This window comes from Dendropsophus ebraccatus, chromosome 13, assembly GCF_027789765.1.
Source record: "Dendropsophus ebraccatus isolate aDenEbr1 chromosome 13, aDenEbr1.pat, whole genome shotgun sequence".
In the NCBI taxonomy this organism is placed as follows: Eukaryota; Metazoa; Chordata; class Amphibia; order Anura; family Hylidae; genus Dendropsophus; species Dendropsophus ebraccatus.
Window position 1 is genome coordinate 46,252,522 of NC_091466.1, and position 72,089 is coordinate 46,324,610.

The window sequence follows — 72,089 nt, forward strand, 5'->3', positions numbered from 1 at the left end:
ATTGACTCTTCCCTCTTAGGGGTTTTTGCCTTCCTCAGGATCATCTCAGCCTCACAGTCCCCACAGTCATACATGTAAAATTACTCTCCCTATAACTTGAAATAAAATATATTTTTTTGCCCCTTTACATCTTTGTGTCTGTGTCTTTACTTCCAGGTAGTGTCCGGATCATTCCGCACATGGTGATACCAAGTCTCGCTATTTTTAGTTACATTTTTATTTGAAAAATGGGAAAAAGGGGGTGAGTTAAATTTTCATCAAGTGGGCAGTTTTCTTATATTTTTATTTAACATTTTTAAAGGTTTCCTATTATTTGGACAAACTTCTGATATGTCATAGTGACACGCTAGAAGATTGTGTGGGTGGGGAAAAGGTGCTGAGACCCTTACTGATTGCTAGAATGAAGGGGCAGAAGTGCAGTAGGTTAATCGCCCCTCATAAGTAGATGCCCCCGGTAGTTAGGCAATTTCCCCATTAGGTGTGTGTGTGTGGGGGGGGGGGGGGGGTTACCCCCTATTGCAGTACACAACGCATGTCACTGTACTCTTGCTTTACTTGATGACAGTCTTTGATACTTGCTTAAACATGTGGTCTACACTATGGTCATAAGAAGGAAAATAACAGTGGACCATGGAAGCACCAAGTCACATGATCAGGCACAGGTGACAAGTATCCATTACCGCTACACAAAGAACAATACAGCCAATAATACCGCCATACAGTGGTCAGAATCATTTGTACACAAGGCATCACACTGCCGACTATATAAGAGAGTAAAGCACTGATCAGAGGATCTGGAGGATCGGTCAGCTCTCCTGACATGTCTAGTTTAGGAAAAACTCATATTACGGAAAGCAATTGTGGAGCGTCTCTTGGGAGCACTCTGCATTGTGTCACTCCTTTTATTCCTGCTGGAAATGTATGAATAAAAGGTCGACTATTTGCTACCAAAATACATACATTTATTTTAATAAAGTTATCTTAGAAAGTAATGTAACTTTATTAAAGCAATGTATTAGTAATTTAAGGGGGGTATTTTTGAGTCTCCAGAACAATCCTTTATTTGTTTGGCAAAACCACACTAAAAACCTTAAAGAGGTTATCCATGATTAGTAAAACATGACCGTATTCCTATAGAAACAGCACCACTCCTGTCCTCAGTTTGTTTATGGAATTGCAGCTCAGATCCGCTGAAGTGAATGGAACTGAGTTGTAATACCACACACAACCTGAGGACACGTATGTCGCTATTTTTGGAAGAATGTTTTTCTAATCCTAGATAATTTCTTTAAAGCGAATCTGTCATCCATTGAACACCTACAGAACTAATGACAGTGTTATACACTTTGTACTGCAATGTTAAGGGAAACTATTACTACTGGTGATATCTCTCACACAGGGCGCTGAGGATGAAGTTAAGTTTCTTCCCTTCATCCTTAGCACAATTTCTGTGATATTAGGAGTTAAATCCCTATGTTATAAGTTGTTTTGGTGCACTGGGGGCGGGGCTACAGCTCCAACATGTACTGATCTGCCCCCTGGCCGCTCCACCCCCCCTAATGAATATCAGCAGAGCGGGCTGGACAGTGCACCAAAACAATTTATTAGCATACGGATTAATCTCCTAATATAACAGAAACGGTGCCGAGGATGACAGCAAGAATCCTACTCATCCTCAGCGCTCCGTGCACTATAGGAACATATAGTTTTTCATAAGGTTTAATAAATCTCCCCCAATATCTTTATTTTCCATCTTCGTATCTTTTGTTTCCTAAAAATATTTTGCAGCACTCCAGTCAAGGAGGGATTAAGTGCAGCAGAAATCTTGTGGGATTATTTGTCAAAGGGAAAATCTGTGCCATTTCCGCACCAATAACCACAGTGGAAATCTACTGTGGGTCTATGTATGAGGTGATACCTTCGGCTCAGCCGTCTCTGTCCCCATCTGATCCTCAGGGGCGTCACGCCCGCTCCTCATCTGCCGGACGTTCTCCAGTTGTTGAGCTTTTTGTCAGTCTCCTCCATAGCTTCATATTCTACCTGTATCCTTCTCCTGCTGCTCCAGGGGATGAGGCCTTCACAGCCTGGCCTGAAAACCAGTCACCAAAGAGGGGAATTTAGCAGAAGAATGACCAAGAAGTTCCCCTATTTAGTAGTGTCACGTGTGCATCCAGCTACCCTCTTCTCAGCAGGATCCAACATCCATTTTTATAGCCACATTCAGACAATCTGTCCAACACTTGGAGTTTTTCTTGTAGCCACATCCCCTCACCAGACCAATTACGTTTTGCTCTTGTGAGTTCCCCTAGTGGTTCAGCTTTAATTGTGTGTGGCGGATGGCATGATTGGGCGAACAGGATAGTGTTGGCAGCTATGGGCTTGTGATACGTGTTGGTACTCACTGTCTGTTCGTGTATATTGCCAACTAAAGTTAAGTCTAAAAAGGAAATGCTTTAGGTATTCCACTCCAATGTGAACCTCAAGTGTAAGGGGTTGGCATTAAGATAATCACCAAAGGCAGGTATGGCGATGTAGCGGCCAGTTTTTCTTGTACAGGCAATGAACATGTTGCCCAACCTCCACGCGGCGGAGACAGACGTAATATGCTCCTAAACCGCAAAGCTTTTTGGATTTTTACTTTGGGCACCCGACATCCAAATGGTCTCAACCACTTCTTTGCTAACATTATATATATATTTTTTATATGTGCACACATGTGCAGATGTCTGAGAGGTCCACCACCCAGAGGGGCGTGACCAGGATAATAGGTTTCACGGGAACGGGTAAATAGAATTTCTTTATTATGAACCAACCACCCCAGTTTCCCCCTGGATTTTTCACTGTTGCCCAGAGTACCCCTTTAATTTCAATAGCCAACATACAGCCTGCTGCAGCCATAGCACACACACATACACACATAGCCTGCTGCAGCCATAGAACACATGCACAGCCTGCTGCAGCCATAGCACACACACACACACACACAGCCTGCTGCAGCCATAGCACACACACATACACACATAGCCTGCTGCAGCCATAGAACACATGCACAGCCTGCTGCAGCCATAGCACACACACACACACACACACACACAGCCTGCTGTAGCCATAGCACACACACACATAACCTGCTGCAGTCATAGCGCACAAACACACAGTGTACACGATTTATGGTTTCTCCTCCTCCTTCTTATTACACTGCTGCTCATATACATTCATCCAGCATCCAGGAAGAGAACAGCACAGATCTCCCCCCAAACAATGGACTCTTCAAGCTCAGAAACAAACTGACAAATAGTGACCGACAACTTTTTCCCGATCACCCTTATCTAATAGGGGCAGTGTCCTATTTGAATGTTGCTCATAAAATATATTGATGATCAAAACTTATAAAATTTATATCAAAACAATTCTCAAAATTTTTAAGATTATTTAAAAGCTGGAGTCGAAGTGGGTAAATTTTTTTTACGACTCCGACTCCACCCGAAACTAGCTCCGAGTTTACAGCCCTGGTATAAAGTAGGTCAGACAAACAGTGCAGACAAGGTTCCTGTAACTGCACACTCACCTTAGTTGGTTGTGCACTATGCACAGCTCTATGCAGAGCTATTATATCCAGGGGAATCAGTACTGCTGGCCGGGATGCACTCTAGTCAGCGACTAGGTGTAACAGGGATGAATAGACCCTGGCTTGGATTACGCCAGATAGCACAATACTTCCTTCGAAATGGCCCTGCAGATGACCAGACTGGTAAGGTCCTGGGATTGCTGTGATAGTCCTAACAGAGGGCACTCTGAACAGGAGTTAGATACAAACGGAGACTCTTTTACTAAACAAGTGTTTCGGCTCTCGCATCTAATAGAGCCTTTCTCAAGCTTACAAACACTCATATCCAAAGTCATATTTAAAGGGAAAGCCCCAAAGTCATATATAGAGGGCATGGGGCTTGCCCTTTAAATTACTTTGGATTTGAGGCTTTGTAAACTCTATTAGATGTAAGAGCCAAAACACGTCCCTTGTTCAGTAAAAAAAATTCCATTTGTATCTACCTGTTGTTTAGAGTGCTCTCTATTAGTCCTATCACTGCAATCCCAGGACCTTGCCAATCTGGTCATCTGCGCGATCATTTCGTAGGGAGTATTGTGCTATCTGGTGTAATCCAAGTCAGGGTCCATTTGTCCATTCATGAGGCAGGAGCAGTTGGTGATGGAGGAGGAGTCTGACAGTGATGGGGAAGGGTCTGTGAGTGAGGGAGGAGGGACCTGTCATTGATTAGGAAGAGGCAATCAGTGATGGATGAGAGGCCTGTGAGTGAGGGACGTTCAGTCAGTGATAAGAGGAGAGGACTGTTATTGATGAGGGAGGAGTATTCAGTAATGGAGGAGGGGCCTGTTTGTAAGGGAGGAGCAATCAGTGATGGAAGCGGGGCCTGTAAGTGAGAGAGGAGCAGTCAGTGATGGAGGAGAGGCCTGTAAGGGAGGAGCAGTCAGTGATGAGGGAGGAGCAGTCAGTCATGGAGGAGGGGCCTGTAAGGGAGGAGCAGTCAGTGATGAGGGAGGAGCAGTCAGTGATGGAGGAGGGGCCTGTGAGGGAGGGAGGAGCAGTCAGTGATGAGGGAGGAGCAGTTAGCGGTGGATGCACCCTAAGCTTATTCTTGAATACACCATATTAATCACCCATGAAATGTTGCTAAATATCCCCAATATTCACTTGTTTCTGAGCAATCGTAGTGATAAATGATCAGTTATAACAAAGGAGAATATTAACAATAAAACCATTATTAATCATAAACTGTGATGCTGTAAAATTATTGTTATGTGATCAGGACTGATGAGTATAAATGCTGCACTTCTCTCTTCTCTCTTCTCTTTTATAACATGGATCTATGTACCTGGTATATCTGCTCTTTTATAACATGGATCTATGTACCTGGTACTTCTTCTCTTTTATAACATGGATCTATGTACCCGGTACTTCTTCTCTTTTATAACATGGATCTATGTACCTGGTATATCTGCTCTTTTATAACATGGATCTATGTACCCGGTACTTCTGCTCTTTTATAACGTGGATCTATGTACCTGGTACTTCTGCTCTTTTATAACGTGGATCTATGTACCTGGTACTTCTGCTCTTTTATAACATGGATCTATGTACCTGGTACATTTAATCACTTGCAAATAGCTTATTCAGTGTGAGAATGTGGGATAATGGACGGCATAGTGGGTCTATGTACCTGGTCCATTACTCACTTAGATTTAGCTGTCACACTAAGTCATCTATTTGCAACTGGGATAATGGACCTCATAGTGAGTAGATCCAAGTACAATAGCCCACTTGGAGTGAGAGTAATGGCCCTATTACACAGCCAACATTATTGCGCGTTCACACAATGGAATCTGGGCGGATAAGCTCCGGTGGATTCCATGTGCGCCCCCACTTGAACATCTGGGCGTCCCATAGATTTTATTCTATGCTACATTCTGCCATCTGCAATTCTTTTTGGGGCAGACATCGGAATCTGCCTACGCACAAAATCCGCAGGAGCTCATCCGTGCGGATTCCGTAGTGTGAACTAGCCCTTAAAGTGCAAGCGAGTGTTCCTTGATCGCTGTCTGTGCTATTATACACAGACAGCGAGCAGGAAAGGGAAGGATGGTGCAGGGAGCGGATGTCTAGATGATCAGATTGTCCTGGCAGCCCATAGAAGATAGCAGCGGTCTGCTGCCACCACCCCTATTACACGGACCAACGGCCAGCAGACCATTGCTATCATTTCAATTTAGCCCGTTGAACGACAATGATCAGCCGACATTATGGCAGCTGATCGGACAGTGGTGAGCAGGTAATGTATTAGCCGGGCATCTGGGGGTTACGTGGGCAGGTAATATATTAGACGGGCAGCGGTGGGGTACGTGGGCAGGTAATGTATTAGCCGGGCAGGGGTGGGTTACGTAGGCAGGTAATGTATTAGCCGGGCAGCGGGGGGGTACGTTGGCAGGTAATGTATTAGCCGGGCAGCGGTGGGTTACGTGGGCAGGTAATGTATTAGCCGGGCAGCGGTGGGTTACGTGGGCAGGTAATGTATTAGCCGGGCAGCTGGGGGTTACGTGGGCAGGTAATGTATTATCCGGGCAGCGGTGGGTTACGTGGGCAGGTAATGTATTAGCCGGGCAGCGGTGGGTTACGTGGGCAGGTAATGTATTAGCCGGGCAGCTGGGGGTTATGTGGGCAGGTAATGCATTAGCCGGGCAGTGGTGGGTTATGTGGCATGCATCCTCATTTAATTTCCTGGGGGCCACATTGTTCAGTCTGGCACACAAAGGGTTAAGTGTGAATGCTATGCATCCTAACTTAACCCCTTGTGTGGAATACTGTAAGCAGCATCTTCCAAAATGCTGCATACTGTAATGTGCGGAACACCTGTCACAATGATGGGTGTTCTGCTCCTGGCCTTTTTTTGTGTGTGTTTTATTTTTCAGTTATCAGTATACAGAGGACTGCCTTGGATTAGGTGGACTTTGGCTATGACCAGTATTGTTTTTTTGAAAAAGAAAATGGTCAACAATGGGGATGGGGGTGTTCTTTTTTGAAAAATGGATGTTTCTCTATTGTATTGTTCTATTTTTTTTTATTGTATTTCAGGCTTAGTAGTGGAAGCTGTCTGATAGACGGCATCCATTTCTAAGTCAGTGCCTAGTGTCATTCGGTATAAAATGGCTAACACTACTCCCACCCAATATTACCCCTATACCCACTGGGGACAGCCGGGTACCACTAATCCCACAGTGTCAAAATTGGCCTGCTACCACCCAGTCCAGGAGCGCCAAATTTGACGCTCTGGGACTACTGGTACCCGGCTCTTCCCAGTACCCCAATGCGTTGGGTATTTGGGTAATAATGGGGGGGGGGGAGGGTTTAGTGTTAGCCATTTTATACCGGCTAAACTAGGACCCGACTTAGCAATGGATGCCATCTATCAGAAAGCTTCCACTACTAAGCATAAAATAAAACACAATGCAATAGAGAAAAGTCTTTGATTAAAAAACACCCCCAGACCCTTCTTTCACCATTTTATTAAAAACAAACAAACAAACAAAAAAAACGCTGGTCATCTATGTAGTCCACCAAATCCAACATAACCATCTGGATATCAATATATGAAAAACAAAAGGGAAAAACACACACAAAAAAAAGCGCCCAAGAGCAGAACACTCATAACGCAGCCTGTCCTAGATGACATATTATAAGACAGCTCATATTCCCCCATATTATTACATATACATGGCCCCAGCTGTGCTGCTCTTTTCCTGGGTAGGGGGGCTTCATAAACAACCAGCTGATGGGCCCTAACATCACAGAATAGGTTCCTGGCTACATCTATATACACTAACCGGTAACAATGTTGTCAGTAGTTTTCCCACGTACGTCATCCACAAGTCCCTTCTCGTGGGCCCTGAACTTCATCAGTTCATACATAGCATATGCAACAATGCAATCTGAAATACAAAATTACAGCAGTCTATAGATGCTCTATATACCTCACATAGTACTGACTATATACACGGCTGAAGATACCAATAGTAACAGCACATGCCGCAGATGTAGCAGCCTAAAACCTATACAGCATATACATTTCAGGAGTATGAAGAGAGTTGGCTTAATGTTGTTGCTGACATGACGGCCATGTTGGATGTTACTCAGGTAGGATAGAGCTATTAACCCCTTACGGACAGAGCCAATTTCGATTTTTGCATTTTAGTTTTTTCCTCCTTGTGCTGAAAAGGCCATAGCACTTGCAATTTTTCACCTAGAAACCCACATGAACCCTTATTTTTTGCGCCACTAATTGAACTTTGCAATGATAGGCTGACTTTTTTCAAAAAGTACACTGCAAAACCAGAAAAAAAATAAATGTGTGGTGAAATTGAAAAAAAAACAACGCATTTTGTTTATTCGGGGGGTATTTGTTTTTACGCCATTCACCCTGACTTGTTATATATATTTCTCAAGTCTTTACGATTACAATGATATGTAACATGTATAACTTTTATATTATGCGATGGCTTGTAAAAAATTCAAACCATTGTTAAAAAATATATGTTCCTTAAAATCGCTCTATTCCCAGGCTTATAGCGCTTTTATCCTTTGGTCTATGGGGCTGTGTCAGGTGTTATTTTTTGTGCCATCTTATGTTCTTTCTATCGATACCTTGATTGCACATATACAACTTTTTGATTTCTTTTTGTTACAATTTTTCTGGTTTGGTTGCGGTTCAGGAATATGATAAATAATAGTTCGGACGATTACGCACGCGGCGATAACAAACAAGTTTATTTATTTATTTTTATCTATAACATGGGAAAAGGGGGGTGATTCAAACTTTTATTAGGGGAGGGGGCTTTTTATTAACAACAACATATTTTTTTTTACACTTATACTAGAAGCCCCCCTGGGGTTAGGGTTACTTCTAGTATAAGTACACTGATCTCTCATTGAGATCTACACTGTATAGTTATACAGCATAGATCAATAAGATAGGCACTGGACTGCTTTCGGCTGCTGCAGCCGGAAGCAATCGAGTGCCGAGCCGGGATCAGCGTCATTACGTCTCAAACACCCGGCAGGTACAGACGTGTGGATCCACCCCACTAGACAACAGGGATCGGCTGCAACTAGTAATCAGATGCAGCTGTCAACTTTGCAGCGGGCATAGCGATCGGAGCGTGCCCGCTAATAGCCGTGGTCCTGAGCTACAGGCGGCACCCGGGACCGCGGCGGTTTAGAGCGAGGTCGCCGTGCGGCCCCGCTGTGAACTCCCTTAACGACCACAAGGCTTAAATATATGCCCTGTGTCGTTAAGGGGTTAATACACAGAACGATAATTGTTAGTTACAATCGTTAATATGATCGTTATTGCGATCGTAACTATGATCGTTTATTCTGTCTGATCGCACGATTCGCACGATAATCGTCCCGTGTAATAGGGCTAAGGGCCCTTTTACACAGAAAGATTATCTGACAGATTATCTGCCAAAGATTTGAAGCCAAAACCAGGAACAGACTATTACCAGAGATCAGGTCATACAGGAAAGCCTGAGATTTCTCCTCTTTTCAAATCCAGTCTTGGCTTTGGCTTCAAATCTTTGACAGATAATCTGTCAGATAATCTTTCTGTGTAAAAGGGCCCTTTGAGGCTGAAAGCGGCCACAGCTGCTGACCCACATTCACCCATAACAGAGACTTGTATGCTCCAAGCAGAAGAGAGAACTTACATGTCATCTGTAGTGTCAAATGGGGCTAAACTGCAATACTAGGCTCAGCCTACGAACAAAGGTGTATTATATTCCAGAGCTGCACTCACTATTCTGCTGGTGGGGTCACTGTGTACAGTACATAAGTTACATTACTGATCCTGAGTAACATCCTGTATTAGGCTATGTTCACACAACGTATGTTTCTGTAAAAGTACGGCAGTTGATGAAATCGGCAACAACGGCCGTACTTTGTACGGAAACATACGTTGCCTTTTCTTCTATGGGATCTCGGCTGGAGCATATACACATTGACACCCTCCTGAGGAAGCAAACCAACGCGAAACGTCGTTGAGGGGTATACGTTTGGCAGATACATAGCGGCAGTAATGGGTAAGTGCTTAGGAGCATATGAATGCAATTTATTGTGAGGTTAGTTAGCCGGTACGATTTGTCCCAGTGTGGACGACGGTGAGAGTATACATACTAGCCTGCATATAGGGAGTAAGGAAGTACATTTTGCACCAACCTAGAGATTATAAAAAATTCTAAAAATTTACATATTTATTTGTGCGCTTGTATACTGCCATCTGCTGGTCTTTTCTATTTATTGCAAACTGTTTCTTTGTATGTTGTAATTTTATAATAAAGTATGTGGTTTTAAATTGTTAAACTAGCCTCAATATGGTTCTTTATGTATAAAAAAAAAAAAAAAGCATATACACATAGTATACGATCCGGCTGAGATCCCTCGCGGCGCTGCAAAGAACTGACAGGTCAGTTTTCTGTGGCCACTATTCAGTGAGTAGCAGCCGTAGGAAACCATATCAGTTCACACAATGAAGCAAGTGGCCCCGCCCGCAAGCTTCATTATGTGCTGTGGGGAGTTCTGATGCAGGCGCGCATGGATGTGCTCGCATCAGAATGCTGCAGCCCCAAAGATCTTTTCAGAGACCGGCCGGGTCACTGAACGGCCGGTCTGTTCCAGGGTATGAACATGGCTTTATACTGCAGAGTTGCACTCACTATTTTGCTGGTGAGGTAACTGTGTACTTACATTACTTATCCTGTACTGATCCCGAGTTATATCCTGTATTATACCCCAGAGCTGCACTCACTATTCTGCTGATGGGGTCACTGTGTATATAACACACAAAAACACAGAAAAATGCAACAGCTCCCCGCAATACCAAGATACAGACCCACTACAGACAATGAAATAGTTAAAAGCAGCCCCCCCAAACTGCCAAAAAAACTTCCACAAAAATAATCAGGCTCTTGGTTACCACTTGAAAGTGGTGTAAACTACCCCACCACGTTACGGTGGCCTCATACCGGGGCAGTCCTACATTGTGTACATACATTACATAACTGATCCTATACTCATCTTGAGTTGCATCCTGTATCATACCCCAGAGCTGCACTCCCTATTCTGCTGGTGGGGTCACTGTGTACATAAATTACATTACTGATCCTGAGTTACATCCTGTATTATAAAAATTATTCCTGCTGGCTATGGTGGAAAGGAGTCAGATCACACATGAGATGTATGGGGCCCTGCAGACCAGTCATACCCCAGTAGTCCCTGTCCACCCCAGTAGTGCCTGTAATAGAGAACTGAACATGGAGCAATAGAAGAAGGTGACTGGTCTGATGGGTCAGGTTCTACATTATGTGGACAGCCGGGTGTATGCTTATCCCTTTCCTGGGGTATAGATGGCACCAGGATTCACTATGGGAAGAGGATAAAGCCTTTTAGGACCAGGGAGCGACCTGATATTTCCTGGCAGAAGGTATGCTGAGCCTTGTAGTACCTCCCAATGAGCCTGTAGTTATAAATCTCTGCTACTCTGCTTCTCTATAGGGATTCAGCACTTGGAGCTGTCCGGAGAGCTGGTGCTGAAATCAGGTCTTACCTCTCAGGACTCTGCCGGATCACTGTCCTCCAGCCACCAAAACTATCGCTCTCTGTTCACATTTGTGCATTTTATTATATTAAAATTTAAAAATATTACCAAAAATGCAACATTTGATCACAGTTACATCCTGTATTATACTCCAGAGCTGCACTCACTATTGTCTCATATGACTGTATCTATGTGAATCGACCCCAACAGTAAGATTGTAGGTTTGTGAGCTCAGTGTATACAAATGTATGATCACTATTAATATCAGTCATGATGTGTCTTCAGTTAGTGCCCCCTAGTGGTGGGCGCAGATGATAAGAATTTTATTGTTGAAAAAAATTTAGAGCTGTAAGCCAAATAAAGGAAGATATGAGAAGTTATATGAATAGTAGGAGACTGCTCTGGATGTCTCATCTGTATTAACATTAAGAAATAAGTCAGAGGGGGATGATCCTGTCCCAGTGTAGAGGGCTGCAATCACATCAACCTGTCCTAGTAGGGACCACATTGTGTTCCCTTAGACACCCCCTTTAATATCAGAAGACTCGTCTTTGAATGTTGTTGCTAAGACAAGGTCACAGCATTGCTTTCTATGTGATGTAATGCGGGGTCCCTCTCTGTGTATTATCAGTGTGATGAGGGTGCCCCTCTCTATGTAGTATTAGTGTGATGCGGGGTCCCTCTCTGTGTATTATCAGTGTGATGCGGGGTCCCTCTCTGTGTATTATCAGTGATATGCGGGGTCCCTCTCTATGTATTATCAGTGTGATACGGGGTCCCTCTATGTGTAGTATCAGTGTGATGCGGGGTCCCTCTCTGTATTATCGGTATGATGCAGGGTCCCTCTCTGTATTATCGGTATGATGCGGGGTCCCTCTCTGTGTAGTATTAGTGTGGTGCGGGGTCCCTCTCTGTGTATTATCAGTGTGATGCGGGGTCCCTCTCTGTGTATTATCAGTGTGATGTGGGGTCCCTCTCTGTGTAGTATTAGTGTGATGCGGGGTCCCTCTCTGTGTATTATCAGTGTGATGCGGGGTCCCTCTCTGTGTATTATAAGTGTGATGTGAAGTCCCTCTCTGTGTATTATCAGTGTGATACGGGGTCCCTCTATGTGTAGTATTAGTGTGATGCGGGGTCCCTCTCTGTGTATTATCAGTGTGATGCGGGGGCCCTCTCTGTGTAGTATCAGTGTGAGGCGGGGTCCCTCTTTGTGTAGTATCAGTGTGAGGCGGGGTCCCTCTCTGTGTATTATCAGTGTGATGCGGGGTCCCTCTCTGTGTATTATCAGTGTGATGCGGGGTCCCTCTCTGTGTATTATAAGTGTGATGCGATGTCCCTCTCTGTGTATTATCAGTGTGATACGGGGTCCCTCTATGTGTAGTATCAGTGTGATGCGGGGTCCCTCTCTGTGTATTATCAGTGTGATGCGGGGTCCCTCTCTGTGTATTATCAGTGTGATGTGGGGTCCCTCTCTGTGTAGTATTAGTGTGATGCGGGGTCCCTCTCTGTGTATTATCAGTGTGATGCGGGGTCCCTCTCTGTGTATTATCAGTGTGATGCGGGGTCCCTCTCTGTGTATTATCAGTGTGATGCGGGGTCCCTCTCTGTGTAGTATCAGTGTGAGGCGGGGTCCCTCTCTCTGTATTATCAGTGTGATGCAGGGTCCCTCTCTGTGTATTATTAGTGTGATGCGGGGTCCCTCTCTGTGTATTATCAGTGTGATGCGGGGTCCCTCTCTGTGTATTATCAGTGATATGCGGGGTCCCTCTCTGTGTATTATCAGTGTGATGCGGGGTCCCTCTCTGTGTATTATCAGTGTGATGCGGGGTCCCTCTCTGTGTATTATCAGCATGATACGGGGTCCCTCTATGTGTAGTAACAGTGTGATGTAGGGTCCTTCTCTGTGTATTATCAGTGTGATGCGGGGTCCCTCTCTGTGTAGTATCAGTGTGATGCGGGGTCTCTCTCTGTTTATTATCAGTGTGATGCGGGGTCCCTCTCTGTGTATTATCAGTGTGATGCGGGGTCCCTCTCTGTGTATTATCAGTGATATGCGGGGTCCCTCTCTATGTATTATCAGTGTGATACGGGGTCCCTCTATGTGCAGTATCAGTGTGATGCGGGGTCCCTCTCTGTATTATCGGTATGATGCGGGGTCCCTCTCTGTATTATCGGTATGATGCGGGGTCCCTCTCTGTGTAGTATTAGTGTGGTGCGGGGTCCCTCTCTGTGTATTATCAGTGTGATGCGGGGTCCCTCTCTGTGTATTATCAGTGTGATGTGGGGTCCCTCTCTGTGTAGTATTAGTGTGATGCGGGGTCCCTCTCTGTGTATTATCAGTGTGATGCGGGGTCCCTCTCTGTGTATTATAAGTGTGATGCGGGGTCCCTCTCTGTGTATTATCAGTGTGATGCGATGTCCCTCTCTGTGTATTATCAGTGTGATGTGGGGTCCCTCTCTGTGTAGTATTAGTGTGATGCGGGGTCCCTCTCTGTGTATTATCAGTGTGATGCGGGGGCCCTCTCTGTGTATTATTAGTGTGAGGCGGGGTCCCTCTTTGTGTAGTATCAGTGTGAGGCGGGGTCCCTCTCTGTGTATTATCAGTGTGATGCGGGTTCCCTCTCTGTGTATTATCAGTGATATGCGGGGTCCCTCTCTGTGTATTATCAGTGTGATGCGGGGTCCCTCTCTGTGTATTATCAGTGTGATGCAGGGTCCCTCTATGTGTAGTATCAGTGTGATGCGGGGTCCCTCTCTGTGTATTATCAGTGTGATGCGGGGGCCCTCTCTGTGTAGTATCAGTGTGATGTGGGGTCCCTCTCTCTGTAGTATTAGTGTGATGCGGGGTCCCTCTCTGTGTATTATCAGTGTGATGCGGGGTCCCTCTCTGTGTATTATCAGTGATATGCGGGGTCCCTCTCTATGTATTATCAGTGTGATACGTGGTCCCTCTATGTGTATTATCAGTGTGATGCGGGGTCCCTCTCTGTGTATTATCAGTGTGATGCGGGGTCCCTCTCTGTGTATTATTAGTGTGATGCGGGGTCCCTCTCTGTGTATTATCAGTGTGATGCGGGGTCCCTCTCTGTGTATTATCAGTGATATGCGGGGTCCCTCTCTGTGTATTATCAGTGTGATGCGGGGTCCCTCTCTGTGTATTATCAGTGTGATGCGGGGTCCCTCTCTGTGTATTATCAGCATGATACGGGGTCCCTCTATGTGTAGTAACAGTGTGATGTAGGGTCCTTCTCTGTGTATTATCAGTGTGATGCGGGGTCCCTCTCTGTGTAGTATCAGTGTGATGCGGGGTCTCTCTCTGTTTATTATCAGTGTGATGCGGGGTCCCTCTCTGTGTATTATCAGTGTGATGCGGGGTCCCTCTCTGTGTATTATCAGTGATATGCGGGGTCCCTCTCTATGTATTATCAGTGTGATACGGGGTCCCTCTATGTGCAGTATCAGTGTGATGCGGGGTCCCTCTCTGTATTATCGGTATGATGCGGGGTCCCTCTCTGTATTATCGGTATGATGCGGGGTCCCTCTCTGTGTAGTATTAGTGTGGTGCGGGGTCCCTCTCTGTGTATTATCAGTGTGATGCGGGGTCCCTCTCTGTGTATTATCAGTGTGATGTGGGGTCCCTCTCTGTGTAGTATTAGTGTGATGCGGGGTCCCTCTCTGTATTATCGGTATGATGCGGGGTCCCTCTATGTGTAGTAACAGTGTGATGCAGGGTCCTTCTCTGTGTATTATCAGTGTGAGGCGGGGTCTCTCTCTGTTTATTATCAGTGTGATGCGGGGTCCCTCTCTGTGTAGTATCAGTGTGATGCGGGGTCCCTCTCTGTGTATTATCAGTGAGATGCGCGGTCCCTCTCTGTGTATTATCAGTGATATGCGGGGTCCCTCTCTATGTATTATCAGTGTGATACGTGGTCCCTCTATGTGTATTATCAGTGTGATGCGGGGTCCCTCTCTGTGTATTATCAGTGTGATGCGGGGTCCCTCTCTGTGTATTATTAGTGTGATGCGGGGTCCCTCTCTGTGTATTATCAGTGTGATGCGGGGTCCCTCTCTGTGTATTATCAGTGATATGCGGGGTCCCTCTCTGTGTATTATCAGTGTGATGCGGGGTCCCTCTCTGTGTATTATCAGTGTGATGCGGGGTCCCTCTCTGTGTATTATCAGCATGATACGGGGTCCCTCTATGTGTAGTAACAGTGTGATGTAGGGTCCTTCTCTGTGTATTATCAGTGTGATGCGGGGTCCCTCTCTGTGTAGTATCATTGTGATGCGGAGTCTCTCTCTGTTTATTATCAGTGTGATGCGGGGTCCCTCTCTGTGTATTATCAGTGTGATGCGGGGTCCCTCTCTGTGTATTATCAGTGATATGCGGGGTCCCTCTCTATGTATTATCAGTGTGATACGGGGTCCCTCTATGTGCAGTATCAGTGTGATGCGGGGTCCCTCTCTGTATTATCGGTATGATGCGGGGTCCCTCTCTGTATTATCGGTATGATGCGGGGTCCCTCTCTGTGTAGTATTAGTGTGGTGCGGGGTCCCTCTCTGTGTATTATCAGTGTGATGCGGGGTCCCTCTCTGTGTATTATCAGTGTGATGTGGGGTCCCTCTCTGTGTAGTATTAGTGTGATGCGGGGTCCCTCTCTGTATTATCGGTATGATGCGGGGTCCCTCTATGTGTAGTAACAGTGTGATGCAGGGTCCTTCTCTGTGTATTATCAGTGTGAGGCGGGGTCTCTCTCTGTTTATTATCAGTGTGATGCGGGGTCCCTCTCTGTGTAGTATCAGTGTGATGCGGGGTCCCTCTCTGTGTATTATCAGTGTGATGCGGGGTCCCTCTCTGTGTAGTATCAGTGTGATGCGGGGTCCCTCTCTGTGTATTATCAGTGAGATGAGGGGTCCCTCTCTGTGTAGTATCAGTGTGAGGCGGGGTCCCTCTCTGTGTATTATCAGTGTGATGCGGGGTCCCTCTCTGTGTATTATAAGTGTGATGCGGGGTCCCTCTCTGTGTATTATCAGTGTGATGCGATGTCCCTCTCTGTGTATTATCAGTGTGATGTGGGGTCCCTCTCTGTGTAGTATTAGTGTGATGCGGGGTCCCTCTCTGTATATTATCAGTGTGATGCGGGGGCCCTCTCTGTGTAGTATCAGTGTGAGGTGGGGTCCCTCTTTGTGTAGTATCAGTGTGAGGCGGGGTCCCTCTCTGTGTATTATCAGTGTGATGCGGGGTCCCTCTCTGTGTATTATCAGTGATATGCGGGGTCCCTCTCTGTGTATTATCAGTGTGATGCGGGGTCCCTCTCTGTGTATTATCAGTGTGATGCAGGGTCCCTCTATGTGTAGTATCAGTGTGATGCGGGGTCCCTCTCTGTGTATTATCAGTGTGATGCGGGGTCCCTCTCTGTGTATTATCAGTGTGATGTGGGGTCCCTCTCTCTGTAGTATTAGTGTGATGCGGGGTCCCTCTCTGTGTATTATCAGTGTGATGCGGGGTCCCTCTCTGTGTATTATCAGTGATATGCGGGGTCCCTCTCTATGTATTATCAGTGTGATACGTGGTCCCTCTATGTGTAGTATCAGTGTGATGCGGGGTCCCTCTCTGTGTATTATCAGTATGATGCGGGGTCCCTCTCTGTGTATTATCAGTGTGATGCGGGGGCCCTCTCTGTGTATTATTAGTGTGATGCGGGGTCCCTCTCTGTGTATTATCAGTGTGATGCGGGGTCCCTCTCTGTGTAGTATCAATGTGATGCAGGGTCCCTCTCTGTGTATTATTAGTGTGATGCGGGGTCCCTCTCTGTGTATTATCAGTGTGATGCAGGGTCCCTCTCTGTGTATTATCAGTGTGATGCGGGGTCCCTCTCTATGTATTATCAGCATGATACGGGGTCCCTCTATGTGTAGTAACAGTGTGATGCAGGGTCCTTCTCTGTGTATTATCAGTGTGAGGCGGGGTCTCTCTCTGTTTATTATCAGTGTGATGCGGGGTCCCTCTCTGTGTAGTATCAGTGTGATGCGGGGTCCCTCTCTGTGTATTATCAGTGTGATGCGGGGTCCCTCTCTGTGTAGTATCAGTGTGATGCGGGGTCCCTCTCTGTGTATTATCAGTGAGATGAGGGGTCCCTCTCTGTGTAGTATCAGTGTGAGGCGGGGTCCCTCTCTGTGTATTATCAGTGTGATGCGGGGTCCCTCTCTGTGTAGTATCAATGTGATGCGGGGTCCCTCTCTGTGTAGTACCAGTGTGATGCGGGGTCCCTCTCTGTGTAGTACCAGTGTGATGCGGGGTCCCTCTCTGTGTATTATCAGTGTGATGCGGGGTCCCTCTCTGTGTAGTATCAGTGTGAGGCGGGGTCCCTCTCTGTGTATTATCAGTGTGAGGCAGGATCCTCTCTTTGTATTATCAGTGTGATGCGGGGTCCCTCTCTGTGTATTATCAGTGTGATGCGGGGACCCTCTCTGTGTAGTATCAGTGTGATGCGGGGTCCCTCTCTGTGTAGTATCAGTGTGATGCGGAGCACCCCTCTCTGTGTAGTACCAGTGTGATGCGGGGTCCCTCTCTGTGTATTATCAGTGTGATGCGGGGTCCCTCTCTGTGTAGTATCAGTGTGAGGCGGGGTCCCTCTCTGTGTAGTATCAGTGTGAGGCAGGATCCTCTCTTTGTATTATCAGTGTGATGCGGGGTCCCTCTCTGTGTATGATCAGTGTGAGGCAGGGTCCCTCTCTGTGTATTATCAGTGTGAGGCAGGGTCCCTCTCTTTGTATTATCAGTGTGATGCGGGGTCCCTCTCTGTGTAGTATCAGTGTGATGCGGGGTCCCTCTCTGTGTAGTACCAGTGTGATGCGGGGTCCCTCTCTGTGTATTATCAGTGTGATGCGGGGTCCCTCTCTGTGTAGTATCAGTGTGAGGCGGGGTCCCTCTCTGTGTATTATCAGTGTGATGCGGGGTCCCTCTCTGTGTAGTATCAGTGTGATGCGGGGTCCCTCTCTGTGTATTATCAGTGTGATGCGGGGTCCCTCTCTGTGTATTATCAGTTTGAGGCAGGGTCCCTCTCTTTGTATTATCAGTGTGATGCGGGGTCCCTCTCTGTGTATTATCAGTGTGAGGCAGGGTCCCTCTCTTTGTATTATCAGTGTGATGCGGGGTCCCTCTCTGTGTAGTATCAGTGTGAGGCGGGGTCCCTCTCTGTGTATTATCAGTGTGAGGCAGGATCCTCTCTTTGTATTATCAGTGTGATGCGGGGTCCCTCTCTGTGTAGTACCAGTGTGATGCGGGGTCCCTCTCTGTGTATTATCAGTGTGATACGGGGTCCCTCTCTGTGTAGTATCAGTGTGAGGCGGGGTCCCTCTCTGTGTATTATCAGTGTGAGGCAGGATCCTCTCTTTGTATTATCAGTGTGATGCGGGGTCCCTCTCTGTGTAGTATCAGTGTGATGCGGGGTCCCTCTCTGTGTATTATCACCGCTCTGTGTATTATCAGTGTTATATAGGGCATACTTCTCTGTGCATTATTGTGGTCTCCCACCAAGATGGTTCTTTTTTTCTTTTTTTCTACACCTGTCCAAAACGTTCTGTCGTCAGCTTAACCCCCTAAGTACTGGGCCTGATATGGCCTTAAGCGATGTCACGGAACGGCTGGTCTAATACGTTGTGTGAACATAGCCTAAGACGTTTCGAGCAATTAGTGATAAAGATCAAAATTGGAGTCACAGATTAAAATATTTTCAATTGAAATATGCCGACAAAACTGAAGATAAAAGACTATTTGAGGTTGCACAGAGTGACGGTATTATTAAAGTCCAAACAATACAAGGGGGAGACGGATTATATATGTTACATCTCTTCTGGACATGTGCCCAACTGAGAAAATATTGGGAAGAAATTGTGTCTATTCTGGTGGGAGAAAAGGTATTGCAGGGAGCTCTCACCTTTAAGAGGGCAATATTAGGGAAAGAAATGGTCCAGGGGGGGAGTAGTACACTGGGTGGGCCTGGGTGAACATTGTAAGAGTGGTTTATAATTATCTGAAGGGGTCTATGTAATTGTTGGAGCTGTGCTATGTAGCCCTCTAGTTCGGCCTAGGTGATTGTTGGAGCTGTGCTCTGTGATCATCTGGTTGGGCCTGGGGTCAGCCAATACAACCATCTAGGTGGGCCTAGGTGAGCATTACAAGTATATAGGTGGGCCCTCATGGCAGGCAGAATTGTGTGGCACAATCTCTAAAGGTTTAAGAGAATACTGGAACATCAGTAAAGAACCATGTAAGCAGATCCCGCTGAATACTTGTATTGAATGCTTAAGACGTTGGAGAAAAACTGAAATACAGCTACAGACTGTATAGTTTGAGATGACGCTAACACTTAAGGAGAATCCTTAAAGGGGTTATCCAGTTCTACAAAAACATGGCCACTTTTCCCCCTCTCTTGTCTCCAGTTCAGGTGTGGTTTGCAATAAAAAATTGGAATAGACAAAAGTAAAAAGGAATTTAGGCAGAAGGAAAGAGATGCAGAGGGTCAGGTATTAAAGAAGGAAGAGGAGTACCCCCAAGTGATAAGATTTACTCAATGAGACCCCCAAGGACTAATATCCCACTGCAGCCATAGGCTCTGTCAGCAGCTCCTTTCCACATCAGATCCCTCAATAAAAATGTGACTGACCTGTATGTCCCAGTTATTATGCTTCCTTCTCAAATATTAGTGTCCCCTGTAGCCATTAGTAATGCCCCTTCCCCAGTAATATAGAGCCCTGTAGCCATTAGTAATGCCCCTTCCTCAGTAATAGTGCCCCTGTAGCCATTAGTAATGCCCCTTCCCCAGTAGTATGGAGCCCTGTAGCCATTAGTAATGCCCCTTCCCCAGTAATAGTGCCCCCTGTAGCCATTAGTAATGGCCCTTCCCCAGTAATAGTGTCCCCTGTAGCCATTAGTAATGACCCTTCCCCAGTAATATGGAGCCCTGTAGCCATTAGTAATGCCCCTTCCCCAGTAATAGTGCCCCCTGTAGCCATTAGTAATGCCCCTTCCTCAGTAATAGTGCCCCCTGTAGCCATTAGTAATGCCCCTTCCTCAGTAATAGTGCCCCCTGTAGCCATTAGTAATGCCCCTTCCCCAGTAATATGGAGCCCTGTAGCCATTAGTAATGGCCCTTCCCCAGTAATAGTGCCCCCTGTAGCCATTAGTAATGGCCCTTCCCCAGTAATAGTGTCCCCTGTAGCCATTAGTAATGCCCCTCCCCCAGTAATATGGAGCCCTGTAGCCAGATATAATGTCCCTATTCCCAGTAATAGTGTCACCAGTAGTCAGCAATAATGGCCCTGTAACAAGTAATAAAACTCTCTTGCAGCCAGTAACAATGCTCCATAACCCATAATGATGACCACATTCCCCTATAATAACATCCCCTTTGGCCAATAATAAAATAATAAGGCCCCTTTAGCTAGATATGCCGCCTGCAGCCAGATTCAGTGGTCCCTGTAGACAGATAGGTCCCCTATAGCCAGTGGTAATGCCTCAGTAGCTAGATACAATGCTCCCTACAGCCAGATACAACACCCCATATAACTAGATATGCCTCCTATGACCAGATTCAATGTCCCCTGTAGTCAGATACAGTATGCCCTTTAAAACCAGATACAATGCCCCCTGTAGCCAGCTATGCCCCATATAACCCAAAACAATGCCATGCACAAAGAAAGAAAGTTACACTTACTTTCCACCAACCCAACACTGTGCCTCCTGCAGCCAGATACAATACCTCTATAACCAGATACAATACCCCTATAACCAGATACAATGCCCCTATAACCAGACACAACGCCCCTATAACCCGATACAATGCCCCTATAACCAGATGCAATGCCCCTATAACCAGACACAATACCCCTATAACCAGATACAATGCCCCTATAACCAGATACAATACCCCTATAACCAGATACAATGCCCCTATAACCAGAGACAATGCCCCTATAACCAGATACAATACCCCTATGACCAGATACAATGCCCTTATAACCCGTTACAATGCCCCTATAACCCGATACAATGCTCCTATAACCAGATACAATATCCCTATAACCAGATACAATGCCCTTATAACCCGATACAATATCCCTATAACCAGATACAATGCTCCTATAACCAGATACAATATCCCTATAACCAGATACAATACGCCTTGTTACTAGATATACTACCTGGATCAAATTCCATGTCTGCTATAGCCAGATACCGTGTGCCCCTATAACCAATTAGAATGACCCTTACAGCTAGATATGCCCCCGTAACAAAACACAATTACAATACCCCTATAACCAGATACAATGCCCCTATAACCAGATACAATATCCCTATAACCAGATACAATGCCCTTATAACCCGATACAATATCCCTATAACCAGATACAATGCTCCTATAACCAGATACAATGCCCCTATAACAAGATACAATACCCCTATAACCAGATACAATGCTCCTATAACCAGATACAATGCCCTTATAACCAGATACAATACCCCTATAACCAGATACAATACCCCTATAACCAGATACAATGCCCCTATAACCAGATACAATATCCCTATAACCAGATATAATACGCCTTGTTACTAGATATACTACCTGGATCAAATTCCATGTCTGCTATAGCCAGATACAGTGTGCCCCTATAACCAGTTAGAATGACCCTTACAGCTAGATATGCCCCCGTAACAAAACACAATTAGGGAGATTTATCAAAAATTTAAGCCATTTTTTTGAAGTGCAAAAGTCACAAAAGTTTGCACAACCGCATAGTTGCGACTTTTCCTCGACATACACCAATCATGCCTACTTCGGCTTACGCTGAAAGTAGACATGATGTACAACTAACTAAAATAGTCACACATGGGTCGCAGACTGACTCCATACTAGAGGTGGTGTATTTCACCACCTATAATGTGGAGCCGGCATGCTCCGTGGGTCAGGTGCAGCTAAAATAAAGGGCCCTTCCCACACTGGTATTACTAGGCTGCTGCTGCTTGTTTTTTAACCCAGCTGGTTATGGAAAGGGAGGGGATCCAATGCGTTTTTAATTATTTATATATTTTTAAAAAACACATAGGATCCCCCCCACTTTCCATAACTAGCCACGTTAAAAACCAAGCAGCAGCAGCCTAGTAGCACCAGGGTGGGAAGGGCCATTTATTTTGGCCCTCCCCAGCCTAATATTACCAGCCTGCTGCCGCCCAGTTCAAGAGCGCCAATTTTGACGCTCCGGGACCACTGGCACCCAGCTCTTCCCAGTACCCCTGGTGGCATTGGGTACTGGGGTAATAATGGCCGGGTTAGTGTTAGCCATTTTATACCGGCTAGCACTAGGCCCAGACTTAATAATGGATTCCGTCTATCAGACAGCTTCCACTACTAAGTCTGTAAAGTAATGAAAGAAAACACAACACACTTAGAAAAATATTTTAATCAAATAAAAACACCCCCACACCCCTCGTAGACCATTTTATTGAACAGTAAAGTCCGCTGGTCATCAAAGTAGTCCAAACGAATCCGACGTAATCCTCTGCATGCCGGTATCTGAACTAGAAAGGGAGAAGATAATGCTCATTACCTAGGAGGCAAACCAGGGCCAATGAGACTATTTAGAGACAATTCTGAGACCATTTAGAGACAATTCTTAACCAAACAAATCTGCACCACAGAAAATAGACCATGCTTATCCCTGATAGTAAATTGCACTTTAAATAGAACAGTCTATTCTTGCCAAAGCAGAAATAGACCACATCTAGAAAAATCCCCTGTTGATAAATTTCCCCCAATGTCTACTTTAACCATATCCATTATGGCCCCTATACCCAGATACAGTGGCCCCTGAAGCCAGAAACAATGCCCTATGTAGCTAGAGAGGCTCTCTGTAGCCATATTCAATAACATTAGTAGTTAGATATGCCCCCTGTAACCAGATGCAATGCCCCATATTGTCACAGGCTGAAGTGTATTGAGTGTAGGAGACTGGACTTCTCTATACACATATGTGTTATAATGGCCGCCTATGGCAAACTGTGCACAATAGTCAAGATGAACATAAACACTAAACCCCAAAAGAGACCTGAACCCTACACAGGCAGAGCGGGCAGGAAAGTAGTGGCAGATATGTAATAATAATCACTTATTACCCTTATATAAAACTATTAATAAAATAGTAATTATATGGGAAAAACTATTCTTATAGGAAGGGACTGGAACCTTTTATCAAATAAATGTTTTTGTTTTTTTGAGCAACATTAATCAAATATCAGTATAAATCATAATAAAATACTACAGCCGAGCGCATAGACCAAGATTTTATTCATACTAATTCCTGCCAATGGCCGACTGTTCATTGTTTGGTTAGTACAAGTGTTTGTTTCAAGATGTTTAAATAAAGATTATTGAAAATCATGATGTAATTTGTTTACAAACCGGACCCTTCAGAGCTTTATTAGGAGTTGGACTGTAAGTACACACATCCATTGGCTCCTGGTATTTTTTTGTTATTTTCTATTTTTAATCAGTTTTCTCCATGTAATCTTTAATTCTCTCACAAACATAGGCGATTTGTGCGAGATTGGTGACAGAAGGAGTTTTGGAGACATGGAGGAAGAGCTGACCATCATCTACAGCGAGGAGGACCAGTTCGTGGAGGATACGGACTTTCCAGTTGTCTACGAGGAACATGTGAGTGAGAATTCCCCATCCAGTATAGCAGGGTATAGCAGATAGGGTTGTATAGAGATGGGGTTGTGTACATAGTGGGATGTCCTGTCCAGGAGTATCTGTACCTGTAGATACTCCTCCCTGATCACATGACCACATAGGTGCCCCCCCCCCCATAGGAGACAGTGGTGATGGGAGGAGATGGGTAGAATGGGGAGCTATAAATACCTTACACCCTGTTACTTATTCCCCATGTTCAGCCATTTCCAACTGCCATTTTGCCATGTTCCATGCAGGGGGCGGGGCTTAGTTGGCCATGATAACTGCTGGGTGGTGGCTGTGGTCTATGGCCGGGCTCATGCACTGTGTGTGTTATGTGATCTCCAGCACCTCTGCGGACATAGGAAGGAATATACTCCTATAAGGTAGAGAGGGAAATCACATAGCACACATACATGGGCCTGGCCTAAGACTTTATCCAGATGTGCAGTAATATGTGACAATGCTATCACTGGATCAGGATCTACTGTGTGATCTGTCAGGTTGAATAAAAATAATTATAATATATATGGTACAGTATGGGATTTGTAGTTCTGCAACCTGAAGCTCTCCTGGTTGCATAACTACAATCCCCATCCTCATGTTGTGGTGATGGGAGTTGTAGTTATTCAACCAGGAAAGCTCCAGGTTGCAGAACTACAACTCCCATGATCATGGTGTGGTGACAACACTTTATGGGAGAAAAACAAACAAAAAGAAAAAGTCTGAAGGGAAAATGCTCAGCACATCCGAAGATCATATACAAGATATTCTTTATTAAACATAGGTAAAAGCTGCTCCTGTGTTATTTTGTTGTGCAACTTGCTATATGTACTGGCGCACTGGAGTGTTGTTGTGTTTCCCTGCTGCTTCTCTAAATAAAGAATTTAATAGCTGGAGAGTCACAGAGGGGGTGGCAGGGAAGCCTGCAGTGATATTCCCCTCCCCCATTACACAGCCACTGAGATGCTGACATACAAGAGGGGTGCCGCTGGACATTGTCCCTCTACGGGCTCTACAGGAAGACAGGGAAGCCTGGAGTGTAATCCCTCATCATACAGCACCACTGACAGCGTTGCTCGGTTTTGTCAAGGGGGAGGTGCCTTAAGGATGAACGGGGCCACCGCTGCTCTTGCACAATGTCCTGGGGATGGCCTATGGGGGGGGCACAACGACTGCTGTACATTCTCCGGGCTATACGGGCAGATGGGGAAGCCTGTAGTAGAATCCTCCTACCACCCCTCGCACAGCAGCACCTCCTCCGCATTGTAATGGGGGGGAGGATTCCACAACAGGCTTCCCTGTCTGCTTGTAGAGCCGGGACGTTGTCGAGCACAGCTATGGACCCCCGCAGTGCACAGCAGCCCGGCCATCCTCCATAGCGGCCGACAGACACAAGGCTGTGAGCGGTGAGGAACTGTGCCAGGTCACTCTCCGTTTGTGAGACAGCATGGAGCTCCGGATTTGCCGCAAATGGAGGAGAGCACTGGAGGAGAGCGCGCTGTAACAAATCCGGCATGGTACAACTATTTATTGATATGTAATTACAAAATCACCATGTCAGCAGGGTTCTGTGTATTGTCCGCTGGATACCTTCTAAGAAAACATTTACATTTTTGCATGATGACTGGTGTACTCCTTTAAATAAAAATAAATAAATTACTATATATATATATATATATATATATATATATATATATATATATATATTAGAATGCACTCTGATTTATTAGTAGGTGTAACATACATTTACTGGCAAATAGCTGCTATACTGTAGACCCCAAACTGTAAGAGCAACGCCTGCCTCAATGTCAAGCGGCATTGACATGTCAATTCTTGGAGCGGAGGAGAGAGGAAGTGTGTGAGCCCTCTCATAGAGTCTCTGTTTAACACTGAGGCTTCTGTCACAGATCTTTGCTGCCCCGGTCTTGCAGGCCAGATGTGGCTCTTTTGATGGCCGCATCTGGCTCGCAGCTCGCTGCGACTGCCACTCCGCCTTACCTACTGCCTGCCCGGACGTGCTCCTCCAATCCAATTAGCACAGAGGGGGCATGGGGCTGCTGCGGCAGGCCGTGGCGCATGTGTTGATTGGATGCGTGCACCACGGCCCGCCACAGCTGCCCCACGCTCCCGCTCTGAGCTGATTGGATTGGAGGAGCACGTCCGGGCGACACGTCAAGCTGCCGCTACTACCCATCTCGCAAGTGGAGGTTAGGAGGCGCAGGGGAGAAGCATGGGGGAGGCACATATGGCTGAGATGCGAGTGGACCACCCGCCACCATGCTCTCAAAAGGAGGCTGCCCGTTGCCAGACACTTTTGGATTGGGCAGCGCTGCGGCTGCAGCTCCTCTCCCAGCAGCCCGCCGTCTCCTGTGATCTTCCAGCAACGGCAGCATGGTAAAGAGACGCTGTATGCTCCGGAGACCGCGCGCTGCCGGGAGAGAAGTTGCTGGGAACGGGTGACAGGTGAGGTTTTGTTTTTGTTTTGTTTTTTTCTGGTGGGGAAGTGCTTGTGCCAGGCTGGTGTCAATAGAAGGGCACTGTACAGAGGGGAGGGTCTGGATTGGACTGGAGTGACTATATGAGGCACTATTGGGGCATATTGGCTACTATATGGGGGTATTAGATACTATATGGGGCACAATTGGGGGGTATTGGCTACTAAATGGGGCACTATTGGTGGGTACTGGATACTATATGGGCATTATGGAGGTATTGGCTACTATATGGGAGTATTGTCTACTATATGGGGCACTATTGGGGGGTATTCGATACTATATGGGGCACTATTGGGGGTATTGGATACTATATGGGGAACTAGATACTATACCGGGCGCTATGGGTGGATTAGATACTATACCAGGCACTATGGGGTATTGGCTACTATATGGGGCACTGTGGGGGATTGGCTACTATATGCGGCACTGTGGGGGGATTGGCTACTATATGGGGCACTAATGGGGTATTGGATACTATATGGGCACTATGGGGGTATTGGATACTATATGGGCCACTATTGGGGGGATTAGATACTATACCAGGCACTATGGGGGATTAGATACTATACCAGGCACTATGGGGGGGATTGGCTACTATACGGGACACTGTGGGGGGATTGGCTAACATATGGGGCACTGTGGGGGGATTGGCTACTATATGGGGCACTGTGGGGTGATTGGCTACTATATGGGGCACTGTGGGGGGTTTGGCTACAATATGGGGCACTAATGGGGGTATTGGATACTATATGGGCACTATGGGGGTATTGGATACTATATGGGCCACTATTGGGGGGGATTAGATATTTTACCAGGCACTATGGGGGTATTGGCTACTATATGGGACACTGTGGGGGGATTGGCTACCATATGGGGCACTGTGGGGGGATTGGCTACTATATGGGGCACTGTGGGGTGATTGGCTACCATATGGGGCACTGTGGGGGGATTGGCTACTATATGGGGCACTGTGGGGGGATTGGCTACTAAATGGGGCACTGTGGAGGGATTGGCTACTATATGGGGCACTGTGGGGGGATTGGCTACAATATGGGGCATTGTGGGGGGATTGGCTACTATATGGGGTACTGTGGGGGCATTAGCTACCATAAGGGGCACTATGTGTGTGTGTGGGGGTCAAATGGCATAGTGTGTATGTGTGGGAGGGGGTCAGGTGTGGTAGTGTGTTAGTGGAGGGGGTCAGGTGGGGTAGTGTGTATGGGGATGGTGGTCGGGTTAATTGCGGGTTAACAGCAGAGGGGGCATTATTACTATATGGAGGGTACAGCAGGGGGCATTATTACTATATGGGGACACAGCAGGGGGCATTATTACTATATGGGGACACAGCAGGGGGCATTATTACTATATGGGGACACAGCAGGGGGCATTATTACTATCTGCTTATGACGGCACTCAGAGGGCACATGCCCGTATGTTTTAGGACCCTAGCAATGCCCCTGTACTAAAGTATATGACAATCTTACCATATGTATACTGCTTGTAGATCAATGGTAGTCTGCTCATCCCGAAGGTGCAGGGTAGGAGGATAGAGATAGTAGGGAGCACCTATGTCCCTAATAGGCCCTATGTCAGGTGCACCAAACTACCCCTGCTTGCTAAGGGACTTGTCGGGGTGTAAGCACCCTAATAAAAGCGACCCCTGCCCCGTCCAATTCCTCTCCAATGCCCTATGCTCACCCTATCATTTACTCCCAACTGGTTCCATCCACCAGGAATAGTCGGGGGAGATTGTTACGGCAGCTTGTAGCCGGCGCCAAAACAAAGACAGTTGTAACAAAAATACACACAAAAAATGGCCCAAAAAGGCCAGTCACATGCCCTGGGTGTAGCATATGGCTCCACCCACATTAGGACATTTTTGCCCTGACAGGTCCCTGAGCGAGCAGGGGTAGTTTGGTGCACCTGACATGGGGCCTATTAGGTACAAAGCTGCTCCCTACTATCTCCATCCTCCTACCCTGCACATTCAGGATGAGCAGACCACCATTCATCTACAAGCAGTATACATATGGGGACTGGTCTATACCATGCAGCAATACTGGAGTTTTTGTTTTTTGGATACTTTGGGGAAATCCAGCCTAAATGTAGCACATCCTGCTTTGTCTTTAAGGGAACATTCACATGTACTGTGCTTGCTGCAGATTTTATACTGTGAATTTTATGTTGCAGATTTCTGCTGTGTACAGCCGCACAAACAATTGACTTGTCCATTATTTACGGCCGCTGGTGCAGGAACAACGGCCGTTGTTCGGACTGTGCACACATTGTAATGTATGGCCATTCTGACGGCTGTACATTGAACAGATGTCTATGGTTAATTGGATTACAGGCACACCCAAATCTGCCCGCAATCCAAATAGAAATAAAACAGTGGCCGTTGTTTGACACTGCCAACAACGACCGATGTTTTAATAATAATAATAATAATAATAATAATAATAATTTTTGTTTAATAATAATTTTTGTTTATATAGCGCCAACAGATTCCGCAGCACTTTACAATTCTGGGGTACATACATAGACAAAAAATAGACATTACAGAGAGATACATATAATTATCCATACATGAGGAGTGAGGTCCCTGCTCGCATGCATGAGCTTACACACTATCAGGAGGGGGTGCGAGACAGAATGGCAGAGGAGAAAAGTGCATCATTGTTCTTATGGTCCGGCCATCATTATAAATAAGGCAGTGCAGGTAAGGGTGGGTGAACCTGTCACCAGCCAATGCATGCATGCACAGGTCTAAGTGCTTAAATGCTTGGTGTGTGTGTGTGTATGTATGTATGTATGTATGTATGTGTGCGTGGTGGTAGGTGTGTGTGTGTGTGTGGGGGGGGGGAGGTTGAGGGTAGCAGTCAAAATTAGGGAACCTGGTAAGCCTGCTTGAACAGATGAGTTTTGAGGGCACGTTTGAAGCTTTGGGTATTGGAGGGGAGTCTGACAGTCTTGGGTAATGCATTCCATAGAACTGGTGCAGCTCGGGTGAAGTCCTGGAGACGGAAGTGAGAGGTGCGGATTAAGGTGGATGTTAGTCTTAAGTCATTAGAGGAGCGTAAGGCACGGGTAGGGCAGTAGACAGAGATGAGGGAGGAGATATAGGGAGGTGCAGCACTGTGGAGAGCCTTGTGGGTGAGCAGGAGGACTTTGTATTGTATCCTGTGTTTAACAGGGAGCCAATGTAGTGACAGGGGGGAGGCATTGGTATAGCGGCTGGACATGGTGATAAGCCTGGCCGCTCTATTGAGAATGGACTGGAGAGAGGAGAGTTTAGAGGAAGGGAGGCCGATTAGTAAGGAATTGCAGTAGTCAAGGCGGGAATGGATCAGAGCGACAATAAGAGTTTTAGCAGATTCGACAGTAAGGAAGGGACGGATTTTAGAGAAGTTTTTTAGATGCAGATTACAGGAACGTGAAAGAGATTTAATATGAGGAGTGAAGGACAGATCCGAGTCAAACATAACCCCAAGGCAGCGGGCTTGTTGTGTAGGGGTTATGGTTGCACCACAGACAGAGATGGAGATGTCAGGTGGAGGGTGTTTAGCAGAGGGAGGGAAGACAAGAAGCTCAGTCTTAAAAAGGTTTAGTTTTAGGAATAAGGAGGACATAGCGTTAGAGATGGCAGACAGACAGTTACTGGTGTTCTGTAGAAGTGCGGGGGTGATATCACGGGAGGAGGTATATAGCTGGGTATCATCAGCATAGAGATGGTACTGAAAACCAAACTTACTGATGATTTGTCCGATGGGTAAAGTGTAAAGAGAGAAAAGGAGAGGGCCCAGGACTGATCCTGAGGAACCCCGACTGTAAGGGGGAGAGAAGATGAGGTGGAGCCAGAAAGCGATACGCTAAAGGAGCGGTCAGAGAGATAGGAGGAAAACCAGGAAAGAGCAAAGTCCTTTAGGCCAATAGAGCGGAGCGTGGAGAGGAGGAGCTGGTGGTCTACAGTGTCAAAAGCTGCAGATAGGTCCAGGAGAATGAGCAGGGAATGGTCACCTTTAGATTTGGCGGTGAGGAGATCATTAGAGACTTTAGTAAAAGCAGTTTCTGTAGAGTGGTGAGGACGGAAACCAGACTGAAGGGGATCAAGGAGAGAGTTGTCAGAGAGGTAACGGGTTAGGCGGGAATAGACCAGACGTTCCAAGAGTTTAGAGATAAAAGGGAGATTAGAGACAGGTCGATAGTTGGCTGCACAGGAGGGGTCTAGGGAGGGTTTTTTCAGTAATGGAGTGATGGTGGAGTGTTTGAAAGTCGAGGGGAAGATGCCAGAGGAGAGGGAGAGGTTGAAGACTTTAGTAAGGTAGGTAGTGACAACAGGGGAGAGAGACTGGACAAGGTGTGAGGGAATAGGGTCACTAGGGCAGGTGGTGGGGCGAGAGGAGGCTAGGAGTCTGGAGACTTCCTCCTCTGTCACTGGCTCAAAGGCTGAGAGGGATGAGGAGAAACAGTGAGAAGGAATAGGATTAATATTACCTGGGGAATGGGAGATGATCTCCTGGCGGATTGTGTTTATTTTACCCTTGAAGTAGTTGGCTAAGCCTTCAGCACTGAGGTTAGTGATGGGTGTCTGAACTTTGGGTTTAAGGAGAGAGTTGAGGTTATCAAAGAGGCGTTTTGGGTTATGGGAAAGAGAAGAGATCAGAGTGGTAAAGTAGGATTGCTTAGCAGAGTGAAGAGCTGAGTAGTAGCTTCTAAGCATAGACTTATAATGTAGAAGGTTGGCTGTTGTCTTGGATTTCCTCCACAGATGTTCAGCACACCTAGAACACCGTCTAAGAAAACGAGTTCTGCATGTGTTCCAGGGTTGTGGCCGTCTGTGTCGGGCTGTTTGGGGTATAGGGGGTGCAAGTTTGTCCAGAGTGGTTTTGAGGGTGTCGTGGTATTGTTTGGCAGCAAGATTAGGACAGGAGAGGGAAGAGGTGGGGGGCAATGATGACTGTACGGTATCTAGCAGTTGTTGGGTGTCTATAGCACGTAAGTTCCTATATGTGAGTGAGTGAGTGAGTGTTTTGACTATGTGTGAACGTTGCCTTACACAGTTTGATAAATCTGGGCCATAGCTGCTCCCATCCATAAACAGCGCCACTACTGTCCCCGGTTTTTCTGTGGTATTGCAGCACATTTTCTAGTGAAGTAAATAAAACTGAGTTGTAATACCACATAACACCTGAGGATAAGCATGGCGCCGTTCTTGAAATAAATCAGAAATAAATAAATACATTTATAATTCAGGATAACTCACATAACCCCCTAGATCTAAGATAAAAGCTTACACTGATTTGTTAGTTTATTGTCCGCATTTTTCAAACATAAGTGACAATTATAATTGTAAATTATACCACAAATAGGGTGTGCAGTATATAGGAGAGTTTTCTATGCAACAGAGTGACACAATATGACAGTATATTACCCCAATGTGTACTGGATGGGATTCTAATAAAATTATCCACAGACACTGATTACTCATCTACCTTCATTATATTCATCTGCGGCGCTGGTTTGGGGAATTTGTATTTTTTATTGATATTCCGTCACAATTTTGATGGCCGCCATATTGGATCAAGGGCAAGTTTTCCAATGGGAAGGTGGTCATGTAGTATATAAAAAAAAAAAAGAATTTTCTCAGAAATGGATTGCCTCAATCAGGTTTGCAATATCTCTCTTGTTCAGATATCTCATTTTCCCGTTTGTAATTGTATTTTTCAATAAAGGAAAAAAAAAACAATTGGCCAAGAGAAAGATGGCAAAGGTATAAGTAGAAGTATGAGTGTAAAAAACTAGAAATACCTTGCGTTGAAAAGATACTTCACACCTGTTCACAAACATAAGTGTGCCGGTTCACAAACAGACACCCAGCTAGAAAAGAGTGGGGTCCTACTAGCCAGAGCTCCGATTCTGCAGATTATTGCTCCTTGTAATAAAGACAATGATCGACTGATTGGTTATTTTTGGTCCTGACCTACAAACATTGGCCGCCGACTGCGCATCACTACGTGTAATAACGATGCACGGCCGATGGCTGATGACTGTATAAAGAAAATAATAAAGTATATACATACCTCTGCGGCTCCCCGATGCTTCTGCCCGCTCCCCGATATTTTCCTGGCTTCTGCCCGCTGTCCGCAGCTGCCGGTGCAACTTCACAGACCGTCTCTAGATTTCCACCGGCGGCTAAGGACAGCGGGCAGAAACAATGAAGATACTGGGGAGCAGAATGGATCCCGCTGTCTGCCCTCTCTGTGGAAAAGGTAGAGACAGCCTCAGGACCACATGGAAAAACATAGATATCATCCACATGGTCCTCGGGCTGCCCCCCACCTTCTCCACAGAGTGGACTGACAGCGGGATTACAAATCTGACCATTCTGCTTCATAGCTCACTAAATCAGCCCTCCGTGTGTTTTTGGAAGAAATGACTGTGTGTGTAATCCTGGATGAGCAGTGTAATAGTGCCCCCACCTACACCCTATCCCATCCAAGCACATAGGTCAGATGGGCACAGAAGGAGGTCTCATGCTCAGCAATATACCAATGTCCTCTGCTTACTCTCTCTATTTCCTATTTCAGGCTGGACTGGATGACGGCGAGGGTGAGTTTTGTCTATAATATCTCTATGTATCTATGTATCTCTACAATGTATAAAGCAGTTCTCTAAACTAATGGTTTTCTATTTTTTTTCTTTAGATGAAGAATCGGATTTCGGGTGAGTAAATCTAAACTGAAGATGTAAAACTTGTGTGACCCTATAATTCCTCCCCTATAGACCCCGATCATCACTGATGTCTCTAATGTGTGACTGGTTTTCACTATCTTCTCTATTCTATCACTAACAGGAGCGACATCGAGGACATTGAGGAGGATTCGGACGATTGGGAGTAAGTATCTCATAGTATCGTCTTAAACAACAAGCCTATAAAAATAACAGGTGTTAGGAGCTTTTTTTGTTGTTTTTTTAAGGGGTAATTCAGCAAAAAAAAAAAAAAATCTTTCAAATCAACTGGTGTCAGAAAGTGCCAGAGATTTGTAATTTACTTCTATGAAAAAAATAAATCTCCAATCCAAATCAGCTGCTGGATGTCCTGCACGAAGTGGTGTATTCTTTCCAGTTTGACACAGTTGCTCTATGCTGCCATCTAAGTCTGGGACAGGAACTGCACTGTAGCAAATCCCCATAGAAAACCTTTCCTGCTTTTCAGACTGGAAAGAATACCACTTCCTGCAGGACATTCAGCAGCTGATAAGTAATGGAGGACTTGGGATTTTATAATGGAAGTAAATTACAAATCTCTAAACCTCTGGCATTTTTCTGGCACCAGCTGGTTTGAATGAAAAAACTGTTTGCTGAACAATCCTTTCAACTCCCTTCTTATTGGTGAAGTTCTGCCAGAAAACTGATGTCTCTAATGTGTGTTTGGTTCTCACCATCTTCTCTATTCTATCACTAACAGCAGCGACGACATCGATGAGCGTCTGGAGGATTTGGAGTAAGTATCTCACAGTAAAATACTATAGTACTATAATCAGTTACAGACATGTCCGCGTCACGTATCAAACAACAAACCTATGAAAAACAGCATTTTAATCTTTCAAATCAACAGGTGCTACAGAGTGCCAGAGATTTGTAATTTACTTATAAATCTCAACTCTTCCAATACTTATCAGCTGCTGCATGCCCTGCAGGAAGTGGTGTATTCTTTCCAGTCTGACACAGTGCTCTCTGATGCCACCTCTGTCCATGTCACGAACTGCCCAGAGCAGCAGCAAATCCCAATAGAAAACCCTCTCCTGCTCTCCAGACTGGAAAGAATACACCACATCATGCAGGACATACAGCAGCTGATAAGTAATGGAAGACTTAAAGAGGACCTGTCACCCCCCGCGCCGGGGTGACAGGCTCCCCACCCCCAGATAGATCCCCTTATACTTACCTCATGTCGCCGAGTCCCGCTGCCGGAGCCGGTCCCGGGACGGAGATATCCCGGTGAGAAGCCGGCAAGCGCGCTGTGGAGATGAGTCCAGCGTCCATAGAGAATGAATGGAGCCGGACTCATCTCTGCTGCGCGCGCCGGCTTCTCACCGGGATATCTCCATCCCGGGACCGGCTCCGGCAGCGGGACTCGGCGACATGAGGTAAGTATAAGGGGATCTATCTGGGGGTCGGGAGCCTGTCACCCCGACGCGGGGGGTGACAGGTTTCCTTTAAGATTTTTTTCATAGATTACAAATCTCTGACATTTTCTGGCACCAGTTGATTTAAAAGAACTTTTTCTTTTATTTTTTAATGTTACATTACTTGCATTGTTTTCTAGCAAACCTTGCAGCATTTTGTTTGAATAAAGTGTTTTTCTTGGTCTGATTTTTATGGTGTTTTCCCCCATAGCAGAGCATGTGATTCATTGGTTTCCCTTTGAGGCTGGGTTTACACATGGCAGTTTTTTTTGGAAAGCTGCTATTGCAGTTTTTAAGCCAAAACCAGAAGTGGATTCAAAGTAATGGGTACAATAAAGGAAGCGCTTATATGTCTCCTACCTGCCGGATCCACTCCTGGCTTTGGCTTAAAAATTCCAGTGGCAGATTTCCAAATAAACTACCTTGTGTGAAACCAACCTCAATCACATGAACTGTAAAGTAAAAAAACAAAACCTTTTTTTTCTTTACAACGAATATCATTGCATATCAACAATCAAAAATAAATATACAAAAATATAAATACCATCCATCCATTTGAAGACCTCCCTCATCCCCCCCCCACACGTTTCCATATTTGTCCCCTCAAAAAGTCTATAAGTGCGTGTGACTCAATTGTAAAAATAGAAGTATCCTTTGTGCTTTCGAAGGCGCTTTTTATCTGAAAATCCCAGAATGTGTGTCCATCGTGCACTCCATATCTCGCCTGCATTGCTGAAAAGCCAATCAAAGTGCCTCGATGAGTTATGTGACTTAAGTGCCTAACTCCTTTGTTAATCCAAAATTGTCAATCTCTTCTCTTTGTAAATTCGTGACATTTTGTATTCCCCCAGATTGGCCTAAACTCTAAACTGTTTTTAATCTTACATAGGCGTTTGACCACTTTCCATGGTCTAGTGTACAATTTAACATAAGAAAAGAAACCTAAATTATCCCCCTTCAACTGCTCTCCTTCTAAACTTTCCAAGATATTTCCATTTGGGACAGCTTCTTGGAGGATATATCTGACTGTAGGGGAGAGGACGCCCCGCATCAAGTCCTGTAACTTCATTGCTAGAAAATATAGCCGAAAGTCTGGCATGCTCAGCCCACCTTCCCCCTCTCTCTGTACCAATAGCTGATATTTAATCCCCACTTTTCTCCTCCCCCATATCAGACTATTAATAAGAGCAAGTATCCTTCTAAACCACCGATCCTGGATCCAGATTGGAGCCTCAATCTCAATCACATGAACTGTAAAGTAAAAAACTAAAACCTTAACAAAACACACAAACATATGTAAAGAATAGACGCCATACCTAGAGCACACACCAAGGTCCCAAAGTGACAAAAAACACCAAGTAGACAAAATCATTGATTGTGGTGACTTTCACATCTCATCCCAAATACCCAGTACAGCGCATTTATAGTCAGATCATCTGGTCTAATAAATCTGGGCCAGTGGATTTCCAATGTATATGTTTCTATAAAACCTCCCCCAACATGCAGCACTTGGAGGACAGACTAATATCCCGTGCAATAATTTTTTTTATTATTATGTAATAGGTGGAAAATGGCCGTGATGGACGCCCCGTGGATTTTCAGGTAATTACACTTCATTAAAACAGCAGAAAAAAATCAAATAAATCATTTTTACAATAGTTTTCTCCCCAGCTTGTTTACATCTCTGCCCGTGCCATAGACTCCATTCTATGGTCGGGTGGATTCCGCAGTCCACACGAACAATTGACTTGTCAATTCTTCGAGCGGATGGCGGAATCTGACCGACCATAGAACGGAGTCTATGGCACGGGTGGAGATGTGTTCCAGCGGCTATGGCGTAATCCGAAGCGGGTTACTAGTAAGTAATTGAAGAGGAAAGTTTTCTGCTTAAAATTCATCTATTCACCTCTGGCAGAATAGGAACAGAATTCAAGCAGAATTCAAACCCCATTGAATTCTATAGGATTCCCCTGGAGGAATCGGCCCAAAAAATTGACATGTCAATTCTTTGTCGGATCCGTGGCAGAAAATTCTGATTGAAAATTCTGCTGTGTGAATAACAGAGCGGAAATCCCGTTGAACACAATAGAACATTGCTCTATTCATATTTTATGGAAAGAATTTCAAGCGGAAATTTAGGGTGTGTTCACATTATGGAATCTGTACGGATAACCTGCCATGGAATACACTGCTCGCATCTCCTCCTGTTCCATTGAATCCATACTATGGTCTGGGGATTCCGCCATCCGCATTAAGAATTGACATGTCAATTCTTTGGGCAGATGTCGGAATCCGCCCGATTATAGATGGAGTCTATGGGACAGGTGGAGAGGCACACGGGCGCATCCTGCTTCAAATTCCTGGCCTATTCCTCAATGTGCACATCCCCTTAAAGGGAACCTGTCACCCCCCGTACCGGGGTGACAGGCTCCCGACCCCCGTTAGAGACCCCTATACTTACCTCATCCCGCCGGGTCCCGCTTCTGGATTCGGTCGGGTCCCGGAGATCTCAGCCGCTGCAGCCCGGCGCGCGCGCTGAGAGATGAGTCCAACACCCATAGAGAATGACAGGAGAGTCCAGCGCTCCGTCATTCTCTATGAGCGTTGGACTCATCTCTCAGCGCGCGCGCCGGGCTGCAGCGGCTGAGATCTCCGTCACCCGACCACCTCCAGAAGCGGGACCCGGCGGGATGAGGTAAGTATAGGGGTCTCTAACGGGGGGTCGGGAGCCTGTCACCCCGGCACGGGGGGTGACAGGTTCCCTTTAAGGGGAAAACTGGCAGTGATAACAAGGGGTTAGTAAATATCCTGATAGATTTCATGTTCTTATTGAGAGGTCACAATAAATAACATTTTCTGAAAGTTTCAAATGGGACCAAGTAACAATCATCCTAACCAACCCGATGTTCTCTGTTACAGAGACGACAAGTACCCGCTTCACGGATGGATCCCGAGCCTGGAGACCATCGTGTAAGTATGAAGAACCAGCAGAGATATAATCATCCATCTACATGATATCACAATATGATTCCATTTATATCTGTGTTCCCCACCAAATACTCACATCTGTATATTCACATATCCCCAAAAACTATGGGGCAGATTTAACACACGATTTGGTTTCTGATCTATATACAGGGAGACTGACGAAGAAGAGGACGAGGCAGTGGACATCCCCTGGTGAGGGCTCAAAGAATCATATTTTCTATTTATTTTAACTGCATCTTCCCCTATAGACTCCGATCATCGTGAAGATGTCTGTAAATATCATTATTGTCTTTTATTAAAGGGGTACTCCGGCGCGGGGGTATTTTTCAGATTCAGGCCGGGGAGGGGGTGGTTATGAATGGCGGAGGTCACTTACCTCCCCGATTCCAGCGCCAGGTCCCGGATCGCGCCGCCCTGTACACTTATTCCGCAGCCACTCCATGGTGTGAGCTGCCACATGAGACGTGACGTCTCCAAGCAGCTTACCCATTCATCGTCTGTAGCGGAGTTCCGCCTCGGCCGCTGAATGGGTAAGCTGCTTGGAGACGTCACGTCTCATGTGGCAGCTCACACCATTGAGCGGCCGCGGAACGAGTGTATAGGACGGCGCGATCCGGGACCTGGCGCTGGAATCGGGGAGGTAAGTGACCTCCGCCATCCATAACCACCCCCTCCCCGGCCGTATCTGAAAAATACCCCCGGGCCGGAGTACCCCTTTAATGACGTTCTGCTAGAAAACTGTTGTCTCTAATGTATGTCTGGTTTTCACTATCTTCTCTGTTCTATCACTAACAGGAGCGAGGACGACACCGAGGAGGACACAGAGGATTGGGAGTAAGTATCTCATAGTCTCGTCTTAAACGACAAGCCTATGAAAATTACAGTGTTAGGAGTTTTTTTTAAAGGGGTAATTCAGCAAAAAATTCTTTCAAATCAGCTGGAGCCAGAAAGTGCCAAAGATTTGTAATTCACTTCTGTTAAAAACATTTCCAGTACTTCTCAGCAGCTGTAGGTTCTGCAGGAAATGGTGTATTCTTTCCAGCCTGTTGCTTTCTGACATCTAAGTCTGGGAAAGGAACTGCCCAGAGCGGTAGCAAATCCCCATAGAAAACCTCTCCTGCTTTCCAGAATAGAAAGAATACAACTTCCTGCAGGACATACAGCAGCTGAGAAGTAATGGAGGGCTTGAGATTCTTTAATGGAAGTAAATTACAAATCTCTGGCACTTTCTGGCACCAGCTGGTTTGAAAGAAAAACTTTTTTGCTAAACTACCCCTTTAATTTTACATTAGTTGTATTTTTTCTCGCTAAATTTGTTGCATTTTATTTAAATGTAAAACTAAAAATGTAAAACTTGTGTGACCCTATAATTCCTCCCCTATAGACACCAATCATTGCCAGGATGTCTCTAATGTGTGTCTGGTTTTCACTATCTTCTCTATTCTATCACTAACAGGAGCGTCATCGACGACATCGCGGAGGATTCGGACGATTGGGAGTAAGTATCTAAGTCTCGTCTTAAAAATTAGTGTAAGGAGATTTTTTATTTTAATTTTTTTAAAGGGGTAATTCAGCAAAAAAATTCTTTCAAATCAACTGTTGCCAGAAAGTGGCAGAGATTTGTAATTTACTTCTATTAAAAAAAAATCTCAAATACTTATCAGCTGCTGTATGTCCTGCCGGAAGTGGTGTATTCTTTACAGTCTGCCACAGTTGCTCCCTGCTCCCACCTCTGTCTGCGACAGGAACTGCCCAGAGCAATAACAAATCCCCAAATAAAACCTTTCCTGCTGTCCAGACTGGAAAGAATACCACATCCTGCAGGACATTCAGCAGCTGAGAAGTAATGGAGGACTTGGGATTTTTTAATGGAAGTAAATTACAAATCTCTGGCACTTTTCTGGCACCAGATGGTTTGAAAGAAAAAAAAATGTTTACTGAACTATTCTTTTCTTATTGGTGAAATTCTGCCAGAAAACTGATGTCTCTAATGTGTGTTTGGTTCTCACCATCTTCTCTATTCTATCACCAACAGCAGCGACGACATCGATGAGCGTCTGGAGGATTTGGAGTAAGTATCTCACAGTAACATACAGTATATTATAGTAATATAATCAGTCACAGACATGTCCGCAGGGGATCACGTGTTAAAAAACAAACCTATGATAATCAGCATTTTAATCTTTCAAATCAACAGGTGCTACAGAGTGCCAGAGATTTGTAATTTACTTAAAAATTTCAACTCTTCCAGTATTTATCAGCTGCTGCATGTCCTGCAGGAAGTGGTGTATTCTTTCCAGTCTGACACAGTGCCCTCTGCTGCCACCTCTGTCCATGTCAGGAACTGTCCAGAGCAGCAGCAAATCCCCATAGAAAACCCTCTCCTGCTCTCCAGACTGGAAAGAATACACCACATCATGCAGGACATACAGCAGCTGATAAGTAATGGCAGACTTGAGATTTTTTCATAGATTACAAATCTCTGGCATTTTCTGGCACCAGTTGATTTGATTTTTTTTCCCCTTTTTTAATGTTACTTGCATTGCTTTCTAGCAAACCTTGTGTAACCGGTTGCTTTTGATAATAGTCGCAGAAGGCTATAACCACACAGATTTATAGAAAAAAGAAGAGATTTATTACAGAAAATAATACTTAGCTGCAGTTACAGATGGTACAGATGCATGGTTGTTCCTTCCACAATGAAACGGGGAGCCCCATTGTATATTATGGACTAATATACACCAATTTTGCGCGATGACAGGGTGCTGGGCACCTTCCATCCATGGTCCCAGCTGAGGCTGACTAGAAGCTACATACCCCCGATCTTTATAGTAATTTGGGTGGGGGGTGATGTGCTTCCAGAAATGTCTATGTAGACCACTGATGACCATGAATGGAAGTTTCCCAGGCCCTGTACATGTTTACCAAGCAAAATGTGGTTGTACAATTACAGCTACATGCATTTTGGCAATAACAACAACTGTGTCCTCCAATGTTGACATCTACCTATTCCCATGCACTTAGCTAAATACAAACCAATCCCACTTACACAGCCAGCTAAGATAGATAGATGGATGGATAGATAGAAGATAGATAGATACAAATAAGACATGAAAACACTACATTCCTTCCTATCACATGAATAAGACACTTTAATATTCTGAAATAAACCCATACGGTTACACCTTGCAGAATTTTGTTTGAATAAAGTGTTTTTCTATGTGTCTGATTTTTGTGGTGTTTTTCCCCATAGCAGAGCATGTGATTCATTGGTTTCTCTTTGAGGCTGGGTTTACACATGGCAGTTTTCTTTGGAAAGCTGCCATTGCGGTTTTTGATCCAACACCAGAAGTGGATTTAAAGTAATGGGTACAATAAAGGAAGCGCTTATATGTCTCCGACCTGCCGGATCCACTCCTGGCTTTGGCTCAAAAATTACAGTGGTAGATTTCCCAAAAAACTGTCTTGTGTGAAACCAACCTCAATCACATGAACTGTAAAGTAAAAAAACTAAAAAATTAACAAAACACACAACACATATGTAAAGAAAAGACGCCATACCTAGAGCACACACCAAGGTCCCAAAGTGACAAAAAACACCATCCGGTGCTGCTCTTATTACACTGAGCGGAATCTGCCGAATCAGGACCATTCAGTGGATTATTGCTCCGTGTAATAAAGAGCGATCGTGTCTTTTGGTCCTGATCTAAAATCATCAGTCGCCGACTGCACATCTCTACATGTAATAGTGATGTGCGGCTGACGGCTGATGACTATATATAATAAAGTATATACATACCTGCCACACTCCCAGGTGCTTCTGCCTGCTCCTCGGTATCATCCTGTTAGCAGCAGCCAGTAATGATGCGTTTACACAGGCAGATTTATCTGACAGATTTTGGAAGCCAAAGCCAGAAACAGACCATAAACAGAGAACGGGTCATAAAGGAAAGACAGATTTCTCCTCTTTTCAAATCCATTCCTGGCTTTGGCTTCCAAAATCTGTCAGATAAATCTGCCTGTGTAAACGCACCATAAGATACCGGGACTGGGTAGAAGCATTGGAGAACGTGGCAGGTATGTATATACTTTACATATTATTTTACACTAAAGGCAAGGGCTGCACGGACATCGATAACAATATATATATATATATATATATATATATATATATATATATACACAGCCCTTGCTGCACGATTATCGAGCTGTGTAATAGGCTCAGTAAATCTAGCAGATTGGTGCTCATTTACATTGTCAATCAGGCCGTATAACATGGTGCTTTGCCTGAACTAAGGGCCCTATTCCAAGGGCCGAGCAGGGCACGATCAACGATGTAAATGAGCGCGTTTACTGGGCCTATTCCACAGCCCGATGATCGTTGAGCGAGGGCTGCAGGGACATGGTTACCGATGTCCTTGCAGCCCTTGCACCATACATTACCTGGTAGGACTTCTCCGCTCCGTCTTCCTCCCCGGGTCCTGCGCGCTCTAGCTTCAGAATGGTCTATCAGCTGACAGGCCACTCGGCGGTCCCGGCCTGTGATTGGCTGAGCGCTCTCACAGCTGACAGGCCATTCTGAAGCTGGAGCGCGCAGGACTCGGGGAGGAAGACGGAGCGGAGAAGTCCTGCCAGGTAATGTATGCTGTGATTCTCAAATCATCGGTCGCCCGCGGCGCACCGCTATTCCACCGTAGCGATGCGCGGTGGGAGACCGATGATTTTAGGTCTGGCCCTAAATAAACGATCAGCCGATGACACGATCATCGGCTAATCGTTTTCTCTATTTCACCGAGCGATAATCGGCGGAATCGGGCCCTAAGTCTCCTCTATCATCATGACTGACGGCCAAGCCAAAACAATCAGTCAAGTTGATAGGGGAAAGGCTGGGGGGGGGGGGGCTAGGATTGGAGCGAGGGGAGCAGTGGCACCTTACAGGTTAAGCCACACAGGAGGGATCTGATGCCTAGCAACATCCCCTTGGGTATTTAAAAAAATGTCCATTGGTTTAATATAAAAAAGTAAGAAGACTTTTTTTTAAGGTGAACTCACATATTGTACTTTATACATAGTTTGACCAAGATCTTGTGCCTTTTTTGGTCTAATAAATCTGGGCCAGTGGATTTCCAATGTACATGTTTCTATAAAACCTCCCCCAACATGCAGCACTTGGAGGACAGACTAATATCCCCTTTATAATATGCAATTGGTTTTTTATTATTATGTAATAGGTGGAAGATGGCCGTGATGGACGCCCCGTGGATTTTCAGGTAATAACACTACATTAAAACAGCAAAAAAATCAAATAAATCATTTTTACAATAGTTTTCGCCCCGTTCGCACACATCTCTGCCCGTGCCATAGACTCCATTCTATGGTCGGGCGAATTCCGCCGTCCACCCAAAGAATTGACTTGTCAATTCTTCGGGTGGATGGCGCAATCTGACCGACCACAGAACAGAGTCTATGGCACGGGTGGAGATGCGTTCCAACGCGGGTGGCCTAATCCGAGGCGGGTTACTAGCGAGGAATTGAAGAGGAAAATTGTCTGCTTGAAATTCATCTATTCAGCTCTGGCAGAATAGGAGCAGAATTTGAGCAGAATTCAAGTGGAATTCCAGAAGAATTCAAACCCCATTGACTTCTATAGGATTCTCCTGGTGGAATCGGCTTAAAAAATTGCTATGTCAATTCTTTGCCTGAAGGTGGATCCGCGGCAGAAAATTCTGCTTGAAAATTCTGCTGTGTGAACAACAGAGCGGAAATCCCGATGAACACAATAGAACATTGCTCTATTCATATTTTATAGGAAAAATTTCAAGCGGAAATTTAGGGTGTGTTCACATTATGGAATCCGCACAGATAACCTGCCACGGATTCCACTGCTCGCATCTCCTCCTGTTCCATTGACTCCATTCTATGGTCGGGGGGATTCTGACATCCGCCCAAAGAATTGACATGTCAATTCTTTGGGCAGATGGCGGAATTTGCCCGACCATAGAATGGAGTCTATGGGACAGGTGGAGAGGCGGAATCAACTGGAGATTATCCGCACGGATTCTGTAGTGTGAACGCACCTTAAGAGCGGATACCGCTTCAAATTCTTGGCCTATTTCTCAATGTGCACATCCCCTTAAGGGGAAATCTGGCAGTGACGACAAGGAGTTAACACATATCAGTGATGGAATTCATGTCATATCGGGAGGCCGCAATAAATAACATTTTCTGAAAGTTTCAAATGGGACCAAGTAACAATCATCCTAACCAACCCGATGTTCTCTGTTACAGAGACGACAAGTACCCGCTCTACAGTTGGGTCCCGAGCCTGGAGACCATCGTGTAAGTATGAAGAAGCAGCAGAGGTATAATCATCCATCTACATGATATCACAATATGAGTCCATTTATATCTGTGTTCCCCGCCCAAAACTCACATCTGTATATTCACATATCCCCAAAACTATGGGGCAGATTTAACACACGAGCTGGTTTCTGATCTATATACAGTGAGACTGACGAAGACGAGGAAGATAACGCGGCTGCGGACATCCCCTGGTGAGGGCTCAAACCTTATAGTATTGTGAATACATGCTTATTTTTTAACCATCTTGTATAGAGAGGAGAGTGTGGGGAGGACAGGATAGGGGGCGCTCTAGTTAGACATAGAATCATATTTTTTTATTTATTTTAACTGCATCTTCCCCTATAGACTCTGATCATCGTGAAGATGTCTCTAAATATCATTATTGTCGTTCTGCCAGAAAACTGATGTCTCTAATGTGTCTGGTTTTCACTATCTTCTCTATTCTATCACTAACAGGAGCGAGGACGACACAGAGGAGGATTCGGAGGATTGGGAGTAAGTATCTCATAGTCTCGTCTTAAAAAACAAGCCTATGAAAATTACAGTGTTAGGAGTTTTTTTAAAGGGCTAATTCAGCAAAAAAATTCTTTCAAATCAGCTGAAGCCAGAAAGTGCCAAAGATGTGTAATTCACTTCTATTAAAAAAATTTCCTTCTCAGCAGCTGTAGGTTCTGCAGGAAATGGTGTATTCTTTCCAGTCTGTTGCTCTCTGACATCTAAGTCTGGGACAGGAACTGCCCAGAGCGGTAGCAAATCCCCATAGAAAACCTCTCCTGCTTTCCACAATAGAAAGACTACCACTTCCTGCAGGACATAAGAGAAACAGATTGCTGAACTCAGGGAGACCAGCCAAATGACAACACTGCCGGCTGCTAGTGAAAGCGCTCATTGCAGTGAAGTCCTAGGTGCATTGCCCCCTGGGAAACATCAATATGAAAAAGAAGAGCCTGTGGAGCCTCAATGAAGAGTCTCAAAACACAGGACTAGCCAGATATCCCTCCGGGAAGGACCCAGCCAAGGGGCAGCTCCTGTTAGGAAACCACCAAAACCACCATATTAAGTGGGCCTATAAGTCAATGTAATGACAAGGGATAAACCAAGGCTAGGTAACCATCCACAGATAGCTGTTTGGGGTGTTGCCCCTCATCAATGTGGAGCAGGATTGCTGTACGTCCTACAGGACATACAGCAACTGAGAAGTAATGGAGGACTTGAGATTCTTTAATGGAAGTAAATTATAAATCTCTGGCACTTTCTGGCACCAGCTGGTTAGAAAGAAAAAAACTTTTTTGCTGAACTATCCCTTTAATTTTACATTAGTTGTATTTTTTCTAGCAAACTTTGTAGCCTTTTGTTTAAATGTAAAACTAAAAATGTAAAACTTGTGTGACCCTATAATTCCTCCCCTATAGACACCGATCACAGCGCGGATGCAGTTCTGCCAGAAAAATGATGCCTGTAATGTGTGTCTGGTTTTCACTATCTTCTTTATTTTATCACTAACAGCAGCGAGGAAGACACCGATGATGAAGATGAGGACGATTGGGAGTAAGTATCTCATAGTAAACAAGTGTTTGAATCTTTCTTGGGTAGTTCAGGAAAAAAACAAACTTTCAAATCAACTGGTGCCAAGGAGTGCGAGAGATTTGTAATTTACTTCTAATAAAAAAAAAATCTCAACTCTTCCAGTACTTATCAGCTGCTGTATGTCCTGCAGGAAATGGTGTATTCTTTCCAGTCTGGCATAGTGCTCTCTGATGCCACCTCTGTCCATGTCAGGAACTGTCCAGAGCAGTAGCCAATCCCCATAGAAAACCCCCTCCTGCTCTCCAGGCTCGAAAGAAAACACCACTTCATGCAGGACATACAGCAGCTGATCAGTAATGGATTTTTTCATAAAATATAAATGTCTGGCATTTTCTGGCACCAGTTGATTTGAAAGAATTTTTTTTTGCTAAACTACCCCTTTAATTTTACATTACTTGTATTGTTTTCTAGTAAACCTTACAGCATTTCGGTTAAATGATGTGTATTTCTTGTGTCTGATTTTGTGGTGTTTCCCCATAGCAGAGCATGTGATTCACTGGTTTCTTTTTAACGCTGGAATTACACATGGCAGTTTTTTTTTGGAAAGCTGCCATTGCAGTTTTTAAGCCAAAACCAGAAATGGATTCAAAGTAATGGGTACAATAAAGGAAGCGCTTATATATCTCCTACCTGCCGGATCCACTCCTGGCTTTGGCTCAAAAATTACAGTGGAAGATTTCCAAAAAAACTGTCTTGTGTGAAACCAACCTCAATCACATAAACTGTAAAGTAAAAAACAAAAACTTTCACAAAACACACAACACATATGTAAAGAAAAGACGCCATACCTAGAGCACACACCAAGGTTCCAAAGTGACGAAAAACACCAAGCAGACAAAAGCATTGATGGCGGTGACTTTCCCATCTCATCCGGCTCCAGCATTTTTCTGCAAATAAGAAAAGGGACGTTTTTGAGCCGGATACCAGAAGTAACAGCCTTGTAGACATACACACGGTGATATTCCCAGGCACTCATTTACAATTTGTCTCAACTAAATCTCCTCTATCATCATGACTGACAGCCAAGCCAAAACAATCAGTCACGTTCATAGGGGAAAGGCTGGGGGGGGGGGGGCTAGGAGAGAGAGAAGCAGTGGCACCTTACAGGTTAAGCCACACCTTTAAGACACTTACAGGTACACAGGAGGGATCTGAGGCCTAGTAATATCCCATTGGGTATTTTAAATAATGTCCATTGGTTTAATATAAAAAAGTAAGAAGACTTTTTTTTTAAGGTGAACTCACATAATGTACATTAAACATAGTTTGACCAAGATTTTGTGCAAAATTTTCACAAAAATATTCCAACCCAAATGCCCAGTGCTAACAGCACATTTATAGTCAGATCATCTGGTCTAATAAATCTGGGCCAGTGGATTTCCAATGTACATGTTTCTATAAAACCTCCCCCAACATGCAGCACTTGGAGGACTGACATCCCCTTTATAATATGCAATTTTTTTTATCATGTAATAGGTGGAAGATAGACGTGATGGAGGCGCCGTGGATATTCAGGTAATTACACTACATGAAAACAGTAATAAAGTCAAATAAATCATTTTTACAGTATTTTTTTTTTTTTTTACTTGTTATTTTACTTGCTTCACCCCATAAAAGCATAGAATAAACAGTGATCATATGTGGCCCAAAATGACATGTCAATTCTTCCGGCGGATGGTGGAATCCACCCGACCATAGAATGGAGTCTATGGCACAAACGGTGATGGGGGACGAGCTGCGGAATATGTGGTGGGATATGCGCATGGGTTCCGTAGTGTGAATGCACCGCACCTTAAGGCCATGGGCCGCAGATGAACTTTCGGGCCGCAGTGTTCTGATGCGGGCACATCAGCGCGTGCCCACATCAGAACTTCTCACAGCACACAATGAAGCAAGCGGACGAAGGGGAGGGATCGGTGCGAGGGGGGCGATCGGGCATGCGGGCCACCGGCCAGCGGGGGGTTAAAGGGGCCGGGTCCAGTACGTGTTAAACTATCCTTAAGGGGACAACTGGCAGTGATCCCAAATAAATATCATTGATGGAATTAATGTTATATAGAGAGGCGGCAATAAATAGCATTTTCTGAAAGTTTCAAATGGGACCAAGTAACAATCATCCTAACCAACCCGATGTTCTCTATTACAGAGACGACAAGTACCCACTGCACGGTTGGATCCCGAGCCTGGAGACCATCGTGTAAGTATGAAGAACCAGCAGAGATATAATCATCCATCTACATGATATCACAATATGATTCCATTTATATCACTGTTCCCCGCTCAAAACTCACGTATGTATATTCCCATATCCCCAAAAACTATGGGGCAGATTTATATATGTGCACCCCTGAGTACATTGAGAAAGAGGCACAAAAAGCTGTGGCCTCCATCTGCTACTAATTTATCATGGTTTATGCCGAAAAACAGGGAAAAACCAGGGCAGAAACCTACACCTGCTGCGGAGCACTTGTAGATTTCTGCAGCTGCCTTGTGGTAGGTACAGGTCCTGCTGGATTTACACTGGTCCTAATAAATGTCTATATATATTTATACACACAAGCTGGTTTATGTTCTATATACAGTGAGACTGACGAAGAGGAGGAGGCGGACGAGGCAGAGGACAATTCCAGGTGAGGACTCAAAGCTTATTGCATTGTGAATACATATTTATTTTTTTTACCATCCTGTATAGAGTGAGGAGCGGCAGGAAGACAGGATGTGTGTGTATGTATATATATATATATATATATATATATATATATATATATATATATAAATACACAAGCTGGTGAATGTTCTCTACACAGTGAAATCGACGACGACGAGGAAGATGGCGCGGCTGCGGACATCCCCAGGTGAGGGCTCAAAGCTTATAGTATTGTGCATACATGTTTTTTTTTTTTTTTACTATACTGTATAGAGAGGAGCGGCAGAAAGACAGGATGTATATGTATATATATATATATATATATATATATATATATATATATACATATATACAAGCTGGTTTATGTTCTCTATACAGTGAAATCGACGTCGACGAGGAAGAGGACGAGGCTGCAGACCCCCCCAGGTGAGGGCTCAAAGCTTATAGTATTGTGAATACACGTTTATTTTTTTCCCATCCTGTATAGAGAGAGGAGCAGTGGGAGGGCCGGATAGGGGGCGCTCTAGTTAGACATAGAATCATATTTTTCTATTTATTTTAACAGCATTTATTCACATTACAAACTGCTGACACTGGAACTTAGTTGTTAAGGTCCCCATACACTTTATACTTTTGCTGGCTGTACCTGCAATATACAGTACTATATGGTTATTGTATAGAGCAGTGTACAGCTCACTACATTACTATTGCAATCACTTTCTTTACAATAAACTCTATAATCTGTAATATAACAATACATTTATATATGAGATGGTTTACATTCTATACACAGAGAAGAAGAGGAGGACGACGAGGACCAAGGGACGACCATGGAGATCCCCAGGTAATGAAACAAAACTTATAACATTGTGAATGCAAGGAATTGTTATTTACAATCCTGTATATAGAGAGAGGACGGGGGGCACTCTATTTAGAGGTGGGATCTAATTTCTATTGTGTGTAATAGTGAATAGTATATTACTGCAGGTGTGAGTAGAGCTGGTAAAAGAGCATTGTTTCTATATAATGTGCTCAGAAGTTCTGGTTTCCTTACACTAACCATTGATTTCCCTCCATTTCTTGGTCACTTCTCCTCGGCAGAAGCAGCAGCAGGAGGAGATCCATCTTATCCAGGTAAATATAAGGGATGATACACTTACATGATAACACACCTCTATAGCTGCACTGTATATCCTCATGTCATCACTATATATTATATTATCAGTCACATATAATAACCACGAAAAGCCTCATGTACATAATACAGACATACAAGTGACATGGTGCCGCCTGTATCACACCCACTAGGATAGCACTGAGTCCCCTCTCTCCAGTGTAATGTCTATTCCCCATCACTGCTGATGGGTCTGATCTCAGGAAAGTCATGCTGCTTTTTCTCCTTCCCTTATAGACTGCGGGCGCTGTTCTGCTGCTGCTGCGCCACCACGGAGGAGTAAAGGTGAGTACCCAAAATCCCATCACACCTCAGATCACTTTTATTCTGACTGTATATTTATATGGAGCCTATATATGTAACCTGTCATTATTAACACATTGCTTGTTATATATCCTATCTAGGTAACACCGCGCCGCCAGAGTGAGGAGAAGACACCCGACCATCTGGAGCTGTCTGGAGGAGGAGGCGTCCGGAACATCAAGTGGTAAATGGGACGCCCATAACATCCGGAGGACACATTTACCACACATGGGGGAGGAGGAGCCCCCCTTTTACCATCAGAGATAGGAGGAATAGACACTCACAACACCTAGAGGGGTCTGGAGGAGGTGCCCTTAAAGGGGTTATCTTGGTAACTAAAAAGGCGTTTCCTTCCTCGCCGGCGTCTCACTTCTGGTTTGGTCTCCTCTCACACCATCATCTTCTTATCTGGCAAAACGGAGGCGGCCTGAGACAGTGGGCCAGGTACTTTGTTGTGATTGTTGCATGTGGGTGAAACTAGTGGCGGTCAATGTACAAACAATGTTGCCGATGTCATCACAACATTGTGCGTACATTGACCACTGCTGGCGGCGAGTTTCACCCACATATGGTGATCACACCATAGTACCTGATCTACTGTCTCAGACCTTTGCCAGCTCAGAAGATGTTGGAATGAGATGAGTCCGAACTAGAAATGAGATGCTGGTAATGGTGGAAATATCTTTTCAGCTCCCCAGATAACCCCTTTTAACATCAAGTGGTAAATGGGGCACCCATACCATCCGGAGGATATATTTACCACATATGGGGGAGGAGGAGCCCCCTTTTACCATCAGAGACAGGAGGAGTAGACACTCATAACACCTAGAGGGGTCTGGAGGAGGTGCCCTTAAAGGGGTTATCTTGGTAACTAAAAAGGCGTTTCCTTCCTCGCCGGCGTCTCACTTTTCGTTTGGTCTCCTCTCGCACCATCATCTTCTTATCTGGCAAAACGGAGGCGGCCTGAGACAGTGGGGCAGGTACTTTGTTGTGATTGTTGCATGTGGGTGAAACTAGTGGCGGCCAATATACAAACAATGTTGCCAATGTCATCACAACATTGCGCGTACATTGACCACTGCTGGATGCGAGTTTCACCCACATGTGGTGATCACACCATAGTACCTGATCTACTGTCTCAGACCTTTGCCAGGTCAGAAGATGTTGGGATGAGATGTGATTGAACTGGAAGTGAGATGCTGGTAATGGTGGAAATATCTTTTCAGCTCCCCAGATAACCCCTTTTAACATCTAGAGGCAAATTAGGGGCCCGTAACATCAGGAGGATTTATTTGCCTCACATGGGGGAAGGAGGAGCCCCCCTTTTACCATCAAAGATAGGAGGACTAGACTCTAAGAACACCTAGAGGGGTCTGGAGGAGGCGCCCTTAGATAAGTTAGCTAGGGAGCTAGAAGGCATTATCTTTCCTTTTGTCTCTCCTCTGGTTTGGTGTCTTCTCATTCTACACTATCTGACTTGGCATAAAGGCAGCGGGCTGAGACAGTGGGGCAGGTACTGGGCTGTGATTGTCACATGCGGGTGAAACCAGTGGTAGCCAATGTACACACGATATTCCATCATTCTGCATATATTGGCTACTACCGGCGGGACTGGTTTCACCCACATGTGGTGATCACACCATAGTACCTGATCTCCCACCTCAGCCGCCACCTCTATGCCAGGTCAGAAGTTGTCAGGATGAGATGTCACCAAACTGGAAGTGAGATGCCGGTGAGAGAGGAAAGGAAATGCCTGTTCAGCTCCCCAGATAACCACTGTAACACCTAGAGGCAAATGAGGCGCCATTAACCTCATTGGGGTTCATTTGCCTCAAATGGGGAGGAGGAGGCCCCCTATAACATCAGAAAAAGGGGGAGAAGACTCCTTTAACCCCCTCCCGCCCGTAAATTCACGTCTGCTGGCATCAGAAACCACCACCACCTCCTGATGACCCTCTACACCCCAGGAGCAGCCGGTGAGTATTTCCCATCTGGCTCCCGGAGAGCTCAGGAATAATAGCTGCTTGTTGTAGCCCTGGGGCCATTGACACCAGTGATCTTACCACAGCGCTATTATCCCTGAACTCTCCGCTACAGGCCTGGTAAGTATCGCACCTCACAGACACATGACAACTACACACACACACACACACACATATATATATATACACATAAACATGCACTACACATAGATAGCGGCTGTGATCCTGGGACTTGCTCTGATCGCCACATTTGGGGTCGGGAAGGAATTTTTCCCCTTGAGGACAATTGACTCTTCCCTCTTAGGGGTTTTTGCCTTCCTCAGGATCATCTCAGCCTCACAGTCCCCACAGTCATACATGTAAAATTACTCTCCCTATAACTTGAAATAAAATATCTTTTTTTGCCCCTTTACATCTTTGTGTCTGTGTCTTTACTTCCAGGTAGTGTCCGGATCATTCCGCACATGGTGATACCAAGTCTCGCTGTTTTTAGTTACATTTTTATTTGAAAAATGGGAAAAAGCGGGTGAGTTAAATTTTCATCAAGTGGGCAGTTTTCTTATATTTTTATTTAACATTTTTAAAGATTTCCTATTATTTGGACAAACTTCTGATATGTCATAGTGACATGCTAGAAGATTGTGTGGGTGGGGAAAAGGTGCTGAGACCCTTACTGATTGCTAGAATGAAGGGGCAGAAGTGCAGTAGGTTAATCGCCCCTCATAAGTAGATGCCCCCGGTAGTTAGGCAATTTCCCCATTAGGTGTGTGTGTGTGTGTGTGTGTGTGTGGGGGGGGGGGTGTTACCCCCTATTGCAGTACACAACGCATGTCACTGTACTCTTGCTTTACTTGATGAAAGTCTTTGATACTTGCTTAAACATGTGGTCTACACTATGGTCATAAGAAGGAAAAAACACAGTGGACCATGGAAGCACCAAGTCACATGATCAGGCACAGGTGACAAGTATCCATTACCGCTACACAAAGAACAATACAGCCAATAATACCGCCATTCAGTGGTCAGAATCATTTGTACACAAGTCATCACACTGCCGACTATATGAGAGAGTAAAGCACTGATCAGAGGATCTCGAGGATCGGTCAGCTCTCCTGACATGTCTAGTTTAGGAAAAACTCATATTACGGAAAGCAATTGTGGAGCGTCTCTTGGGAGCACTCTGCATTGTGTCACTCCTTTTATTCCTGCTGGAAATGTATGAATAAATGGTCGACTATTTGCATACAAAAATACATACATTTTTTTTTATAAAGTTATCTTAGAAAGTAATGTAACTTTATTAAAGCAATGTAATAGTAATTTAAGGGGGGTATTTTTGAGTCTCCAGAACAATCCTTTATTTGTTTGGCAAAACCACACTAAAAACCTTAAAGAGGTTATCCATGATTAGTAAAACATGACCGTATTCCTATAGAAACAGCACCACTCCTGTTCTCAGTTTGTTTATGGAATTGAAGCTCAGATCCGCTGAAGTGAATGGAACTGAGTTGTAATACCACACACAACCTGAGGACACGTATGTCGCTATTTTTGGAAGAATGTTTTTCTAATCCTAGATAATTTCTTTAAAGCGAATCTGTCATCCATTGAACACCTACAGAACTAATGACAGTGTTATACACTTTGTACTGCAATGTTAAGGGAAACTATTACTACTGGTGATATCTCTCACACAGGGCGCTGAGGATGAAGTTAAGTTTCTTCCCTTCATCCTTAGCACAATTTCTGTGATATTATGAGTTAAATCCCTATGTTATAAGTTGTTTTGGTGCACTGGGGGCGGGGCTACAGCTCCAACATGAACTGATCTGCCCCCTGGCCGCTCAACCCCCCCTAATGAATATCAGCAGAGCGGGCTGGACAGTGCACCAAAACAATTTATTAGCATACGGATTAATCTCCTAATATAACAGAAACGGTGCCGAGGATGACAGCAAGAATCCTACTCATCCTCAGCGCTCCGTGCACTATAGGAACATATAGTTTTTCATAAGGTTTAATAAATCTCCCCCAATATCTTTATTTTCCATCTTCGTATCTTTTGTTTCCTAAAAATATTTTGCAGCACTCCAGTCAAGGAGGGATTAAGTGCAGCAGAAATCTTGTGGGATTATTTGTCAAAGGGAAAATCTGTGCCATTTCCGCACCACTAACCACAGTGGAAATCTAATGTGGGTCTATGTATGAGGTGATACCTGCGGCTCAGCCGTCTCTGTCCCCATCTGATCCTCAGGGGCGTCACGCCCGCTCCTCATCTGCCGGACGTTCTCCAGTTGTTGAGCTTTTTGTCAGTCTCCTCCATAGCTTCATATTCTACCTGTATCCTTCTCCTGCTGCTCCAGGGGATGAGGCCTTCACAGCCTGGCCTGAAAACCAGTCACCAAAGAAGGGAATTTAGCAGAAGAATGACCAAGAAGTTCCCCTATTTAGTAGTGTCACGTGTGCGTCCAGCTACCTTCTTCTCAGCAGGATCCAACATCCATTTTTATAGCCACGTTCAGACAATCTGTCCAACACTTGGAGTTTTTCTTGTAGCCACATCCCCTCACCAGAGCAATTACGTTTTGCTCTTGTGAGTTCCCCTAGTGGTTCAGCTTTAATTGTGTGTGGTGGATGGCATGATTGGGCGAACAGGATAGTGTTGGCAGCTATGGGCTTGTGATACGTGTTGGTACTCACTGTCTGTTCGTGTATATTGCCAACTAAAGTTAAGTCTAAAAAGGAAATGCTTTAGGTATTCCACTCCAATGTGAACCTCAAGTGTAAGGGATTGGCATTAAGATAATCACCAAAGGCAGGTATGGCGATGTAGCGGCCAGTTTTTCTTGTACAGGCAATGAACATGTTGCCCGACCTCCACGTGGCGGAGACAGACGTAATATGCTCCTAAACCGCAAAGCTTTTTGGATTTTTACTTTGGGCACCCGACATCCAAATGGTCTCAACCACTTCTTTGCTAACATTATATATATATTTTTTATATGTGCACACATGTGCAGATGTCTGAGAGGTCCACCACCCAGAGGGGCGTGACCAGGATAATAGGTTTCACGGGAACGGGTAAATAGAATTTCTTTATTATGAACCAACCACCCCAGTTTCGCCCTGGATTTTTCACTGTTGCCCAGAGTACCCCTTTAATTTCAATAGCCAACATACAGCCTGCTGCAGCCATAGCACACACACATACACACATAGCCTGCTGCAGCCATAGAACACATGCACAGCCTGCTGCAGCCATAGCACACACACACACACACACACACACACACACACACAGCCTGCTGTAGCCATAGCACACACACACACATAACCTGCTGCAGTCATAGCGCACAAACACACAGTGTACACGATTTATGGTTTCTCCTCCTCCTTCTTATTACACTGCTGCTCATATACATTCATCCAGCATCCAGGAAGAGAACAGCACAGATCTCCCCCCAAACAATGGACTCTTCAAGCTCAGAAACAAACTGACAAATAGTGACCGACAACTTTTTCCCGATCACCCTTATCTAATAGGGGCAGTGTCCTATTTGAATGTTGCTCATAAAATATATTGATGATCAAAACTTATAAAATTTATATCAAAACAATTCTCAAAATTTTTAAGATTATTTAAAAGCTGGAGTCGAAGTGGGTACATTTTTTTATGACTCCGACTCCACCCAAAACTAGCTCCGAGTTTACAGCCCTGGTATAAAGTAGGTCAGACAAACAGTGCAGACAATGTTCCTGTAACTGCACACTCACCTTAGTTGGTTGTGCACTAAGCACAGCTCTATGCAGAGCTATTATATCCAGGGGAATCAGTACAGCTGGCCGGGATGCACTCTAGTCAGCGACTAGGTGTAACAGGGATGAATAGACCCTGGCTTGGATTACGCCAGATAGCACAATACTTCCTTCGAAATGGCCCTGCAGATAACCAGACTGGCAAGGTCCTCGGATTGCTGTGATAGTGCTAACAGAGGGCACTCTGAACAGCAGGTAGATACAAACGGAGAGTCTTTTACTAAACAAGTGTTTCAGCTCTCGCATCTAATAGAGCCTTTCTCAAGCGTACAAACACTTATATCCAAAGTCATATTTAAACGGAAAGCCCCAAAGTCATACATAGAGGGCATGGGGCTTGCCCTTTAAATTACTTTGGATTTGAGGCTTTGTAAACTCTATTAGATGTAAGAGCCAAAACACGTCCCTTGTTCAGTAAAAAAAATTCCATTTGTATCTACCTGTTGTTTAGAGTGCTCTCTATTAGTCCTATCACTGCAATCCCAAGACCTTGCCAATCTGGTCATCTGCGCGATCATTTCGTAGGGAGTATTGTGCTATCTGGTGTAATCCAAGTCAGGGTCCATTTGTCCATTCATGAGGCAGCAGCAGTTGGTGATGGAGGAGGAGTCTGACAGTGATGGGGAAGGGCCTGTGAGTGAGGGAGGAGGGACCTGTCATTGATTAGGAAGAGGCAATCAGTGATGGATGAGAGGCCTGTGAGTGAGGGACGTTCAGTCAGTGATAGAGGAGAGGACTGTTATTGATGAGGGAGGAGTATTCAGTAATGGAGGAGGGGCCTGTTTGTAAGGGAGGAGCAATCAGTGATGGAAGAGGGGCCTGTAAGTGAGAGAGGAGCAGTCAGTGATGGAGGAGAGGCCTGTGAGGGAGGAGCAGTAAGTGATGAGGGAGGAGCAGTCAGTCATGGAGGAGGGGCCTGTAAGGGAGGAGCAGTCAGTGATGAGGGAGGAGCAGTCAGTGATGGAGGAGGGGCCTGTGAGTGAGGGAGGAGCAGTCAGTGATGAGGGAGGAGCAGTTAGCGGTGGATGCACCCTAAGCTTATGCTTGAATACACCATATTAATCACCCATGAAATGTTGCTAAATATCACCAATATTCACTTGTTTCTGAGCAATCGTAGTGATAAATGATCAGTTATAACAAAGGAGAATATTAACAATAAAACCATTATTAATCATAAACTGTGATGCTGTAAAATTATTGTTATGTGATCAGGACTGATGAGTATAAATGCTGCACATAGTGACACTGATATACTGTATTGCTGCCAGCTACAGAGCCGGCTCATCTGTAAGAGAAAGCAAAGATGGAGAACAAACACTATATATATATTGATTTATGTTTTTCCCGCTCCCCCCACACTGGGTGCAGCAAGTGGCTTTACTAAGTGCCAGTTCACACGGAGCAAAAGTGGCGGAATATCTGCCTGCCTCAGTGTCACACAGTGTGTCTATGGGATGGCTTGTGGACATGTCAATTCTTTGAGCGGAGAGCAGTGGAAGTGGAGGCACATGAGCCATCCCATTAACACGCCGAGGCAGGCGGGATTCAGCAACTTTTCCTCCGTGTGAGCTGGCCCTAATTGTGAGCGCTCCTGATGAAGAAATTCAGCACTGACAGTGGCAGCAAGGAGCCAATGGCTGCTCCCTTTCACGGCGCTCAGCGCACAACTGGCATCACGTGTGCTGTGCTGAAGAAAGCTGAGATGCTAGGCATCAATGGTATCAAGGAAACCAACACATACTAGACATCACTGGTATCCAGGCAACAACAGGTATTATACATCACTGGTATCCAGGCAACAACAGGTACTAGGAATCACTGGTATCCAGGAAACAACAGCTACTATACATCACTGGTATCCAGGCAACAACAAGTACTAGGAATCACTGGTATCCAGGCAACAACAGGTACTAGGCACCAGTGGTATCCAGGCAACAACAGGTACTAATCACTACTGGTATCCAGGCAACCCCAGGTCTAAGGAATTACTGGTATCCAGGCAACCACAGGTACTAATCATCACTGGTATCCAGGCAACCACAGCTCTAAAGCATCACTGGTATCCAGGCAACCACAGGTCTAAGGTATTACTGGTATCCAGGCAACCACAGACAGGTACTAATCATCACTGGTATCCAGGCAACCACAGCTCTACGGCATCACTGGTATCCAGGCAACCATAGGCAGTTTTAAGCCCTACTCTCCTCCTCCCAGTAATATCAGCAGTGACTCCTCTCACCTCCCCTTCTAGTGGTATCTCTCCTCCCCCCCACCACCATTTTCTCTATTCTCAGCCCCAGGACAGGACAGGGTTGTCTCCCTGGTCACCCATTACCCTGAAAGAGGGAGACTCTTCTCCAGCAGCTCCCCTGTGCTCCATTTTCAGTTAGACCGCCCCCTAGGTAAAGGACCTGGGAGACCATGGTCATGTGACCAATGACCATGACATCATCACAGGTCCTTAACATACTTTTAGGGTTGCGTCTAAATCCAAATAAATCTATGTACCCTGTCCATTCCCTCACTTGGAAATAGCTTACTCAGTGTGAGGATGCTAAATCCAAGTGGATCTATGTACCCGGTACTTCTGCTCTTTTATAACGTGGATCTACTGTATGTACCTGGTACTTCTGCTCTTTTATAACATGGATCTATGTACCTGGTACTTCTGCTCTTTTATAACGTGGATCTATGTACCTGGTATATCTGCTCTTTTATAACATGGATCTCTGTACCTGGTACTTCTGCTCTTTTATAACATGGATCTCTGTACCTGGTACTTCTGCTCTTTTATAACATGGATCTATGTACCTGGTACTTCTGCTCTTTTATAACATGGATCTATGTACCTGGTACTTCTGCTCTTTTATAACATGGATCTATGTACCTGGTACTTCTGCTCTTTTATAACATGGATCTATGTACCTGGTACTTCTGCTCTTTTATAACATGGATCTATGTACCTGGTACTTCTGCTCTTTTATAACGTGGATCTATGTACCTGGTACTTCTGCTCTTTTATAACGTGGATCTTTGTACCTGGTACTTCTGCTCTTTTATAACATGGATCTATGTACCTGGTACTTCTGCTCTTTTATAACATGGATCTATGTACCTGGTACATTTAATCACTTGCAAATAGCTTATTCAGTGTGAGAATGTGGGATAATGGACGGCATAGTGGGTCTATGTACCTGGTACATTACTCACTTAGATTTAGCTGTCACACTAAGTCATCTATTTGCAACTGGGATAATGGACCTCATAGTGAGTAGAACCGAGTACAATAGCCCACTTGGAGTGAGAGTAATGGCCCTATTACACAGCCAACATTATTGCGCGTTCACACAATGGAATCTGGGCGGATAAGCTCCGGTGGATTCCATGTGCGCCCCCACTTGAACATCTGGGCGTCCCATAGATTTTATTCTATGCTACATTCTGCCATCTGCAATTCTTTTTGGGGCAGACATCGGAATCTGCCTACGCACAAAATCCGCAGGAGCTCATCCGTGCGGATTCCGTAGTGTGAACTAGCCCTTAAAGTGCAAGCGAGTATTCCTTGCTCGCTGTCTGTGCTATTACACACAGACAGCGAGCAGGAAAGGGAAGGATGGTGCAGGGAGCGGATGTCTAGATGATCAGATTGTCCTGGCAGCCCATAGAAGATAGCAGCGGTCTGCTGCCACCACCCCTATTACACGGACCAAACGGCCAGCAGACCATTGCTATCATTTCAATTTAGCCCGTTGAAAGACAATGATCAGCCGACATTATGGCAGCTGATCGGACAGTGGTGAGCAGGTAATGTATTAGCCGGGCATCTGGGGGTTACGTGGGCAGGTAATGTATTAGACGGGCAGCGGTGGGGTACGTGGGCAGGTAATGTATTAGCCAGGCAGGGGTGGGTTACGTGGGCAGGTAATGTATTAGCCGGGCAGTGGTGGGTTACGTGGGCAGGTAATGTATTAGCCGGGCAGCTGGGGGTTACGTGGGCAGGTAATGTATTATCCGGGCAGCGGTGGGTTACTTGGGCAGGTAATGTATTAGCCGGGCAGCGGTGGGTTACGTGGGCAGGTAATGTATTAGCCGGGCAGCTGGGGGTTATGTGGGCAGGTAATGTATTAGCCGGGCAGTGGTGGGTTATGTGGCATGCATCCTCATTTAATCTCCTGGGGGCCACATTGTTCAGTCTGGCACACAAAGGGTTAAGTGTGAATGCTATGCATCCTAACTTAACCCCTTGTGTGGAATACTGTAAGCAGCATCTGCCAAAATGCTGCATACTGTAATGTGCGGAACACCTGTCACAATAATGGGTGTTCTGCTCCTGGCCTTTTTTTGTGTGTGTTTTATTTTTCAGTTATCAGTATACAGAGGACTGACTTGGATTAGGTGGACTTTGGCTATGACCAGTATTGTTTTTTTGAAAAAGAAAATGGTCAACAATGGGGATGGGGGTGTTTTTTTTTTGAATAATGGATGTTTCTCTATTGTATTGTTCTATTTTTTTTATTTTATTTCAGGCTTAGTAGTGGAAGCTGTCTGATAGACGGCATCCATTTCTAAGTCAGTGCCTAGTGTCATTCGGTATAAAATGGCTAACACTACTCCCACCCAATATTACCCCTATACCCACTGGGGACAGCCGGGTACCACTAATCCCACAGTGTCAAAATTGGCCTGCTACCACCCAGTCCAGCAGCGCCAAATTTGACGCTCTGGGACTACTGGTACCCGGCTCTTCCCAGTACCCCAATGCGTTGGGTATTTGGGTAATAATGGGGGGGGAGGGTTTAGTGTTAGCCATTTTATACTGGCTAAAACTAGGCCCCGACTTAGCAATGGATGCCATCTATCAGAAAGCTTCCACTACTAAGCATAAAATAAAACACAATGCAATAGAGAAAAGTCTTTGATTAAAAAACACCCCCAGACCCTTCTCTCACCATTTTATTAAAAACAAACAAACAAACAAAAAAAACGCTGGTCATCTATGTAGTCCACCAAATGCAACATAATCATCTGGATATCAATATATGAAAAACAAAAGGGAAAAACACACACAAAAAAAAGCGCCCAAGAGCAGAACACTCATAACGCAGCCTGTCCTAGATGACATATTATAAGACAGCTCATATTCCCCCATATTATTACATACACATGGCCCCAGCTGTGCTGCTCTTTTCCTGGGTAGGGGGGCTTCATAAACAACCAGCTGATGGGCCCTAACATCACAGAATAGGTTCCTGGCTACATCTATATACACTAACCGGTAACAATGTTGTCAGTAGTTTTCCCACGTACGTCATCCACAAGTCCCTTCTCGTGGGCCCTGAACTTCATCAGTTCATACATAGCATATGCAACAATGCAATCTGAAATACAAAATTACAGCAGTCTATAGATGCTCTATATACCTCACATAGTACTGACTATATACACGGCTGAAGATACCAATAGTAACAGCACATGCGGCAGATGTAGCAGCCTAAAACCTATACAGCATATACATTTCTGGAGTATGAAGAGAGTTGGCTGAATGTTGTTGCTGACATGACGGCCATGTTGGATGTTACTCAGGTAGGATAGAGCTATTAACCCCTTACGGACAGAGCCAATTTCGATTTTTGCATTTTAGTTTTTTCCTCCTTGTGCTGAAAAGGCCATAGCACTTGCAATTTTTCACCTAGAAACCCACATGAACCCTTATTTTTTGCGCCACTAATTGAACTTTGCAATGATAGGCTGACTTTTTTCAAAAAGTACACTGCAAAACCAGAAAAAAAATAAATGTGTGGTGAAATTGAAAAAAAACAACGCATTTTGTTTATTCGGGGGGTATTTGTTTTTACGCCATTCACCCTGACTTGTTATATATATTTCTCAAGTCTTTACGATTACAATGATGTGTAACATGTATAACTTTTATATTATGCGATGGCTTGTAAAAAATTCAAACCATTGTTAACAAATATATGTTCCTTAAAATCGCTCTATTCCCAGGCTTATAGCGCTTTTATCCTTTGGTCTATGGGGCTGTGTCAGGTGTCATTTTTTGTGCCATCTTATGTTCTTCCTATCGATACCTTGATTGCACATATGCAACTTTTTGATCTCTTTTTGTTACAATATTTCTGGTTTGGTTGCGACCAAAAATTTAGCACTTTGGGATCTTTTGCGCTTACGCCATTTACCGTGCGAGATCAGGAATATGATAAATTAATAGTTCGGCCGATTACGCACGCGGCGATAACAAACAAGTTTATTTATTTATTTTTATCTATAACATGGGAAAAGGGGGGTGATTCAAACTTTTATTAGGGGAGGGGGCTTTTTATTAACAACAACATTTTTTTTTTTTTTTTTTTACACTTATACTAGAAGCCCCCCTGGGGTTAGGGTTACTTCTAGTATAAGTACACTGATCTCTCATTGAGATCTACACTGTATAGTTATACAGCATAGATCAATAAGATAGGCACTGGACTGCTTTCGGCTGCTGCAGCCGGAAGCAATCGAGTGCCGAGCCGGGATCAGCGTCATTACGTCTCAAACACCCGGCAGGTACAGACGTGTGGATTAACCCCACTAGACAACAGGGATCGGCTGCAACTAGTAATCAGATGCAGCTGTCAACTTCGCAGCGGGCATAGCGATCGGAGCGTGCCCGCTAATAGCCGTAGTCCTGAGCTACAGGCGGCACCCGGGACCGCGGCGGTTCAGAGCGAGGTCGCCGTGCGGCCCCGCTGTGAACTCCCTTAACGACCACAAGGCTTATATATATGCCCTGTGTCGTTAAGGGGTTAATACACAGAACGATAATTGTTAGTTACAATCGTTAATATGATCGTTATTGCGATCGTAACTATGATCGTTTATTCTGTCTGATCCCAGAAAAACTATGAACAATGTGCAATTACACTGAACGATTAGTGAAAAAATGCGGAACTTGAGCGAACGAATGTGGAATTACAGCGAACGATTAGCGAACAATTAACGATAATTTTAGGTTCAGATCTAAATCAATGATCAACGACATACGAACGATTTTTCGATTGTTGCCTGCAATTACACAGAACGATTATTGTTTAAATTCGAACGATTTAACGATTTTTCGCACGATAATCGTCCCGTGTAATAGGGCTAAGGGCCCTTTTACACAGAAAGATTATCTGACAGATTATCTGCCAAAGATTTGAAGCCAAAACCAGGAACAGACTATTACCAGAGATCAGGTCATACAGGAAAGCCTGAGATTTCTCCTCTTTTCAAATCCAGTCTTGGCTTTAGCTTCAAATCTTTGACAGATAATCTGTCAGATAATCTTTCTGTGTAAAAGGGCCCTTTGAGGCTGAAAGCGGCCACAGCTGCTGACCCACATTCACCCATAACAGAGACTTGTATGCTCCAAGCAGAAGAGAGAACTTACATGTCATCTGTAGTGTCAAATGGGGCTAAACTGCAATACTTGGCTCAGCCTACGAACAAAGGTGTATTATATTCCAGAGCTGCACTCACTATTCTGCTGGTGGGGTCACTGTGTACAGTACATACGTTACATTACTGATCCTGAGTAACATCCTGTATTAGGCTATGTTCACACAACGTATGTTTCTGTAAAAGTACGGCAGTTGATGAAATCGGCAACAACGGCCGTACTTTGTACGGAAACATACGTTGCCTTTTCTTCTATGGGATCTCGGCTGGAGCATATACACATAGTATACGATCCGGCTGAGATCCCTCGCGGCGCTGCAAAGAACTGACAGGTCAGTTTTCTGTGGCCACTATTCAGTGAGTAGCAGCCGTAGGAAACCATATCAGTTCACACAATGAAGTGACGGCCCTGGCCGCAAGCTTCATTATGTGCTGTGGGGAGTTCTGATGCATGTATGTGCCCGCATCAGATGGATGATGATGGATGTGCCCGCATCAGAATGCTGCAGCCCCAAAGATCTTTTCAGAGACCGGCCGGGTCACTGAACGGACGGTCTGTTCCAGGGTATGAACATGGCTTTATACTGCAGAGTTGCACTCACTATTTTGCTGGTGAGGTAACTGTGTACTTACATTACTTATCCTGTACTGATCCCGAGTTATATCCTGTATTATACCCCAGAGCTGCACTCACTATTCTGCTGATGGGGTCACTGTGTATATAACACACAAAAACACAGAAAAATGCAACAGCTCACCGCAATACCAAGATACAGACCCACTACAGACATGGAAATAGTTAAAAGCAGCCCCCCCAAACTGCCAAAAAAAACTTCCACAAAAATAATCAGGCTCTTGGTTACCACTTGAAAGTGGTGTAAACTACCCCACCACGTTACGGTGGCCTCATACCGGGGCAGTCCTACATTGTGTACATACATTACATAACTGATCCTATACTCATCTTGAGTTGCATCCTGTATCATACCCCAGAGCTGCACTCCCTATTCTGCTGGTGGGGTCACTGTGTACATAAATTACATTACTGATCCTGAGTTACATCCTGTATTATAAAAATTATTCCTGCTGGCTATGGTGGAAAGGAGTCAGATCACACATGAGATGTATGGGGCCCTGCAGACCAGTCATACCCCAGTAGTCCCTGTCCACCCCAGTAGTGCCTGTAATAGAGAACTGAACATGGAGCAATAGAAGAAGGTGACTGGTCTGATGGGTCAGGTTCTACATTATGTGGACAGCCGGGTGTATGCTCATCCCTTTCCTGGGGTATAGATGGCACCAGGATTCACTATGGGAAGAGGATAAAGCCTTTTAGGACCAGGGAGCGGCCGGATATTTCCTGGCAGAAGGTATGCTGAGCCTTGTAGTACCTCCCGATAAGCCTGTAGTTATAAATCTCTGCTACTCTGCTTCTCTATAGGGATTCAGCACTTGGAGCTGTCCGGAGAGCTGGTGCTGAAATCAGGTCTTACTCACCTCTCAGGACTCTGCCGGATCACTGTCCTCCAGCCACCAAAACTATCGCTCTCTGTTCACATTTGTGCATTTTATTACATTAAAATTTAAAAATATTACCAAAAATGCAACATTTGATCACAGTTACATCCTGTATTATACTCCAGAGCTGCACTCACTATTGTCTCATATGACTGTATCTATGTGAATCGACCCCAACAGTAAGATTGTAGGTTTGTGAGCTCAGTGTATACAAATGTATGATCACTATTAATATCAGTCATGATGTGTCTTCAGTTAGTGCCCCCTAGTGGTGGGCGCAGATGATAAGAATTTTATTGTTGAAAAAATTTAGAGCTGTAAGCCAAATAAAGGAAGATATGAGAAGTTATATGAATAGTAGGAGACTGCTCTGGATGTCTCATCTGTATTAACATTAAGAAATAAGTCCGAGGGGGATGATCCTGTCCCAGTGTAGAGGGCTGCAATCACATCAACCTGTTCTAGTAGGGACCACATTGTGTTCCCTTAGACACCCCCTTTAATATCAGAAGACTCGTCCTTGAATGTTGTTGCTAAGACAAGGTCACAGCATTGCTTTCTATGTGATGTAATGCGGGGTCCCTCTCTGTGTATTATCAGTGTGATGAGGGTGCCCCTCTCTATGTAGTATTAGTGTGATGCGGGGTCCCTCTCTGTGTATTATCAGTGTGATGCGGGGTCCCTCTCTGTGTATTATCAGTGATATGCGGGGTCCCTCTCTATGTATTATCAGTGTGATACGGGGTCCCTCTATGTGTAGTATCAGTGTGATGCGGGGTCCCTCTCTGTATTATCGGTATGATGCGGGGTCCCTCTCTGTATTATCGGTATGATGCGGGGTCCCTCTCTGTGTAGTATTAGTGTGGTGCGGGGTCCCTCTCTGTGTATTATCAGTGTGATGCGGGGTCCCTCTCTGTGTATTATCAGTGTGATGTGGGGTCCCTCTCTGTGTAGTATTAGTGTGAAGCGGGGTCCCTCTCTGTGTATTATCAGTGTGATGCGGGGTCCCTCTCTGTGTATTATAAGTGTGATGCGATGTCCCTCTCTGTGTATTATCAGTGTGATACTGGGTCCCTCTATGTGTAGTATCAGTGTGATGCGGGGTCCCTCTCTGTGTATTATCAGTGTGATGCGGGGTCCCTCTCTGTGTATTATCAGTGTGATGTGGGGTCCCTCTCTGTGTATTATAAGTGTGATGCGATGTCCCTCTCTGTGTATTATCAGTGTGATACGGGGTCCCTCTATGTGTAGTATCAGTGTGATGCGGGGTCCCTCTCTGTGTATTATCAGTGTGATGCGGGGGCTCTCTCTGTGTAGTATCAGTGTGAGGCGGGGTCCCTCTCTGTGTAGTATCAGTGTGAGGCGGGGTCCCTCTCTGTGTATTATCAGTGTGATGCGGGGTCCCTCTCTGTGTATTATCAGTGTGATGCGGGGTCCCTCTCTGTGTATTATAAGTGTGATGCGGGGTCCCTCTATGTGTAATATCAGTGTGATGTGGGGTCCCTCTCTGTGTAGTATTAGTGTGATGCGGGGTCCCTCTCTGTGTAGTATCAGTGATATGCGGGGTCCCTCTATGTGTAGTATCAGTGTGATGCGGGGTCCCTCTCTGTGTATTATCAGTGTGATGCGGGGTCCCTCTCTGTGTATTATCAGTGTGATGTGGGGTCCCTCTCTGTGTAGTATTAGTGTGATGCGGGGTCCCTCTCTGTGTATTATCAGTGTGATGCGGGGGCCCTCTCTGTGTATTATCAGTGTGATGCAGGGTCCCTCTCTCTGTATTATCAGTGTGATGCGGGTCCCTCTCTGTGTATTATTAGTGTGATGCGGGGTCCCTCTCTGTGTATTATCAGTGTGATGCGGGGTCCCTCTCTGTGTATTATCAGTGATATGCGGGGTCCCTCTCTGTGTATTATCAGTGTGATGCAGGGTCCCTCTCTGTGTATTATCAGTGTGATGCGGGGTCCCTCTCTGTGTATTATAAGTGTGATGCGGGGTTCCTCTCTGTGTATTATCAGTGTGATGCGGGGTCCCTCTCTGTGTAGTATTAGTGTGATGCGGGGTCCCTCTCTGTGTATTATCAGTGTGATGCGGGGGCCCTCTCTGTGTATTATCAGTGTGATGCAGGGTCCCTCTATGTGTAATATCAGTGTGATGTGGGGTCCCTCTCTGTGTAGTATTAGTGTGATGCGGGGTCCCTCTCTGTGTAGTATCAGTGATATGCGGGGTCCCTCTATGTGTAGTATCAGTGTGATGCGGGGTCCCTCTCTGTGTATTATCAGTGTGATGCGGGGTCCCTCTCTGTGTATTATCAGTGTGATGTGGGGTCCCTCTCTGTGTAGTATTAGTGTGATGCGGGGTCCCTCTCTGTGTATTATCAGTGTGATGCGGGGGCCCTCTCTGTGTATTATCAGTGTGATGCAGGGTCCCTCTCTCTGTATTATCAGTGTGATGCGGGTCCCTCTCTGTGTATTATTAGTGTGATGCGGGGTCCCTCTCTGTGTATTATCAGTGTGATGCGGGGTCCCTCTCTGTGTATTATCAGTGATATGCGGGGTCCCTCTCTGTGTATTATCAGTGTGATGCAGGGTCCCTCTCTGTGTATTATCAGTGTGATGCGGGGTCCCTCTCTGTGTATTATCAGTGTGATGCGGGGTCCCTCTCTGTGTATTATCAGTGTGATGTGGGGTCCCTCTCTGTGTAGTATTAGTGTGATGCGGGGTCCCTCTCTGTGTATTATCAGTGTGATGCGGGGGCCCTCTCTGTGTATTATCAGTGTGATGCAGGGGTCCCTCTCTCTGTATTATCAGTGTGATGCGGGTCCCTCTCTGTGTATTATTAGTGTGATGCGGGGTCCCTCTCTGTGTATTATCAGTGATATGCGGGGTCCCTCTCTGTGTATTATCAGTGTGATGCAGGGTCCCTCTCTGTGTATTATCAGTGTGATGCGGGGTCCCTCTCTGTGTATTATCAGTGTGATGCGGGGTCCCTCTCTGTGTATTATCAGTGTGATGCGGGGTCCCTCTCTATGTATTATCAGCATGATACGGGGTCCCTCTATGTGTAGTAAAAGTGTGATGCAGGGTCCTTCTATGTGTATTATCAGTGTGATGCGGGGTCCCTCTCTGTGTATTATCAGTGTGATGCGGGGTCCCTCTCTGTGTAGTATCAGTGTGATGCGGGGTCCTTCTCTGTGTATTATCAGTGTGATGCGGGGTCCCTCTCTGTGTAGTATCAGTGTGAGGCGGGGTCCCTCTCTGTGTATTATCAGTGTGATGCGGGGTCCCTCTCTGTGTAGTATCAGTGTGATGCGGGGTCCCTCTCTGTGTAGTATCAATGTGATGCGGGGTCCCTCTCTGTGTAGTACCAGTGTGATGCGGGGTCCCTCTCTGTGTATTATCAGTGTGATGCGGGGGCTCTCTCTGTGTAGTATCAGTGTGAGGCGGGGTCCCTCTCTGTGTAGTATCAATGTGATGCGGGGTCCCTCTCTGTGTAGTACCAGTGTGATGCGGGGTCCCTCTCTGTGTATTATCAGTGTGATGCGGGGGCTCTCTATGTGTAGTATCAGTGTGAGGCGGGGTCCCTCTCTGTGTATTATCAGTGTGATGCAGGGTCCCTCTCTCTGTATTATCAGTGTGATGCGGGGTCCCTCTCTGTGTATTATTAGTGTGATGCGGGGTCCCTCTCTGTGTATTATCAGTGTGATGCGGGGTCCCTCTCTGTGTATTATCAGTGATATGCGGGGTCCCTCTCTGTGTATTATCAGTGTGATACAGGGTCCCTCTCTATGTATTATCAGCATGATACGGGGTCCCTCTCTGTGTATTATCAGTGTGATACAGGGTCCCTCTCTATGTATTATAAGCATGATACAGGGTCCCTCTCTGTGTATTATCAGTGTGATGCGGGGTCCCTCTATGTGTAGTAACAGTGTGATGCAGGGTCCTTCTCTGTGTATTACCAGTGTGATGCGGGGTCCCTCTCTGTGTAGTATCAGTGTGATGCGGGGTCCCTCTCTGTGTATTATCAGTGTGATGCGGGGTCCCTCTCTGTGTAGTATCAGTGTGAGGCGGGGTCCCTCTCTGTGTATTATCAGTGTGATGCGAGGTCCCTCTCTGTGTAGTATCAATGTGATGCGGGGTCCCTCTCTGTGTAGTACCAGTGTGATGCGGGGTCCCTCTCTGTGTATTATCAGTGTGATGCGGGGGGCCCTCTCTGTGTAGTATCAGTGTGAGGCGGGGTCCCTCTCTGTGTAGTAACAGTGTGAGGCGGGGTCCCTCTCTGTGTATTATCAGTGTGATGCGGGGTCCCTCTCTGTGTATTATCAGTGTGATGCGGGGTCCCTCTCTGTGTATTATAAGTGTGATGCGATGTCCCTCTCTGTGTATTATCAGTGTGATACGGGGTCCCTCTCTCTGTAGTATCAGTGTGATGCGGGGTCCCTCTCTGTGTATTATCAGTGTGATGCGGGGTCCCTCTCTGTGTATTATCAGTGTGATGTTTGGTCCCTCTCTGTGTATTATCAGTGATATGCGGGGTCCCTCTCTGTGTATTATCAGTGATATGCGGGGTCCTTCTATATGTATTATCAGTGTGATACGTGGTCCCTCTATGTGTAGTATCAGTGTGATGCGGGGTCCCTCTCTGTGTAATATCAGTGTGATGCGGGGTCCCTCTCTGTGTATTATCAGTGTGATGCGGGGTCCCTCTCTCTGTTTTATCAGTGTGATGCGGGGTCCCTCTCTGTGTATTATTAGTGTGATGCGGGGTCCCTCTCTGTGTATTATCAGTGATATGTGGGGTCCCTCTCTGTGTATTATCAGTGTGATGCAGGGTCCCTCTCTGTGTATTATCAGTGTGATGCGGGGTCCCTCTCTATGTATTATCAGCATGATACGGGGTCCCTCTATGTGTAGTAACAGTGTGATGCAGGGTCCTTCTCTGTGTATTATCAGTGTGATGCGGGGTCCCTCTCTGTGTATTATCAGTGTGATGCGGGGTCCCTCTCTGTGTAGTATCAGTGTGATGCGGGGTCCCTCTCTGTGTAGTATCAGTGTGATGCGGGGTCCCTCTCTGTGTATTATCAGTGTGATGCGGGGTCCCTCTCTGTGTAGTATCAGTGTGATGCGGGGTCCCTCTCTGTGTATTATCAGTGTGATGCGGGGTCCCTCTCTGTGTAGTATCAGTGTGAGGCGGGGTCCCTCTCTGTGTATTATCAGTGTGATGCGGGGTCCCTCTCTGTGTAGTATCAGTGTGATACAGGGTCCCTCTCTGTGTAGTATCAGTGTGATGCGGGGTCCCTCTCTGTGTAGTATCAGTGTGATGCGGGGTCCCTCTCTGTGTATTATCAGTGTGATGCGGGGTCCCTCTCTGTGTAGTATCAGTGTGAGGCGGGGTCCCTCTCTGTGTATTATCAGTGTGAGGCAGGATCCTCTCTTTGTATTATCAGTGTGATGCGGGGTCCCTCTCTGTGTAGTATCAGTGTGATGCGGGGTCCCTCTCTGTGTATTATCACCGCTCTGTGTATTATCAGTGTTATATAGGGCATACTTCTCTGTGCATTATTGTGGTCTCCCACCAAGATGGTTCTTTTTTTCTTTTTTTCTACACCTGTCCAAAACGTTCTGTCGTCAGCTTAACCCCTTAAGTACTGGGCCTGATATGGCCTTAAGCGATGTCACGGAACGGCTGGTCTAATACGTTGTGTGAACATAGCCTAAGACGTTTCGAGCAATTAGTGATAAAGATCAAAATTGGGGGCACAGATTAAAATATTTTCAATTGAAATATGCCGACAAAACTGAAGATAAAAGACTATTTGAGGTTGCACAGAGTGACGGTATTATTAAAGTCCAAACAATACAAGGGGGAGACGGATTATATATGTTACATCTCTTCTGGGCATGTGCCCAACTGAGAAAATATTGGGAAGAAATTGTGTCTATTCTGGTGGGAGAAAAGGTATTGCAGGGAGCTCTCACCTTTAAGAGGGCAATATTAGGGAAAGAAATGGTCCAGGGGGGGAGTAGTACACTGGGTGGGCCTGGGTGAACATTGTAAGAGTGGTTTATAATTATCTGAAGGGGTCTATGTAATTGTTGGAGCTGTGCTATGTAGCCCTCTAGTTCGGCCTAGGTGATTGTTGGAGCTGTGCTCTGTGGTCATCTGGTTGGGCCTGGGGTCAGCCAATACAACCATCTAGGTGGGCCTAGGTGAGCATTACAAGTATATAGGTGGGCCCTCATGGCAGGCAGAATTGTGTGGCACAATCTCTAAAGGTTTAAGAGAATACTGGAACATCAGTAAAGAACCATGTAAGCAGATCCCGCTGAATACTTGTATTGAATGCTTAAGACGTTGGAGAAAAACTGAAATACAGCTACAGACTGTATAGTTTGAGATGACGCTAACACTTAAGGAGAATCCTTAAAGGGGTTATCCAGTTCTACAAAAACATGGCCACTTTTCCCCCTCTCTTGTCTCCAGTTCAGGTGTGGTTTGCAATTAAAAATTGGAATAGACAAAAGTAAAAAGGAATTTAGGCAGAAGGAAAGAGATGCAGAGGGTCAGGTATTAAAGAAGGAAGAGGAGTACCCCCAAGTGATAAGATTTACTCAATGAGACCCCCAAGGACTAATATCCCACTGCAGCCATAGGCTCTGTCAGCAGTTCCTTTCCACATCAGATCCCTCAATAACAATGTGACTGACCTGTATGTCCCAGTTATTATGCTTCCTTCTCAAATATTAGTGTCCCCTGTAGCCATTAGTAATGCCCCTTCCCCAGTAATATAGAGCCCTGTAGCCATTAGTAATGCCCCTTCCTCAGTAATAGTGCCCCTGTAGCCATTAGTAATGCCCCTTCCCCAGTAATATGGAGCCCTGTAGCCATTAGTAATGGCCCTTCCCCAGTAATAGTGCCCCCTGTAGCCATTAGTAATGGCCCTTCCCCAGTAATAGTGCCCCCTGTAGACATTAGTAATGGCCCTTCCCCAGTAATAGTGTCCCCTGTAGCCATTAGTAATGGCCCTTCCCCAGTAATAGTGTCCCCTGTAGGCATTAGTAATGCCCCTTCCCCAGTAATAGTGCCCCCTGTAGCCATTAGTAATGCCCCTTCCCCAGTAATATGGAGCCCTGTAGCCATTAGTAATGCCCCTTCCCCAGTAATAGTGCCCCCTGTAGCCATTAGTAATGGCCCTTCCCCAGTAATAGTGTCCCCTGTAGCCATTAGTAATGCCCCTCCCCCAGTAATATGGAGCCCTGTAGCCAGATATAATGTCCCTATTCCCAGTAATAGTGTCACCAGTAGTCAGCAATAATGGCCCTGTAACAAGTAATAAAACTCTCTTGCAGCCAGTAACAATGCTCCATAACCCATAATGATGACCACATTCCCCTATAATAACATCCCCTTTTGCCAATAATAAAATAATAAGGCCCCTTTAGCTAGATATGCCGCCTGCAGCCAGATTCAGTGGTCCCTGTAGACAGATAGGTCCCCTATAGCCAGTGGTAATGCCTCAGTAGCTAGATACAATGCTCCCTACAGCCAGATACAACACCCCCATATAACTAGATATGCCTCCTATGACCAGATGCAATGTCCCCTGTAGTCAGATACAGTATGCCCTTTAAAACCAGATACAATGCCCCCTGTAGCCAGCTATGCCCCATATAACCCAA

At 45.3% G+C, this 72,089-nt stretch overlaps 1 protein-coding gene and 2 long non-coding RNA genes across 3 annotated transcripts; all 3 read left to right on the forward strand.

The window, feature by feature from the left end:
- Positions 1 to 23,828: 23,828 nt before the first annotated feature.
- Positions 23,829 to 33,124, forward strand: LOC138771303 (uncharacterized). The gene is made up of 3 exons (XR_011359595.1): positions 23,829 to 23,881; positions 32,988 to 33,009; positions 33,105 to 33,124. It is a non-coding gene; the product is annotated as an uncharacterized lncRNA (long non-coding RNA).
- A 10,735-nt stretch (positions 33,125 to 43,859) lies between these two features.
- On the forward strand, positions 43,860 to 45,490 carry LOC138770821 (uncharacterized). The gene is made up of 4 exons (XR_011359507.1): positions 43,860 to 43,916; positions 44,084 to 44,131; positions 44,397 to 44,435; positions 45,447 to 45,490. It is a non-coding gene; the product is annotated as an uncharacterized lncRNA (long non-coding RNA).
- A 2,133-nt stretch (positions 45,491 to 47,623) lies between these two features.
- On the forward strand, positions 47,624 to 49,951 carry LOC138770550 (protein rpi-1-like). Its single transcript, XM_069949653.1, has 8 exons — positions 47,624 to 47,724; positions 48,110 to 48,157; positions 48,335 to 48,382; positions 48,553 to 48,600; positions 48,968 to 49,018; positions 49,276 to 49,308; positions 49,586 to 49,633; positions 49,753 to 49,951. The coding sequence occupies exons 1-7, from the start codon at positions 47,624 to 47,626 to the stop codon at positions 49,629 to 49,631; spliced, it is 375 nt and encodes a 124-aa protein (XP_069805754.1). The 3' UTR covers positions 49,632 to 49,633; positions 49,753 to 49,951.
- The last annotated feature ends 22,138 nt before the right edge of the window (positions 49,952 to 72,089 follow it).

Excerpts from the sequence above, each read along its gene's own strand:
- LOC138770550 (XM_069949653.1), top strand. The coding sequence starts at position 47,624 with ATGGGACCAAGTAACAATCATCCTAACCAACCCGATGTTCTCTATTAC. Across the intron at positions 48,383-48,552 it reads GCGGCTGCGGACATCCCCAG|TGAAATCGACGTCGACGAGG; the intron begins GTGAGGGCTCAA and ends TTCTCTATACAG. Across the intron at positions 49,019-49,275 it reads ACGACCATGGAGATCCCCAG|AAGCAGCAGCAGGAGGAGAT; the intron begins GTAATGAAACAA and ends TCTCCTCGGCAG.